The sequence below is a fragment of the Rutidosis leptorrhynchoides genome, chromosome 4 (genome assembly GCF_046630445.1).
Source record: "Rutidosis leptorrhynchoides isolate AG116_Rl617_1_P2 chromosome 4, CSIRO_AGI_Rlap_v1, whole genome shotgun sequence".
NCBI classification, from domain to species: domain Eukaryota; kingdom Viridiplantae; phylum Streptophyta; class Magnoliopsida; order Asterales; family Asteraceae; genus Rutidosis; species Rutidosis leptorrhynchoides.
In genome coordinates this window covers 271,910,224-271,982,312 of record NC_092336.1, presented here as the reverse complement: position 1 = coordinate 271,982,312, position 72,089 = coordinate 271,910,224, and the positions used below count along the sequence as shown (strand labels likewise).

The window sequence follows — 72,089 nt, the reverse complement described above, 5'->3', positions numbered from 1 at the left end:
CAAGTACTCCAATTCAAATTTCCGATAATCCATTTTTTGAACCCGACTTCACAATCGAGAACCCGGAGGATATTCAAGGACAATTCCAAGATCCTGAACCACTAATCATTCCTCCTGAACCACAAACTGTTAAATCAGAATCTTCTAGTAATTCGGATTCAACAATTTCAAATATGGAAATAACGGAACCTCTAAGTATGGAAGATCGAATGAGAGCTACACGCACTGGCCAAGGAGATGCCATTACACGACCAGACATTAATGCGCCAGATTATGAAATCAAAGGACAAATCCTACACATAGTAACTAATCAATGCCAATATAGTGGTACGCCAAAAGAAGATCCAAACGAACATCTTCGAACCTTTAATAGGATCTGTACTCTATTCAAAATCAGAGAAGTTGAGGATGAACAGATCTATCTCATGTTGTTTCCCTGGACTTTAAAGGGAGAAGCCAAAGATTGGTTAGAATCGTTACCTGAAGGAGCGATTGACACATGGGATGTTTTAGTTGAGAAATTTCTTAAAAGATTCTTTCCGGCATCTAAAGTCGTGAGACTTCAAGGAGAAATTGTTACGTTCGCGCAAAAGCCAAATGAAACTCTATATGAGGCGTGGACAAGATTCAGAAAAATTTTGAGAGGATGTCCTCAGCATGGTTTAGATACTTATCAAATAGTACAAATATTCTACCAAGGTTGCGATGTTACTACACGAAAAGACATCGACACAGCAGCTGGTGGTTCCATTATGAAGAAAACTGCAACCGAAGCTCACAAAATCATTGATAACATAGCCTCCCACTCGCATGAGTGGTATCAGGAAAAAGATATTTTTCGTTCATCTAAAGCGGCTAGAACCGATTCCAGCCATGACTTTGATTCTATTTTCGCAAAAATAGATGCTTTCGAGAGATAAATTGAAAAGATGAATAAAGATATTCACGTAATACGAATCAGTTGTGAGCAATGTGGTGGACCACACTTAACGAAAGATTGTCACAATGAACAAACGATGGAACAACGTGAGAATATTTTCTACATGAACCAAAGGCCAGGAAATAATTATCAACCGTCAAGGCCAAACTTCAATCGAAATCAAAACATTCTTTACAATCCAAATGGACCCAACAATAACTCGTACAACCAACAAGGTCCGAATAACCAACCAACTCAAAACAACACTTTCAATTAACAAAGACCTAGCTTGTATAAACCACCACAACAAATCGAAGAGAAAAAGCCAAATCTAGAAGGAATGATGGCAAAGCTAAAGGAATCTCAAACACAATTTATTACATCTCAAACTCAAATAAATGAGAGGTTTGATCAGTCATTTAGAACTCAACAAGCTTCCATTTTGAATCTAGAAAAACATGTAGGTACTCTTGCTAGCTTGATGAGTAAGAGGGAACAAGGAAAGCTACCGAGTGATACTGAAGTAAATCCTCGGAATAAGAATGTTAATATGGTTTCAACGAATTTTGAAAAACCAGCATCAGAAGAGGGGAAGGTTTTAGATGTGAGTAACAATGAAGAAGTTACAACACCACCACCCGAGTATGTAAAGCCAGTGGTGACACCATACAGACCACCCATCCCGTTTCCAAGAAAAGGAGTTGAGTATGAGCAAGTAATAGGTAATAAAGTTTGTGATACCTCTGGAAAGAAGAAGAAGAAGAATAAGAAAATGCAAGAAACAAAAACCATAAAGATAAACCCGGTGAAGACAGTTCCACCAAAACTTACACCCAAGTTGGGTGATCCGGGTGAATTTATTGTTCCTTGTCTACTTAGTGATTGTGTCATGTATGATGCACTAGCAGATTTAGGTGCGAGTGTGAGTGTTATGCCTCTTTCATTATATAAGAGATTAGGAGTAGGTGAGTTAAGTCCAACGAAAATGAGTGTTCGACTCTTTGATCAAACCATTAGGCACCTAGTTGGAATTGCTGACAACCTACCCGTTCAAGTGGGTAATTTAACCTTTTTAGTCGAATTTATTGTCATTGACATAGAAGAGGACCCAAACATTCCTCTAATTTTAGGTGGACCATTCTTAGCGTCTACCGGGGCGTTATTTGATGTAAGAGAGGGTAGAATGACACTTAGTAATAATGAAAAATCGATCACCTTTGTGAGTCGAAAGTCTAAATCTCCACCAACCAAAACCGTTGAACCAACAAAAACGATTGGTAAGAACCATATTGTTTTAACAACTCCAACGGTAGTGCTTAACAATAATAAAACGCCTAAGTATGGGGAAGATGAAGTAGCACCTAATGATGACCTTATAACAAAGAACCCCGTTGTTGATACGAAATTAAATGACTCCATTATTAACAGTTCAATGAAAAAACTTATTAAACGGATTCGTGATGCCAGAACCAAGGGGAACTTTAAGTTATGTAACCGGTTAGTATCCAATCTATCGCCTAAAGAAAAGGCGAAACTAGTTGAATTTTTGGATGTTACACAGGAATTCGACCAATGGCTTAAAGCAAAAGTCACAGATATGCAAGTTGATTATGGTCCAAGAGAAATTGACGATGAAGTTAATCACAATTTCGACACCACAGCTACCTAAGTGTGGGATTATTCAAATGTTCTAAAAAGAAAATAATGTCCAGAGTTAGTTATTCTGTTCTCGTGTAGTTCCGAGAGTGGAATCCGATTGGTCTTTTCCACTAGCAGGCACTAAAGAACTAGTTTTCTTCCCCCATTCTGAATTTTTGTTTTGTAGGTTTTGTATAAAATTAATATGCATTTTTAAATTTAAGTTTTGTGTGAATTTAAAAAAATAAAATTTACTTTATTTCACTAAGTTTAAAAAAATGATTTCTAAAATTCGTCGTGAGTTAAAGACTAGATCATAGAATCGAAATTGCTTTACCCAAAGACGAGGCGAAAAATTTTGTTATCATTATTTTTAATATTATTGATCTAAAGTATGCCAAAAAAATTTAAAAAACCCAAAAATCTTTGCTTTTAAAACAATCGCTTTAAAAACGACAATTTTTAAATTTTGTCGAGGGATGGACTAGGTAAACGTATCGAAACTACCTCTACCTAAAGTAAAAGAAAACAAAATTTTTTTTAAAAAAATTATTCATTTAAATTGTTTTAATAAATAAAGGTTTTATATAAAAAAAAATATTATGTATATATATGTTTGTAGTTTATCTTATGTACAAAACAGGGTAAAACAACGCACTTTCAAAGACTGGCATTAAGTTCAGCAAAAGCTACTAATTTTAACGACAAGATGTAAAATATCAAATGTGATATAAAACAATATGTTTGCAAACTCGGTATTTTTAATCATTTTTCTACACTAATCACCCTCACGAATTTATAATTATAGTCTGATTTCATGCAAATGAGGGCATTGCATGATCTCAAGTGTGGGGAAGGGTTATAAATTCTCTCGGGTTTGCACTTAGTTTAATTGCCAAATTTTGTAAAAATTTGAAAAATTTTCAATTAAATGAATTCAAAATCATGTTTATACATATTTATGAACAATAAAACTAGGTGATAATACCGAAATTATTGTTACCTCGGAAAGGACATAAATTGAGAAACAACCCAAAACGCTTGAATTCATTTAAAATGGAATAAAGGAGAATAAAAAGGCAAAGAAAAGAAATAAATAAAAGCTAAGTGTGGAAAGAATTTATCAAGTTCTTTAAAACATATATCACATATTTTGTACAAGATTATTGCAGGTACTTTTGTTTTGGACTATACTAATTAGTTTTACCCGATTTACTGTAATATATTTGAAAGAAAGATGGATCTACACGATGAATCAATTCTATCATTAAAAGGAAGTAAAGTCTTCCGAAAAAGACACACGCTTCTTGATTTAGGTCAGGAAGTTGTCGTCCAGACCAGCTGTAGGTTGACAAAAAATCTAGAAAAGTCATCTCTAAAATCAGCAGGAAATCCACGGACCTCAGCATCAAACAGGGTCGCCATGTGGTCAGACTTATCCTAACCATGAGAGGATCTGTCTCATAAAATGGGGAGGGCGCCGTGAAAATTAGCTTGATAAGACTAATGAATCAGACCCCCAGAAAGGATAATCTCCTTAAAGATTAAAAATCAGCTTTTAAGACTGATATTACTCAATCCTTGAGATTGACTTTAAAGATTGAGAATTACAAACTCATGGAATTCAATGATATCTAAACTCGAGCTTGAACGAGAAAATATTTGATCAAAATTAAAACCGATTTGTTTTCTGAAACCTATTTTCAATGCGTTCATTACCATTGAACGTAAAATCCTGAGAATTCATCAGAATTCATTAGGTCACCTGAACCAAATCGGGTGTCAACCGTAAGAACGGTGGTTGCATAGCATGGTCGAAGACAGGACCTTGTGCCAGACCGAAAAATTATAGGGTGATCTTTACTATTTCTCTCCTACAAAGGATAGTGATTGCATCCGACACGTAGTGGACCATGAACATCTGCATGTCATTATACATTACTTAACAATTGCTTGTTCAACGCTTTCCTTTACAACCGGACGGTAGTTTACCGAAAGGTAATATACAGAGCAAGTATACTGGATGTGTTGCTTTCCTAATACAAGGTTAGCAAGTGGGTGACACAAAACCACAAGTTTTGAGCTAAAATTTTAAAATATGAAACCCACACAACCCACAAAAATATTTTTCAAACACCGATGAAGGGTTATTTCGAAAAACTTATCTAGGGTAAAATCTAGCTTGAATTTTCAAAAGATCAAATGTTTTCATAAAGATCCAATTTCCTTAAAGGACCTAAATTTTCATAGTCATGTGGGACTGTAAACCATATCGTTACTATCATTGTTTATACCGCTGTATCAAAATCACTTATGTATAAAGTGTGAGAATAAAAAGTGATTCGAGTGAAGTGTGATTTATTTTCAAGTTATGTATTGCTTGAGGACAAGCAACGTTCAAGTGTGGGGATATTTGATAATGCTGAAAAGGAACATATATTTAGTCGCAATATCCTTTCAATATGTAAAGCTTTTAGTTGCAATTGTTCTATTTTCAAGTAATATTCATTTAAATAACTAAGTGCGAAGACAAAAGAAGAAAACGATGATTTGAAGAAGCAAATGACCAAAAAGCTCAAATTTACAAGTTACACTCCAAATGATACTATTTATTGATGATTAATGTCTACAATTGACAAGAGTACAAGTCAAGAAATGCAAAGTACAAGATATCTAAGCATACGAAAAGACGTTCGAAAATTCGGAACTGAGACATAAACCGAGCAGCAACGTATAACTCAACGGAGCTAAAATTACAAGTCAACTATGCACAAGAATATAATATATTATATATATAATTATATGAAATTATATATTATTATATTATATATTATAATATTCAGCAGCCCACGTTTAACTCAATTTGGTAAGCTGAAATCCGAAGCTCCGCACTCGCGGAGCTGTAAGGCACAAAAGTACCGCACTCATGGAGCTGTACAGTTCAAAGTGGGCCTATAAAAGCTCACGCATTCTGCTCGAATTCTACACACCAATATCAATCTCTCTTCTCTATATGTAATATATTTATTATAATTTTAATTTTAATTTAAGATTAATAATAAATTATGGTTTAGTTGGGTTATTGTAAGAAATGTTTTACGGGTTTTAAAGTCGGAACTCTGTCCGTGTAACGCTACGCGATAAATAATCACTGTAAGCTATGTTCTTCCTTTTTAAATTAATGTATCGTAACTAAGTTATTATTATGCTTATTTGAGCCGAAGTAATCGTGATGTTGGACTAAATATTTTAGATGGGGTTATTGAATTTTGTACCATAATTCGGGTTTGGACAAAAGACCGACACTTGTGAACATTGGATTGTTGACTATTAATAGGTAGAGGGTATTGTCTAATTGAATGACAACTCATTGGAACCTGTTGAACCTATCTTCAAATAAGTTAATCTAATAATTATTAAATTGATTACGAATGTCCTATTTAGTGACGTTTATACGACATCGTTTACAATCATTTAATTAATCAATTGGATTGGGTAATTGATTATTCATTTTGGCCAAGTGGATAAATTAATATATCATGGACTAATTAAAACAGGGGTGGATTACATGCAAGGGTAATTGGTGTAATTGTTAACAAAGTATTAAAACCTTGGATTACACGCAGTCGATAACCTGGTGTAATTATTAACAAAGTATTAAAACCTTGTTACAGTTTAAATCCCTAATTAGTTGGAATATTTAACTTCGGGAATAAGGTTAATTTGACGAGCATTTTATAATTATGACCGATGGACTATTATGGACAAAAACCAGATATGTATCAAATAAGCCAGGACAAAGGACAATTAACCCAGAGTAATAAATTAAAATCAAAACGTCAAACATCATGGTTACGGAAGTTTAAATAAGCATAATTCTTTTATCGTATTTCTCATCGTACTTTTAATTACTGTCATTTTATTATTTCGCAATTTTATATATCGTCACTTATTTTACGCATTTTAATTATCGTCATTTATCTTTACGCTTTATTTAAAATCGACAAACCGGTCATTAAACGGTAAAACCCCCTTTATATATTATTACTATAAATATATATTTATATTTTGTAAAAATATAGTTGTTAAAAATATAGTACGTAATCTGTAACGACCCGCACTTTTTCGATCATACTATACTTATAAGATTAATATTTACATAAATTAAACCTTGCCAACATGATAAGCAATCCAAATTGTCGAGACTTATATTTCCGAAAAGAGTTTTACACAACGTTTGACCGTCTAGTTTGACCGATGATATCACGAACTATACAATATATGAAAATTATACGTTTGTGTATATAAATGTATATATACATATTTAACATGATTAATAAATGTTTTAATATCTCATTTTGTATTAATAACAACAAGTTATATGTGTATTTTGAAACTACTAACTTAAGTTTTCAAAACGATAACTATACGTAACGTTATTTGACATAAATACTTAAGACTTATAATGTTATACATATATTGTATAAGTAATGTATTTAATCACTTTTAAAGACTTAAATACATAAAACCATATAAGTGTATTCACAAAAGATAGCTATATTTGAATCCTCATTTCATTTTTCACAAAATTTCTATACGTATACCTAGAGTATTTGTACTCGTATCATACCTAGCTCCTATACGTATTTACTAATAGTAAATACACATCAAAATCACCACCTAACCAGCCATTATTCATGCCCTTAGAGCTAGGTAATTACTTTTGGATGATTACTTGACTAATTATACAAGAAAACAACTAAAACTTTTGTCCTTGTACACCATCAAAAACGCCACCATCACCACCTTAAATACTTCCATTCATTTCCCATTTTTGATTCACTTTCACTTCAATTATCTTAGCAAAAACACACACTCTTTCAAGAACTCTAAACTCCATAACACTTCAGCAACTTACCAAGAAGATCTAGCTTCAAAAACCATACTAAAACACCATAAGAAAACCATACAAAAACACTTCAAGAAAACCCTCCAAGAACACCAACTTACTTCCAATCTTTCATCCACTTCCAACACCCTTTTGATTCTAGCTTCTTACTCCTCTTTTACAGCAAACTTATCCAAGGAACTTGAGGTAGAGTCTATGTTCATAACCTTATTTGATTCATATATATATAGCTATCTTATTTTGTGGTACAAAAGTTTAACAACAAGAACATAGTTTGAATGTTTCAAACTTGTTTGCAAACTAAATAGATCCTTCTAACTTAACTTTTAAAATACTTCAAGACATGTAACATAACTTATTTATATGTTAATTTAACAAGGTAAAACTTGGTTTTTCAAAGTATAAGTATTTTTGGAAAAATGGTCATTAAATGATTTTGTTGTAACAAAATGTTTAACTTCATATGTTTCACTAAACTTTCACTTATGCCGTATGATTTTGAATACAAACCAAGGTATTTAAAGTTCATAGTCTTAAAGAAGAACTCGATCCAAGAAGATGGCAATTTGAATCAACGAAAACGGACTTGTAACGAAGAAACTATGACCGAAACAAAATTGGCTATCCTAGACATTTTCAACTTCGGGATTCATTGGAAAAATTTACATAAAATCACATACTTCTAAGATAACATGATATTTTATATATATGTACTCATAATTCAATTTTATATGGTTCAGGATCACCCGTAAGCAACACGAGAAGATTAATCATAAGATCCCATGATTGTACGCAACACGTCATTTGACAACACCGGTACTTTATGTACGCAACACGTCATTTGACAACACCGGTACCATGGGTCAAGATTAATCTCGACCAATACATATACGATGGGGTTTTATTTATTTCGTTGGGGGTTTTATTTATTTCATTGCGGGTATATTAAACATCTAAAAATGAACCATTAAAATTGAATTACTAACAACGAACTGCTAACTACGGACTAAGGAAATATTCAAAATATTAAAAGTATAACAAGTATATATATATATAACGTTTGTTTTAAAATGAAAACATATTGATATATTATATATGGATAGGTTCGTGATATCAACCGGAAGACCGAGTCAAAATATATATATCATCAAGACAAGAGTGAGTATATAGTCCCACTTTTAAACTCTAAATATTTCGGGATGAGAATACATGTATTTTATGTTTTACGATATGGACACAAGTAACTGAAAAATATGTTCTACGTTTAGTTGTACCACTGGCATACTTCCCTGTAGCTTGGTAACTAATATTTACAGCGGTATTGTAAACGCGAATCCTGTTGATAGATCTATCGGGCCTGACAACCCCAACCGGACTGGACGACCAGTATTCAACGGTTGCACAGTACTTCGTTTTGGGACTACACTTGGTACGGTGTAGTAAGATTTCATATTAAAGGGAATATGCGACGTGAAAATGTTAAGTATGGTTACCGAGTGCTCAACCACTTAGAATACTTTTATGAAACTGTTTATATACGAAATCTTGTGGTCTATATATATATATTGCTGCCGGCACTAAACCTATATCTCACCAACTTTATGTTGACCTTTTAAAACATGTTTATTCTCAGGTGATTTCTAAAGCTTCCGCTGCATTATGTTGGATCTAAGCAGGATCTTGCGTACGCATGTTTGTGTCAAAAATAAAACTGCATATCCGAGATGTTGTACTGTAAAATATGCTAGAAACCGTGTTGTTATTATCATTTGTAAAGTTTGTAAGTCGAAGATTATCGCTAAACGATAATCATCTTTTTATTGTCTAAAGCTTGTAACAAAAATAACGGTTGTGGTTTGTAATGTATAATATATGCAGTTTCTTTTAAAAATGTCGCATATAGAGGTCAATACCTCGCAATGAAATCATACGTTATCTAACACGTTCTATTGGTTAAGGACGGGTTATGACATAATCACTAACTCCCTGTGGAACGAACCGGACTTACTAAAAACTACACTACTCTACGATTAGGTACACTGCCTATAGTGTTGTAGCAAGGTTTAGGTATATCCCATAAATAAATAAATAAAACTTGTGTAATTTCGTCGTATTTCGTAATAAACAATAATAATATTTCGTATACACCGCTGCACACATCACAACTACCACAAATACGTGAGCAAAACACGGCTATTGCATCACTAACCACACAACATGGTCCTAACGACCGTACCATCGGCGTTTGAAACGACCAATAGTTCTCAAATCCAACAACATGAAGGCTGGCCGAACTACACGCGCCTTAGTGAATCCGCACCACACGCGACTCACTATCTCCACCGCAACAACAATCGGGATTGGCCAAACATACACGCCCCTTAGTGAATCCGAACCACACGAGAGTCACTATTCCAACAGAATGACCGCATCTACACGTGTCATTGTGAATCCGCACCACACGAGACTCACTTCCCAAATCTCATCACAGTAATGGTACTCCCATTCCCACCGGTACTCGCATTTCCCCATAATGTTATACCATGCAGATATAACACTACTCCCAAGGTGAAGTTAGCGGACCGAGTCAACGGCCATAACCCACCAATCACACACACGCTCTTTTGGCCTCAATCAACGAGTAGTGTAACATCGCGCCCTGCTACACCATAGTGAATCCTAACGGAATACACTAACCAATCACCACAAGCAAAAGTATATACGCATATTTAGAATCATTCCACACCGCCTGGAATTTCCGCACCCAAATTATCCGTACGCTCGAACATCGCTATCGCAATCGAACCAAGAACCACATATATCGCACATAGGCACAACAATAATTCTCTAGAAGAGAATCCGACACGCATATCCCTTAATCGAGGGATCTTACCTTGCTCGTCAAACACGTCCATTTATCTACCAATGAGATTCACCACATTACCACATTGGTGATAATTTAAACCCAAACCATAAGTACAATTTATCCCAAACCGTACTTTTACCACAATCGACCAACGTAGGTCTCAACGCTAGCCTCGAATCTATACGGGCTCCGTCCAACATCAACACACTAAAGTACAAACTCCCCCACTTTGAATTCCGTTCCGTAACCACATCATCGAGATAAAAGTATCCCACAAAACCACTATCCACTCATCATTGACTTAGTCAACCGTCAAGCCCGTCTCCGTCTCACCGAGACTCATACAACCAACATACTAAAGAAAGACAAGATCCATCCATCTTGTATTCCATAATATACACATCACAATACCTTGCTCTATCCTTGAGCACACGAAGGATTTCGAATTATCCTTCGCTACTTCTACCAAAGTACTTACTAAACCGTACAAGTATCACTCTAGAAATCACCGAGTTGCTATCACTTGTAACTTCCACATCGTCACTCAAGCAACTAAGGGTTTCTTACCGGTACCCTAAATTCAATTTGACCACAACACCTTCGGAGTCAAATACCACGCTAGTAGATATGAAAGAGGCACCTAACGTCGCATCACGTAGAATCCTTCACCAACATACATCGAGATCAAGCACTCGATCTCTAGGGTTCTATCCGCCCGATGAACCTCATGGTTCCACCATCCTCAACACAAAAGCGAACACGCGCTTAACACCCGAACACCAAAGCCCATTCTCATGGCTTGGTAGAAACATTTCCCAAACACTAAGGAATGCTTGGTTGCACCAAGTCTTACGCCCTTCATCCGTCAATCCATACACCATCGTAGGGTAATTCCATTAGGAATGTCACCCATAACAATAATATGCACAACACAATGCATTTACAACCCGAACTCATTGGCACATAATAAATAATCAAAGGACATGTTTATTAAAACGAAAACTACCTTAACATCTTCTCGTCACACCCGTCCCCGCTAACTCGGGACACTCCGACTTGCGATGTCCTTCTCTTTGGCAATTGAAGCACACCGTGCCATCACCCTTTGGCACCGAGCATTCCCAAAACTTGTGACCTCTCATGCCACAATTGTAACATCTAGATGTACTAGAATCCGATATACCCTTCCGCATACCGCCCGTGCTTACACTTGCACCCTTAGTTCTTTTACTTGGAGCACCATACGAAACAACCCTTCTCTTACTTGAAGGTTCACCAACTATCGACTATGAATGCGATTCGAAACCCCTAGCCACAGCGAATAACTCCGCAAATGAGTTTACTTGACCAAGGCTAATCTTGCTCTGCAAGTCGTCATTCAAAGTTTGATAGAAATCTCCCATCAACATACTATCCCTTCCGTTATACTCCGGGAAAAAACGTGCCTTCGCCATAAAGGTCGTCTTGAGAGTATTCAAATTCATAGAACCTTGTTGCAAATTTCGCAACTCGTCACGCAACTCTGCCAAATCGGCTTGTGTCCAGAAATCCTCGAAGAATTCCTTCTTAAAATCGTCCCACGACAACCCCATAAACGATTCACCACCAACAATATTAATTTTTCCATCCAACCAATCCTTTGCCCTACCCCGAAACAAGCTAGTAGTGAGTCTTTTCCTCTTCTCGGGAGGGCATTCAATAGTGCGAAAACACCCTTCGACATCCGAGATCCATGTCGTGCTTATCAAAGGATCCGGTTTCCCGTCATACATCGGAGGTTTAGTCCTCATGAAGCTCTTATGAGAACGCTCCATTTCACCACTACTTTGAAATTCGAAATACTTCATATCCATTTCTTCTCGTAAGGCTCCCAATTGCTCCGCAACGGCGGCCGCAACTCTAGCGTTAAACTCATCGTTGCTCGTCTCGATCCCGTTTCTCTTATTGTCATTCTAAAGAATGCAAAGCGATTAGATCATGAACGTATAAAACCGCACGCACAACACCGCCCCATCTTGCTCAATATTCATTTTACATCACTTGTTAGACACGATTTGTACTCGTAACAATGGTAGCTAGTCATTATTACGTGCACAAGCCGTCTCAACTTGTTAGTACAACGACTATCTGGCTCGATGATATCCGTAAAAGCAAACATAAACACAAACACAACGCGATATAAACATACACGAAACGATATCACAATACAAGCTACAATCCTAGTCAGTTCGCCTACAAACTAAGGCACTAACTACAACCCGTTCCCACCTGTACCCCTACGAGTCCCGCAACAAACAAGCACACACAAAAAAGTCTAATTATAGGCACCTATCTCAAGTCGCCTAAATCCCTTAGACCATGCTCTGATACCACTTGTAATAACCCAACTTCGATTACCCAAAACTCGACATATATTTTTTTTTAAAGGAACAGTGATCCTGGCCTGGGATTTACGCGGTGTGCCTAGAGATGCGCGGTGCGCATTATAACGTGTAACCAGGTCAGAAATCGACAACTGGACAGACCACCAGCAAGTGGCCATTTGCGCGGCGCGCACTACAGCTGGGAAGCCAATTCAGCCCATTTTTAAGCATAATACCATTTTTCACCCAACCCGAGTTCCGTTAACTCCAAAACCAAACCCAACACTTTTCAAACCTTAAACAACCGGGTTTTAAATTGACAAAAGTACATTACAACATTTGGGGCTCCAACGACCCATAAATAAGTGACCGTTTCGACCCGTTTCAGTTTAACACAAAATAAAGACCGAGCATGGTGATTGGGGATACGCTACCCAATCCTAATAAATCCAAAAGCACGTCTTCTAGAGCAACCTACGCAAGTCCACTAGTTCCCACGCTGTAATGACCCGAAATTTTCCGATCGTTCTATACTTATGAGATTAATATTTACATAAATTAAACCTTACCAACATGATAAGCAATCCAAACTGTTGAGACTTATATTTTTTAAAAGAGTTTTACACAACGTTTGACCGTCCAATTTGATCGATGATATCACGAACTATATAACACACGATAATTATACGATTATGTATATGTACATATCTATACATATTTAACATGATTTAAGGATGGTTTAACATTTCATTGTGAACTAACAACAATGAGTTATAAGTATACTTTGAGACCACTAACTTAAGTTTTCAAAACGATAACTATATGTAACGTTCTTTGACATATATACTTACAATCTATAATGTGTTGTGATTTATGTCACCAATATGATTTAAGTGTAATGGGATTAATTTGTAACCAAAATAATCTTGATAAATATCGAACAAGTTTGGGGAAGTGTGGAGTGCACACTTGTTTGAACTTATCTTGATTATGACGGGGGTTCGGGGGCAGCGCCCCCGATAAGCGGGGTCCAAGGGGTGGCAACCCCTGGCGGGGTCCAAGGGGCAGAGCCCCTGGCTGGGGTCGAGCTGCCAGGTCAGCTTGGAAATTTTTTTTTGGGCTAACATTGCTTTATTAAAAATGTCTTAAAATTTTATTTTTGGCCCGGTTGGACCCAAAATAAAAGCCCGATTTTGAGCTTCTTTTACCGTATCATACCCATCATCCATACGTATTTACTATTAGTAAATACACATCAAATCAATATCCTTATCAGCTTTAGATCTGCCCTAGATAAGAGGGAATCTTATTTGTAAGCTAGCATACATTATTACTCAAAAATTCAACACAATAATTTGTCCTTGTTCCCTCAACAACCAGACTGTCCTATAAGTATCACCATCACCTTGGTTTTTCATTTCATTCTTACAACCATCTTTCTCTAACCAAACAAAAACACACTCTTAGGAACTCTAAGTGTTCTTCACAATCTCAGCAAATACTCATGAAGAACTAGCTTCATGAACAACCAATAATCATCATAAGAAAGTTTGATCAAGATTATTTTCTATCTTTTCCAGTAGCTTTATCCAAGTAACTTGAGGTAGTAACCTTATTCATAATCTTATTCGATTCATATTTATATAGCTATCTTATTTTGTGTTATAAAATTTTTAACAACAAGAACATAGTTTGAATGATTTCAAACCTGTTTGCAAACTAAATAGATCCTTCTAATTTGATTTTTAAAACACTTCAAAACCTGTAATATATCATATTATGACAAAATCGGATTAATCATATCTTGGCTAATTACCATAATATTTAATATATAATTACTTATGATTTGATTTTATATATTCCAGGACCACCCGTAAACAACACGAGAAGATTAATCATAAGACCTCATGATTGTACGCAACACGTCATCTGACAACACGGTACTTTATGTACGCAACACATCATTTGACAACATGGTACCATGGGTCGAGATTAATTCTGATCAATACGAATACGATGGGGTCTTTATTTATTTTATTGAGCAACTAATTATGGACCATTAACAACAGACTGCTAACTACGGACTAAGAAAATATTAAAAGTATTATAAGTATATATATATATGTAACGATTACTTGAAAAGAAAATATGTTGATATATTATATATATGGTTAGGTTCGTGATATCTATCGGAGACCAAGTCGAGTTAAATACCTTCAAGGAAAAGGTGAGTATATAGTCCCACTTTTAAACTCTAAATATTTCGGGATGAGAATACATGCATTTTATGATTTACGTTATGGACACAAGTGATTAAAAATATATATTCTACGTTGAGTTGTACCACTGGCATACTTCCCTGTAACTTGGTAACTATTATTTACATGAGGTATTGTAAACGCGAATCCTGTTGATAGATCTATCGGGCCTGACAACCCCAACCGGACTGGACGACCAGTATTCAACGGTTGCACAGTACTTCGTTTCGGTAACTACACTTGGTACGGTGTAGTAAGATTTCATAATAAAGGGAATATGCGACGTTGATTAAATGTTAAGTATGGTTATCAAGTGCTCAACAATTTAGAATATTTTTATTAAAACGTTTATATATGAAATCTTGTGGTCTATATTTATAACGCTGCCGGCATTAAACCTATATCTCACCAACTTTATGTTGACGTTTTAAGCATGTTTATTCTCAGGTGATAACTAAAAGCTTCCGCTGCAACATGTTGAATTTAAGCATGATCTTGAGTATGCATATTTGTGTCAAAAATAAAACTGCATATCGAAGGATTTGTAATGTAAAATATGTTGGAGGTCGTATTGTTATTATCACATGTAAAGTTTGTAAGTCTAAGATTATCGCTAAACGATAATCATTATTAAGTTGTTTAAACCTTGTATTTGTAATAAAAGCTATGGTTTGTATTGTAAAAACGAATGCAGTTTTTGAAAAATGTCGCATATAGAGGTCAATACCTCGCGATGAAATCATATGTTATTGTATTCGTCCTTATGGTTAAGGTCGGGTTATGACACACGCTTACCCGAGCCACCACCTCCACGCGAATCTATAAAAAGGTAAACAACGAGAGGGTAAGCTAATGCTTAGTGAGTGAAAGTATACTACATCTATATATATGCATAAAATGGACACGCCACACAATAATAATCAAATAGCACATACCAGAGCATCCAATCATAAAGGCAAGCTAATCTAAGAATGTCGTACGATCACTATACAACAAGCTAATAAGTCAACAAATGAAAGTACACCAACAACGATATGTATAACGCCATCAAGCTACACCCGGAGGGTTAGCTACAACACAATAATACAACATTATATATGTATAACAATGCGTAAACCGCCCAAGGTTAACCCCTTAACCCAATACCAAATGAAGATTGGCCGAACTACACGAGCCTTAGTAAATCCGCACCACACGAGACTACTATCTTCATTACCACCACAACATTGAGATTGACCGAAACTACACGAGCCTTAGTGAATCCGCACCACACGTGACCACTACCTCAATAAATCGAAACTACACGCGTCATCGTGAATCCGCACCACACGTGATTCACCTCCCAAATCAAAACCCACGGTCCCGGGATTATAAAAATCCACATCATCTGGGTTACACCTCCGCAACTTAAATACCAAACCCACGCCATCGGGATTATAAAAATCCACATCATCGGGGTTATCCAAATCACAAGCCCATGTGATAACTTATACACAAAGTGTGCACCTCGCCAAAGGTGGTCAACCAAAACACACAATCATGCCAATTGGACCTATTACACAAGTCCATCAAATCCACCTATATGTGAAGTGAGCTCTATAGTCGAGGATCACTTCACCCAATCCGCACCCATCCTATACATACATATGCACATAGTATATTGACACTCACCTTGAAGTCTTGATGGATGCAAAACCTAAATCCGTAATCGCCAATGGAATGTACCTATTCCATTTATCACATAACAAACAATACAATTAGGGTGGATTACAAATCAACCCAAATTGACACTTAGTGCAATTTCGACCCAAATGCACTTCCAAGCTCAAACCGGGTCCAAACTAACCAATAATCACTAACGCAAGTGAGAATGGTCCTAATACGCCAATTAACCCAAAACATAAGTGTTAAACACTTATCTTGCTCAATTTGACACATAAACCCTAATTTTGACCCATTTCAAAATTAGTCAACCTAATACACCCAAATGGGTTCCAATACTTCCATAATCACTAAACTAAGTGATTACACCCAAAATCATAGCCTAATCATGGCCAAAATGTTAACCAACCCAAAACCCGCCAAGTATAAAAAATAACTAGTCACCATAAACCCACTTCATCACTAAATGGGTTTTACAACTAACAAGCTCAAAACCCTAAATTGGATATCAAATCATAAAGATGAAATTCGGGGTTGAGACTTACCAATACTACCAAAATGATGTCATTGACGAGTAGAATAACTTTAACTCTTAGGGTCTGACTCGATTCACTCTCATTCTTCTCCAAATGGAGCTCTCTCTCTCTCTCTCTCTCTCTAAGCTCTCCTCCTCTCTCTAAGGTTGAAGATGAGAGTGTTTGTGGTGTAAAATGAGGATAAGATGAGGCTTGACCAGTTTTTGTGGTCACCAAATTGGCCCCCATGTGAATTGACCAAGTTTCCCCTTTTAAAACACTAAAATAACGAATTGGGTCTGCCAGCATGTTTTGCGCGGCACGCGTCCTGGTGCGCGGTGCACGTTTGTGCTAAAACAAAATCAGGGTCTTACATTTTTCATTGGTTTTGAATCGACCTTTAGAGTAGAAGAACGGGCATAGGATTTAGAAGATGAATTACCTTTTTTATTTTTATTCCTCGGTCGAATGTTTGTGTTATCATCCGCAGCATTAATAGAATCATTAAGCCCAACACCCATTTATGATGGATGAATAATCTTCTTATTGGGTTTGAATTTTTGGGCTACTTTCACAGTTTCCGGCCCATTAACAAACCCCTCAGAAGGGTCTTGGTTCAATTGGATATTGGGCTTATTACTCTCTGGATCAGATTGGGCCTTATTGCTAGGTGAGTTGGGCCCAACATATGCCCTACCGCTGGAATTTTTTTTGAACAATTAATCGGATCAACATTGGTATTATCATTAGTCTTTTGTACGTTGGCAGACGTCACATGCTTGCCTCGAGCGTTGTTCCCATTATTATTCCTAGGGCTAGGGTTTTTGGGACCAGTACTGTTTAATACTACTGTCTCTTCCAATCCATTGATGTTCTCGAAACGATTGCCACTTCCCTAGCAGGTCGACTCTTCATCTTCATGAATTCCTTTTGACCTATTCCGGCCAGACCCACCAGAGATATTGACATCTCCGGTTGCCTTCTTGTGTATGGATTATTGTTTCTCTTCCTATATGAAATTTTCCTGGACATGAAGATTGACAAAATCATCATCGTCATCATCTGATCCCTCGAAGGTGTCCTCAATAAAATCATCATCACTGTTATCACTACCACCATCAACCCAATTAGTTTTTCCGGAATTACCAAAATCTACAGTGAAACACATAGAAGTATCTTCCTTAAAACTAACATAACATAACTCTGTACCTTCCATAAACTTGACCCATCCATCGTATTTTACAGTGCTACTTCGGGTATGAATAAGCATGCTACCTTTGGTAAGGTTTTGATTACCCTCATCAAGGTTGCAGTTTTCCATATCCAATACCTTACCCCACCAACTTGCGATAGTTCGGAATGTATTTTTGTTCCAACAAGTTACCGAAACTCCAATTATGTCCACCCATATCAGTTTACCCGGTGACTTGAAAGGTTTATCATTCAGTTTTTTTAGCCATGTTGCTCCATTTGTAAATTGCATGACCTTTATTCTCTAGGATATTATTTGCCGCGTCTTCAGAATCATAAATAATAAGCATAGACATACCCCCAAGATACTTTAAGGAAAAGTTGGTCATTCCTTCAGCTCTACAAAGCACCTCGAGTTGGAAGAATAGTTCCAGCGATTTTAATTGGCATAGAATGGATCTTCCGAATAAGGCCGAGTTCCTATTATTCACTGTGACTAATCTTTCATCCGTGTACACCATTGAATCTTCATATTTTACCTCTTTTTCTAAAGTTTGGCCCTAAGATCTTCCATTTCCCTATTTTTTACCAGCTTCTCACGCAAATTTGGGAATGCATTCTTTGGGGTACTTGCCACTTCGTTAAACATTCTCTCATCTCTGTAAGCATTCCCCCCTTGACGCCTAGAATATGGTCCTTTTTCAAGGTATTCTGACCCATGGGATGATTTTCCTTTACATCTTCCCGCTCCTTTACCTTAAAAATTTTGATATCAGCCCCTTCGAACTTAATTTTCTCTAGTGTAGCCAAGGTTTGGTAAATGCTTTTGACGTTGCCAAACCTAACAAACCCAAACCGGCAGCCATTCTTTAATCTTTTTCCGGCGATGTAGATATCCCGAAGATCCACATAGGGTTTGAATGTTTTCCATAAATCTGTGATTCCCCACTTTTTCGGGAAGTTGAAGAAAATGAACGAAGTTAGATGGATTCCAAATAGCCTCAAGAACCTGTCTTGAAGTCCCTCGTTGTGCCGATTCCGCTCAGTCAATGCTCCGCCATGAAACACTCTCTCTCTTCTTACTCTCTCTCTCCTCACACTCTCTCCCACACACCCCATGTTTTTTACGTTCATAAGGTGTTTTGGAAAAAAAATGTACAATTTGTTTTAAAGTTTGTACATATAATCATAAGAGTGTATTATCATAAGGTTGTACATAATGCTTCAAATACTATACATATGGTCATGGGGTGTTTTACCATACGAGTGTACATAATGCTTCAAATATTGTACATATGGTTATAAGAGTGTTTTATCATAAGTTTGTACATAATATTTCATATATTATGCAATTGACATATTAATATTTTTATTAAATACAATTAATTATTTTAACATCATCATGTGGGTCTTAGAATTTTTCTCTTTATTTTTGAATTTTGTTTAAACTTGAATAATCCTTATTTATGACATCATTATTATAGATGATTTATTAGATACTATTATAGATAGATTTTAAGTAAATAATTATATTTTAATTCTAAATTAATGACATCATCCATATTTTTATAAATGACGAGCTTAACCAAAATGAAGAATTAAATTGTAAAATGATAAAATTATCATTTTAGAGATTTAACAGAAATTATTATCTATTCTACTCTAATATTTGGCTAAAAGTATGATGTCATAAAAAGCCTTCCCATAGCTTAAAAAAATTCGAAAAAAAAAAGAAAAAAAGATAGGGTCTTTGATGATGTCATTAAGGGGAGATTAATTTTTAATTAAATTAATTAATTAAACAAATACAGAAAAAAAATAAAAAAAGCACGCGTGCCCTGACAAAAAAAAGCATGCTTGCTTGCTGAGTTTAAACAGCTTTTTCTTCTCGCATACAATTTCAAAATCCTTTCTCTAGCTAAAACTCTCATAAATCAAAAAACCACGACCACCATCTTCATCCTTCATCAACCACCACCACCACTGGTCCACCGCTGCCGCTGCTGTTACTTCTTTCGTCTCCAATGCACGCCTTTCAACATCAAATGTGCAGGTAATATCTCAATTTTAATTTTTAGTTTTTATATATTTATATATTGTTTCTTCCTTTTTTCTAACAATTACTTGCTTCAAAAATCTTTAGGGTTTAAATTCGCGAGATTGCGAGTAAAACTTTACATTTTAATCTTATATTGGATTCTATATTTTGTTTTTTTAATCCCAGGTATTCTTTAGATTTGGTAATTATAGGGTTTTTTGCTGCTTGATCCGATATCCAATTAAAGTTGTTGTTTTTCTATTGTAGCGCTTACAGATTGTTTGATGAAATTCCCAAGACAAAAAGATTATAAAGGTATATATATCATTTTTTCTTATTTCACGTTTTTTACTTATAATCTGTGTGTAATGATGATTTAGGTTTGTGACTATATGTGAGATTATGTGTTTTTAAAGTAATAAACGATTCATTTTCTTTTTGGAACATGTGGTTTAGCTATTCATTTTGAGTTGAGTATTCGTTTTATGATGCCTATATAATGTAACGTTTTATTATGAGGTTGTTGCAAGTGCAGATGATCTAGGGTTTATATCAAGTATGATTGTTGAATACTCATCATCAAGAAAGGGTATGTGTTCATTTGAAATTCAAAAAACAGAGGAATACTCATCATCAGTGTATGTGTTAGTTTGAATTAGTTTTAGAATTTATGGCATATTGTTGAAAAATGTTCATAAATTCTTACGGAGTAATATTTATTTGCACATCAAGTGTTTGTTTTTATGTCAAAACTAAGGTTGATCATCATTATGAGCATCACCGTCATCAGTCTCTCAAGAGTAGATGTGTTGTTGTTATTGCAGGATTCCAAGAACAACTGAAAAGTCTGAGAAATCTAAATCAGCTGAACGCACTCTAAATGCATGAAACCACAAGCACATTATTGCTGCAGGTTTAAAAATTTTGCTTTTTGTTCATTTTTAATGGGGTTGTGTATTGTTGGATATACAACATGGTCACATTAACATAAACTCAGAAAAAACAAACAAACACATACCTTGAAAATGCACTTTCTTCAAGAATTAATAGATTTTTTTTTTGAACCGAATTTTTATATCTAATGTTCTTTGTTTTAAATAAGTCACTTTCTTCAAGAATTAATAGATTTTTTTTCTTTTTTTATGTAAACCATTTTTCAATTTTGATATGGAAGGGTGTCTATGATCTTCCACTATGTCACATCTCTTTAATTGTTTGAGTGAGTAATTCAATGCGAGACAGTATTGAAGCTTTGTGCAATTCATTATCAATTTCGTTTATATTAGCCTAAATATGATTTTAAGTTAGTGTGAATCACATATTAATGAAATGGAAAATGTTTTTTTAATTGGTTGATGGGCTTAATGCCAAGAAAGTGGATTTTATTTATAGGTTTGAATAAGGTAGTGGCGCGACTCATGGAGGCGGAGCTGCTGAAGGAGGTTAAATGTAGTGACCCGAACTTTTCCATATTTATATATATATTAAATAAAATTGTTATTTACATGATTAAGTGTTTCCAACATGTTAAGCAATCAAACTTGTTAAGATTTGATTAATTGAAATAGGTTTCATATAGACAATTGACCACCCAAGTTGACCGGTGATTCACGAACGTTAAAACTTGTAAAAACTATATGATGACATATATATGGATATATATACAGTTAACATGATATTATGATAAGTAAACATATCATTAAGTATATTAACAATGAACTACATATGTAAAAGCAAGACTACTAACTTAATGATTTTGAAATGAGACATATATGTAACGATTATCGTTGTAACGACATTTAATGTATATATATCATATTAAGAGATATTCATACATCATATTATCATGATAATATAATAATTTAAAATCTCATTTGATATTATAAACATTGAGTTAACAACATTTAACAAGATCGTTAACCTAAAGGTTTCAAAACAACACTTACATGTAACGACTAACGATGACTTAACGACTCAGTTAAAATGTATATACATGTAGTGTTTTAATATATATTCATACACTTTTGAAAGACTTCAAGACACTTATCAAAATGCTTCTACTTAACAAAAATGCTTACAATTACATCCTCGTTCAGTTTCATCAACAATTCTACTCGTATGCACCTGTATTCGTACTCGTACAATACACAGCTTTTAGATGTATGTACTATTGGTATATACACTCCAATGATCAGCTCTTAGAAGCGCATGTGAGTCACCTAACACATGTGGGAACCATCATTTGGCAACTAGCATGAAATATCTCATAAAATTACAAAAATATGAGTAATCATTCATGACTTATTTACATGAAAACAAAATTACATATCCTTTATATCTAATCCATATACCACCGACCAAAAACACCTACAAACACTTTCATTATTCAATTTTCTTCATCTAATTTATCTCTCTCAAGTTCTATCTTCAAGTTTTATCTTCAAGTTCTAAGTGTTCTTCATAAATTCTACAAGTTCTAGTTTCATAAAATCAAGAATACTTCCAAGTTTGCTAGCTTACTTCCAATCTTGTAGAGTGATCATCCAACCTCAAGAAATCTTTCTTATTTACAGTAAGATATCTTTCTAATACAAGGTAATACTCATATTCAAACTTTGATTCAATTTCTATAACTATAACAATCTTATTTCGAGTGGAAATCTTACTAACTTGTTTTTCGTGTCATGATTCTGCTTCAAGAACTTTCAAGCCATCCAAGGATCCTTTGAAGCTAGATTCATTTTTCTCATTTCCAGTAGCTTTATCCAGAAAACTTGAGGTAGTAATGATGTTCATAACATCATTCGATTCATACATATAAAGCTATCTTATTCGAAGGTTTAAACTTGTAATCACTAGAACATAGTTTAGTTAATTCTAAACTTGTTCGCAAACAAAAGTTAATCCTTCTAACTTGACTTTTAAAATCAACTAAACACATGTTCTATATCTATATGATATGCTAACTTAATGATTTAAAACCTGGAAACACGAAGAACACTGTAAAACCTGACATACGCCGTCGTAGTAACACCGCGGGCTGTTTTGGGTTAGTTAATTAAAAACTATGATAAACTTTGATTTAAAAGTTGTTCTTCTGGGAAAATGTTTTTTCTTATGAACATGAAACTATATCCAAAAATCATGATTAAACTCAAAGTGGAAGTATGTTTTCTAAAATGGTCATCTAGACGTCGTTCTTTCGACTGAAATGACTACCTTTACAAAAACGACTTGTAACTTATATTTTCAACAATAAACCTATACTTTTTCTGTTTAGATTCATAAAATAGAGTTCAATATTAAACCATAGCAATTTGATTCACTCAAAACGGATTTAAAATGAAGAAGTTATGGGTAAAACAAGATTGGATAATTTTTCTTGTTGTAGCAACGTGAAAATTGGTAACAAATCTATATTAATCATATCCTAGCTAACTTATATTGTATTATACATGTATTCTAATATATTATGTAATCTTGGGATACCATAGACACGTATGCAAATGTTTTGACATATCATATCGACCCATGTGTATATATTATTTGGAACAACCATAGACACTCTATATGCAGTAATGAGGGAGTTAGCTATACAGGGTTGAGGTTGATTCCAAAAATATATATACTTTGAGTTGTGATCTAGCCTGAGACGTGTATACACTGGGTCGTGGATTGATTCAAGATAATATATATCAATTTTTTTCTGTACATCTAACGTTGGACAACTAGTTGTAGGTTACTAACGAGGACAGCTGACTTAATAAACTTAAAATATCAAAATGTATTAAAAGTGTTGTAAATATATTTTGAATATACTTTGATATATATGTACATATTTGTTATAGGTTCGTGAATCGACCAGTGACCAAGTCTTACTTCCCGACGAAGTAAAAATCTGTGAAAGTGAGTTATAGTCCCACTTTTAAAATCTAATATTTTTGGGATGATAATACATGCAGATTTTATAAATGATTTACAAAATAGACACAAGTACGTGAAACTACATTCTATGGTTGAATTATCAAAATCGAATATGCCCCTTTTTATTAAGTCTGGTAATCTAAGAATTAGGGAACAGACACCCTAATTGACGCGAATCCTAAAGATAGATCTATTGGGCCTAACAAACCCCATCCAAAGTACCAGATGCTTTAGTATTTCGAAATTTATATCATATCCGAAGGGTGTCCCGGAATGATGGGGATATTCTTATATATGCATCTTGTTAATGTCGGTTACCATGTGTTCACCATATGAATGATTTTTATCTCTATGTATGGGATGCGTATTGAAATATGAAATCTTGTGGTCTATTGTTACGATTTGATATATATATATAGGTTAAACCTATAACTCACCAACATTTTTGTTGACGTTTAAAGCATGTTTATTCTCAGGTGAATACTAAGAGCTTCCGCTGTTGCATACTAAAATAAGGACAAGATTTGGAGTCCATGTTTGTATGATATTGTGTAAAAACTGCATTCAAGAAACATATGTCGATGTAAAATATTTCTATTGTAAACCATTATGTAATGGTCGTGTGTAAAACAGTATATTTTAGATTTTCATTATTTGATAATCTACGTAATGCTTTTGAAACCTTTATTGATAAAATAAAGGTTATGGTTGTTTTAAAAATGAATGCAGTCTTTGAAAAACGTCTCATATAGAGGTCAAAACCTCGCAACGAAATCAATTAATATGGAACGTTTATAATCAATATGAACGGGACATTTCATTAAAGACGTAAATGCATTCACTCTGACAGAGAACTTAAACTAGCCTTGATATGAAATTAAGGGATATTCTGAAAAATTATATAGAACCTTGATTAATATATAAGTTGTAAATGGTAGTCACATTCATGGATGAACATGAATTAAGATGTGTGTTTAAAGGAAACATATAATATAATATATTACATAGTATATTAGTTCACATTTGAAATTTTATGATTCAAGTTGAATATGTGTAAGTTGTTATGGTATCCTACTGAATATTCATATTCATACTTCTGTTTAATTTAGGTTTGTTATCGTATGAACACTAAATGTTCATACTTATAGTACTAACACTAAACCTTATGGTATCCTACTGAATATGCATACTTTGGTTTAATTTAGGTTTTTTTATTCTGCAAATTCAATTTAGGTTTTTTAGCTAGAGATTATTCATTCGTATTTTGTATATTGCAGAATTGTCGATGTTAATACTTTTTATTTTAGATAGATGAATTAACATCTTTTGTACATGTATGATGCAGGGAGCCAGATGAAGACATGATGTTTCGGTAAAGGCGCACAAGGTGTTTGATAAAACAATAGACACTTTTTGATTTAGTCGGCGACTTTGGTAAGTCGGTTAAGCCCTTCTGCACGTTTAACTTTATCTCACGACGCGACTTATGCCTGGTTTTTCAGAATCATGGTGCTACAAATCTCCCGCCTTAGAGATGAAATTGATTTTTGTTCACTGACTATGCATTTAGATATTGAATCAAAGAAACAAGATGGTGTCTTTAATATGGAGTACACTACTATGTCTCTTAATAGATACTAATACATGAATTTTGTTATAACTATTGTAGTTTCATTTTCTTATTGAATATGTAGATGTGTTAAACTGAAAGAATTATCCATGATAAAGTTAAGGCAAAATTTTCGAATACATGTATCATCTCTTCTTTGATCATACCCATCATAACTTACTTCTCTAATCAGTTTATCCAGAATGCGACATTTGTGGAGAAATAATATGCAATCGAAATGAGATCATAAGAACTACTCTCTGGTCAATATTCACCACTAATGATAAAAAAAGGTGAGGTTCTTATTTTTAAGTTATTGACTTTTTTTTAACTTTGTCAAAAGTTTATATTGATCAAGTTGAATCAATATATCTTATTAGGGTGTTTTTGGAGTTGAATGAATCTTGGCAAATGGGTTCCGATATGTACTCTATAGAAGAATCAAACCACGACTTTTTATACAACATAGTATGTACAAAGTTACTTCAGTTTTGTGGATACCGTTTCTGGTTGGTACCATATATGCACCATATATATAAACCATATACAAAATTATAGTATGTACAAGGTTACTTCAGTTTTGTGGATACCGTTTCTGGTTGGTACCATATATGCACCATATATATAAACCATATACAAAATTTGTCTACATATTTGCTTAGTATAAATTGGAACTTTGAACATGTCTTTTACACGTTTTTCTTAAATAAACCCGTGATTTCATGGGTCTTTTCACTAGTAGATTATAGATGGATAACATTTGAAAAAAAAAGGAAACAATTGTTAATTGCTACAGTAATTGATAAGAAAAAGTAAAATAGAAGTACATACAGTATGTTATAGAGTTTTGAGCTCATGACTATTTGACTATTTGACATAAATAAAATCACTTAAATAAAATCCATCATATATTCACCAAGTTACATTACACGCGTACATCAGATACATACATTTGTTTCGCTTTCTTGTTCGAAAAAAACCAGCTCTTTCTTTCTTCTCCTTTCATGGTATCGATTTAAAATCTAAATTCAACAACAATGGCTGAAAAGCTTCAGAAACTACTAGAAGAAATTGGATCCAAACTTGAAAACCCACCTGCAAATAAAGATACACTCATCAAACTCTTAAAGGTACCTTTTTTTCCTTCTTACTCTTCATTGCTCTGTGAAATTTTTATCTTTATTAAATTAACTCTCTGGGTTCATAAAAAGATTGTATCTTAAGGTAGTTTTAGTTGTGGCACTTCATTCTTGTGAATAAAGATAGTACCTCAAGAATTTTGAGAGGTTGAAATGTTGGTGAAATTTATTTTTTATTTTATTTTATTAATTTGGGTTTATTGTTTAGGGTAGTGAGGTTTTCAGCTGGTTTGTTGAGGAATAAATAGTGTGTTTTGGTGATAATTATTATTATGTGTGTTGAGAATTTATAGTAATTTATTTGATGAAACTAGGGTTTGGTTTTAAGGAGTGGGGAAGATATTCAACTTTATTACCCATTTGGTTCTATAATTGGACTGTTTTTGTTGTAAATGTTTTGATATTTCTATACAATTAAGAACACTTTATTATCCATTGTTGTGATTTTTAGTTAATTTAGGGAATATTCATGATTTATTTGAAGTTGTTGTGAAATTTTAGTGGGAATTAGGGTTGGGATTGAAGGGATGAGGATAATAAGTAGTGGGTTTGTAGAAAGATTACATCTTTTTATCATTCTTATCTCCAAATATGATTAATTAATAAGATTCATAAAAATGTTCAAATTGAAAACCTGCAACATCGATGGTTCCATGCGCCTGTATCGAAAACAAGTATGATCAATTCAGTTAAGATTTTCTGGTACGTGAGTGGCGATGTACAATACCTGAAAATTAGGTTTAGTAAAGGTGAAAATTACTACAACAACAACAACAACAACAACAACAAAACCCAATACCACCTGAGTGGTGTATGGGGGAGGTGAGATGTAGACAATCCTTCCCCTATAGGTGAAAATTACCCGAGTGTTTATTTGCTACTTGAAACCCTAATCTTCCTTAGCATTCTAAGATCACTGAAGAACACAAATGGAATTCATAAACATCATATAATATTAATGATGCATATGCTTTTCTGGTCTGTGAATTTGAGGTTCGAGGTTTTAGATTTAGTTTAGATGTGAAGTTTCTTATAAAATGTTTATTTGGTGATAATTTAAATCTTGAGAGATATAACGATAATAGTAATAAATTTTAAATGATGCATATGGTCTAATTTACTGCAGCAAGCTGCAACATGTCTATCAGAAATCGAACAATCACCACCAAAGGCGGTATTGGAATCTATGCAGCCTTTAATAAATGCAATTGTGAAGCAAGAATTGCTTAAACATCACGATAAAGAAGTTAAGCTTTTGGTTGCCACCTGTACGTGTGAGATAACCAGAGTAACTGCTCCCGAAGCGCCATATGATGATGAGATTTTAAAGGTATTTTTTTTTTTTACCATTTCGAATTTTAGTTGCTGTTTTGAATTTTAGTTGCATAGTTATAATCTAATCACTGTTTTGCATGATTCAGGACATATTCATGTTAATTGTAAACACATTTAGTGGGCTAACTGATACCAAAGGCCCATCTTTCGGGAGGAGAATTACTATCTTGGAAACTGTAGCCAAATATAGATTGTGTGTTGTGATGTTGGACCTTGATTGTGATGATTTAATCAATGAAATGTTCAGAACATTTTTCGCTGTTGCTAGGTTCGCGTTTGTCACTTAATGTTCACTTGTGATAATTTAATAATGTTCGAGTATTTGTATAAATTCCATATATTCATAAATTTGTTTACTATATACGTGCAGTGATGAGCATTCTGAAAGTGTTATCTCATCAATGAAGACTATCATGGTGGTTCTTTTAGAAGAGAGTGAAGATATTAATGAGGACCTTTTACTCATTATTCTCTCCGTTTTAGGCCGAGATAAAAAAGTAAGCTTTTCTATTTGATTTTTATTTTTTATTTATTTAGCGAAAATCTGGAGTATATTGTATTTTTTGATTGTCCTTGGTTTAAATCTATTTAAGTTGAGAACTAAATTTGGGAATTTGATGCGATAGGCGATAACAACGGCTGCAAGGAAGCTTGCGATGAATGTAATAAGGCAATGTGCTGGAAAACTCGAACCCGGAATTAAGCAGTTTATCGTGAAATCAATGTCGGGAGAAGCGAGTACTTCAAGTTCTCAACTTGATTATCATGAAGTCATCTTTGATATTTACCGTTGTGCCCCTCAGGCCTTAACAGGGGTTGTGCCATACCTATCTGGAGAGCTTTTGGTAATCACATAAGCTATTATCCTCCTCAATTCACATTTGCCTTTAGTAACTAAGGGGGTTTTGGATTTGCATTTTGGAAGTTAATTTGTGATGTTAAATAATTACAATCAGTTGTAATACAAATACGAAGTAGGCTGTATAAGAAAATGTGCTTCTGCCTTTTGAAGCTGTAATGATTCGTTGTTTATTTGAGGAATTCAATAAATAAAAATGACGAAAAATATTATTCGCATGAAAAAAGTATAGATTTTTTGTGTCATGCGAGTATATAATAAGTAGTTAATTTTACCCTTTGGTAATCAGTTTTGTGGGGTTGGTTATATGGATTATAAATAAATAATCAGGAAGCATAATATCTGATTGTTGTAATTTTAGGTCATCATTTCATACTTGCTTATAAAATGCAAATCCAATACCCTGTAAGAAGCTTTACAAAATCTAATATTAAGGTCACTTGGTGTTAAGTCAAACTTTTAAACTGGCATTATTTGTAAGTTATAGTGAGTTGCGATGAAATTTACAGAATGATAAAATCGAGGTTCGGTCAAAAGCAGTCAAACTCGTGGGAGAACTTTTCTCTATCCCTGGATGTAACATTCCCGAGACATTTTACCCGATCTTTTTGGAGTTTTTGAAAAGGTTGACCGATAGAGTCGTTGACATTCGAATGTCAGTCCTTGAACATGTCAAGCTTTGCATGTTTTCTAATCCCTTCAGACCAGAAGCTCGTCAGTTAATCGGTAATCCTCGATATCTCTTACACTACGCTACGTTTCATTCTTCACTTAAAAGTGTTACTTAATATTCTTTTTCTTGTATTAGCTGTTCTATGCGATCGCCTATTGGATTACGATGAAAGTGTACGCCAAAAAGTGGTTGCGGTAGTTTCAGACATAGCGTGTCGCGAGTTAGCTTCTATTTCGGTTGACACCGTAAAGCTTGTTGCCGATCGACTCCGTGACAAATCTGTATACAGTCTTCTATTTCTTTTTTTATTATTATTATTTTTAATTCTAAAATGTGTATGTTTATTTTCAAACTTCTACTTTAGTACTAACTGTTAACATTATAATACAGCTTATTGTGAAAAAGTATACCATGGAGAGGTTATCTGATATATACCGTATTTGCTGTTCGGATTTAGCAAGGGATGATTATGATTGGATTCCTGGCCGTATTTTAAGATGTTTTTATGACAAAGATTTTAGGTATGTAACAAGTTTTCCTATTTTTTTATGAGTTTTATTTTTATTATTATTTGTATTTGTATTTGTATTAGTATCTAGAGGGTGAATGTTTATAAAAAGATTATAACGTCTTTCGGGTTGCAGATCAGATACAGTTGAATACATTCTATGCACAGCCCTTTTCCCATCTGAAGTTTCGGTCCGAGATAAGGTTAAAACGTGGGTCAAATTATTCTCAAAATTTGATAAGGTGGAGATCAAAGCTTTAGAGAAAATACTGGAGCAGAAGCAAAGGTTTGTTACGATAATTGGATTTTTTAAGTTCTTGTTATTTGGGTGATGCAATTTGTAGTTTTGAACTATTTTGAATTATCTACTTGTATTATGCAGGTTACAATTAGAGTTGCAGAAGTATATTTCTTTAAGGAAGCTTAATAAGGTTTGCTCCCATAATTGCTAAATGATGTGAAAGTTGTGATCTATTTATTTAGTGGCGTTTATTATTTGGCTAACCGAATAATTCATTGGATCCATTAATTATTGTATTACATGTGGATTGGTCATTCATTTTGGTTTAATTTTGGGTTAAACTGAATAAGAGAACGATTTAATGGATTACCGTTGGTATTCTACATTTATAATCGGCCCCATTCGTAACCCGAATAAGCTTCTATCCATAAAGCTTCTTTTGGTATCCCATTTAGACAAAACCTAACATTAATAATCCATATAACCCGATTCGAGTAACCTATATACCGATACTTTTATCTGAAATAGACCCAATATGAAAGATCAGTTCGTTCTAATTTTGTACTTGAGTAGTTTAATCACATGGATAAACTGATAACGAACTCGAAGTTCTATATGTTTGGTTAATCCGCAACCCACTTGAATAACCCGAAATCTTGTATGGGTGGTTTGTATTGGGTGAGTCATATTTCGGTTTGTCTCATGTGGGTTGGAGGTTTGCTAAAAAACAGAATAAACCTAACCGATAACCCAATAACTCTAAAGCAGCTGATTGAACACCCCTAATTGGGGTTATATTTTATTTATATCCAACAACATGTGTAAATAAGTAAAAGAAAGTTACATAAAAGGTAATGGGTCAAGTGAGTCAAAAGTCGCCCAAAGTTAATTTTATTATGTTCCTTTTTTTCCCAGGAAAGTAATGCTTCAGAAATCCAGAAGAAAATCACAGTTTCCTTTCGGTTCATGTCTCATTGTTTCACAGATCCCGCGAAAGCCGAGGCAGATTTTCTGCTCCTCCATCAACTAAAAGACGCTAACGTATGGAAAATTTTGGCAAAACTACTTGATCCCGCCACTACTTCTTCGCAAAGTTGTAAATATCGGGTAACAAATTGTTTTCTTTTTTGTGACTTGAGATTATATTACATTTCAACATTCACTTGTATATTCAATACGCATGTTACAATTTTGTTTCGTTTGACAGGATGAATTGCTTGAGATAGTTGGTCAGAAACATCCACTATATGGACTTTTAAGCATTCTCTCTATGAAGTGCTCATATACGCTCTTCAACAAGGATGATGTTAAAGAACTTCTTCTAGATGCAAAATCTTCTGGAAACAAATTGCTGACTCAGTCTCGCCTTAATATACTCGTGGTAAATATCACAACTCAGGTTACACAAATCGCTACTCGGGGAGTACTCGGCAACTCAGGGAATACTCTGATGTTGTCCATGTTTGACTTTGACCATTTTGACTGAGTTTTGACCGACTTCCTGACTAATTTCGAGTTTTGGCCGATTTTCCCATTAATCCCGAGTTTTGACTGAGTTTGACCAAGTTTGACCGGTTACTCGCCTAGTATCCGAGTTATGAAACCATAATATATTCTCACAACTGCTTTAGACTTTTATTGTGGAGAATTATGATGTATGGTTCTTGTAATTTTGACATAAGTTTAATATTTTTCAGATGCTAGCATCCTTTTGTCCTTTATTGTTTAGTGGGACTGAAAAAGATTTGGTCCGTCTTCTTGACGACGATAATGAAGTAATAAAGGAAGGTGCTTTGCGTGTTCTAGCAAAACCAGGTGGAACAATTCGCCAACAATTGGGTGAATCATCTAGGTTTGAAAAAAGATAAAACTTTAGTGACATTTAAGTCGTGCTTTGTGTTCGTCTCTCTTAATATTACCGTTATCCTTTTACAGCACATTGGATTTGATTTTGGAGAAGATATGCTTAGAAGGTAGTAGGAGGGAAGCCAAGTACGCTGTACATGCATTAGCCGCTATAACTAAGGATGACGGTCTCAAATCATTGTCTGTTCTATACAAGGTTCTAAATTGATATGTGAATGTGTGTATTTAGCTTTTTATATACATATATACACTGTTGTAAAAGTTGACCGAGTTGGCCGACACGTCGGTTTGGGGACTAGTCTGGCCCGACGTCCCTGAAAACGCCTCAAAAGTCGGTCAACACTAAAAAGTTGGGCCAAAGTCGGGGAGTCGGGTCGGGTCGGGTCTGAGTCGGTCCAAGTGAGTCAAAGTTAAAGTTAGGTCAAAAATTTTATTTTATTTTTGTTGGTGAAATGTACAGAAACTTGTGGAAATGCTAGAAAAGAAGACACATTTGCCTTGTGTCCTACAATCTCTGGGATGCATTGCACAAATTGCCATGCCGGTTTTTGAAACTCAAGAAACCAAAATTAAACGCTTCATAAAAGAAGATATCTTAAAGTGCAGTGAGGTACGAGTTGAATCAACTTATTGTCTTATGCTTGCTATTCATTCAATATGACTAATGTAGAGTTTGCTTTAGAAAACAAGAGACAAAACCAAAGAATCTTGGCATAATAGGACTGAACTTTGTTCATTGAAGGTGAGTTCAATACCATTAATTGAACTTTCAAAATTTTTGATATTTTTTTTTTTTTTTTTTTGAAAGTTTCTTATGTGAATTCTGTCAAATTCTGGTATCTAGATATATGGCATAAAAAATCTGGTAAAAAGCTATCTGCCTATGAAAGATCCACATCATCGTGCTGGGATTGATGAATTGATCAAAGATCTCAAGAATATTCTTTCTTTTGGAGAAATTTCAAAAGATATTGAATCAAGGTAATATCAATACATTAACATATAATTTGGTCAAATTCGGTTTTGACTTTTGCTAGCGGGTCAACAGGAATCTTTTGACCTATAAAATTTATTCCCCCTCCTCAGTTCTGTTGATAAAGCGCACTTGAAGTTGGCTTCAGCCAAGGCGATTCTTCGTCTGTCGAAGCATTGGGATACGAACATTCCTGTTGATGTATTCTACCTTACTTTGAGAACTTCGGAGGTACAAATATACATATAACTTAATATATGTTTGTTTCTATTTACTTTTCGATGCGGCTTTTAGGATAACTTGGTGTTCTTTTCTTTTTTTTTTTTTTTTACAACGCACGTAGGTTGGATATCCTGAAGTTAAGAAACTATTCCTCAACAAAATTCATCAATACATCAAGGACCGGAGTTTAGACCCAAAATACGCTTGTGCTTTTATATTAGGTTTTGATCCTCGACGATCAGTTCAGGTTGAGAAATCTGAGGTTGGCGTTGATCGATCTTTTGCAATTTTTATTTTTTTAGATTTTTAGTAATAATGTAGCATGGTATATTGTTACTGAACTTGATTTTGGCAGGAGAATCGTAATTTAAATGACATCATTCAGATGTGTCAGCAAGGGAAAGCTCGACAAGTTTCGGCCCAAAGTGACGGAAACTCGTCTGTGGTTCTTCCCGATTATATTCTTCCTTTTTTGATTCATGCACTTGCGCATCATCCTGCATTTCCAGATATTGATGAATGCAAGGATGTAAAAGCATATGAACCTACTTTCAGGTATACCGTGTTGCTTTTTTCATACATACTTTTACTCCCCGTTGTAGAAGTCAGCCGAGTCGGCTGACGCGTTCGTTTGGGGACTAGACCATCCCGACTCGTCCATAACGCCTTAAAAGTTGGTCTAACGCTAAAAAGTTGGGTCAAAGTCTTGCCGAGACTGTCAAAGTCTGTCAAAGTCAAAGATAGGTTAAAAAGTTTGTAATATTTATGTTTTATGTTTGATATATATATGTATAATAATATATATATATATATGTTAAATTTTATTTATTATTAAAGTCTCAACGCCCTACTCTTCCCTCCAAGGACCTGACCGACTCTCCGACTCGCGACTTTTACATCCTTGCTTTTACTGTTTTCGTGTTTATTTAATTAAATTTAAATCTGTTTCTAATTATAAAAGTTATTTGTGTAATTTCAGGAAATTGTATTTATTTTTTTCTACGCTTGCACTTGGCGATGAAGAAGGGAAGCCTGGAAAGGGTCTAAAGAAGGAAGAGGTTGTTTCAGTACTGTCTATTCTTCAAAGCATCAGGAGCTCCGAAGATGCCGTAGATTCGAACGTTTCAAAGGTACAATTACATACAGAAAGTGTAAATAAATTATTGCAAATGAAAGAATTCAATAATTAGAAGTCATTAACGTGTATTACTTGGGCAGAAGTTGTATGCAATCTGCGACCTTTGCTTCTTGGTCACCAAGCGGTTAGCCCAAAAGCAAGATGATCTTCAGGAACCGTTGGTCCATGTATCTATACCTCGACTGTTGTACAAGCCGTGTGACAAAAAAGACAATAAAACAGTTGAAAAAGAAGAAGATAAGAAAGAAGACGAGACAAAAGACGATAAAAAAGATGAGAAAGAAGAAGAAAATAAAGAGGAACAAAGAAAAGATGAGAAAGAAGAAAACGAGAAAGCTGACAATAAAAACGTGTTTATAGGCCAGACATGGTTGGGGGATGCTAACGCTATTGCACACTTTGAGTCGCTTGACATTGAAGCTAATGACACTGTATGTTGTTACTGCTATATCATCAGAGTTGTAGAACTCAGCAAAACTCGGCGAGTACTTGCCGAGTTCTCGGTTTTAAGATCGGTCCAAGTAATGGGTTTAATTACTTGGTCAACCTTGGTCAAACTCGGGATTACTCAATCATACTCGGCCAAAACTCAGCCAAACTCGAGATTACTAGGAAACTTGGTCAAAACTTGGTCAACATCAGAAGTACTCCCCGAGTTGCCGAGTACTCCCCGAGTCGAGAGTTCTCCAACCTTGTATATCATAGAAACTTACATTTACATAATACTAATAATTATGTAAAAGTTAACAAGCTGCTTAGTTAGTGATATGGTTCATTTATTTTTGTTCAGGTTTCATCAAAAGATATTGTGGAAGATATGTTGAAGGACGGTGACGAAACCGATGGTGTCGAGGTGCCTTTAGGAAAAATATTGGAACGCCTAAAAGCTAATAAAGTAGCAAAGGAAAGAAAGGTGGAACTTAAAAATAGATTAAAAGAACCCGCTGCTGAAAATAACATTAATGATAACAATAATAATGTTGATATTTTGGAGATGGTGAACGAGATAAATCTGGATAATTTGGGTGTGCCGAATAAGTTCGTTGCCATCAACGGTCATGAAAAAACTAAAACTGTTGATAAGCCTAAGAGGAAAAGAATACCTACTGAAAAAATGAAACTTTCTGTAACAAAACGTCAGCGATCAAATGGGTTGTCAGCTTTTGATAATATTAAATTGAGTGACGAAAATGACCTTTCTTTAAGACCGAGTGATTTGGAATTTAAAAGTCATATACGAACAGAAGAACATGTGACTACCGATGACAGTAATTTGGAGAAGCCTAAAAAGTATATAGATACTGATGGTAATAAGAAGTCGGGATCTAGTAATAAGAAGTCGGGATCTATCAGGAAACGAAAAAGGACTGTTTCAGGATTAACAAAGGTCTGTTGACTTCAAATATTTCAAATTCCGTGATCATGTATCGTTAATTATGACATGGTGACTTTTTCTCTCCAGGGCACATCAAAGGAAGGGGAAAGTCGCACCACAGATTTAATTGGCCGACGAATAAAAGTTTGGTGGCCTATGGATAAAGAGTAAGCTTGCTTTTCTTCTGTATGTTGTAAGCAAGGTTGTAATAATTGTGAGTCGGGACGAGTCGGTCGTTGACCAACGTTGACTTTCGAGTCGGCCCGAATTTGACCCGCTAATGCACCTAGTTTTTTAAACATCCAATGAATCATCACACTGTTCTCTTCTAATTATCATCTTACCCTTAAATTTGTTATTTTTTTTTTATTGGTTGTCATATGTATGTAGACATTTGTTTTTGGACAACCCAAAATAGAAATTGTTACTAACCATTCACTTTCTATATTTTGAAATTACAGGTATTACGAAGGATTAGTGAAGTCTTATGACCATCAAAAGAAAAAGCATGTGGTAAGCTGCTCTGTCATTACTGTTTTGTTTCTACCGTTTTATAAAATTTTTTTAGTTAAATTAAAAACATATATTTCTTATAATTTTCCATCTCTCATAATGTTAAAGGTGTTATATAACGACGGTGATGTTGAAGTGATAAGTTTGGACAAGGAACGGTGGAAGCTCATTGGCGACCCTCGAAAACCTACGAAGGTTTGTGTTTATGTTCCTTTTTCAGCATTGTTTTCTTACAGATTAAAAAATTGATCTTTTATTTTGTTCAATCTATGATTTGTACAGCGGAATAAATCGTCCAAGAGTCCACGTGCTAAAAAAGGGTGAGTATGTATGCCCTAAATCATGAAATCAGTAATTTTATTTATGTAAGTCCGTCTTTAGCAAGTTATACTTTGGAGTAAGGGTTTACACATATCGCGATAATTTTGCAGGTTGTCTAAAATTGAAGTTTCAGATGATTCCATGAAACTCAAGGAGTTCACCAAAATGTGAGTAAGAACGAGTTTATATGATTTATGTTTTGGAGAAAAAAAAAAATTAATATATTTAAGTGTTAATTACATTGTCATTGACAGATCCACATTAAAAAGCAAAAGAGCGCCAACAAAAAGTACGAAGCAAAGACGGAGAACTCTCGAGTATTTCGAAGTAGAAAAAAAACATGATCCTGATATGACGGAACCTGAGCCCGAACCTGTGAGCGATGCCGAATATGAGCATGGGCATGAGTATGCGACTTTCTCTAAAGTTGATACATTGGACACAGGTTAATTTCTATTTTAGCTAATTATTTTCAGATATAAGTTGTAGACTAAAAAAAAAACTGAATTTTTTATTACTCGGCATGTACGGAGTATTATTTATAACCTAACACTAATTGTAATTAATTAACCTATGTAGATGAAGAGACGAGTGATAGAGAGGAAGGTAAAGATGCGGAGAATAGGTTAAGTGATCCTGAATCGTCAATGGAAATCGAACCCGATTCTAGGCATCAAGAAGCTCAAAATGGGTCAGGATCGGATCAAGAAGTCGATGAAGATAAACAATCCCGGAGTTCAACTAGTGAAAAATCGGGTGAAGATAATCAAGAGGAAGAGTTTTCGGATGACATGCTACTTGTATACATCTTTTTTCTATTCATCCAAACCAATTTCCTCTTATTTCCGTTTAATTTCTTCAATGAATATTAAGATGATGATTTGTTGTGAATACAGGGTGAATGGAAGTCTAAAGTTAGGAAAGCAGATGAAAGAAAATAGGTTTTGATCACAGAAGATGACGATAACGATGACATTACTAGTGATTAGTTATGACCAAAATGGTGTAGTAGTTGCATGTGCAGTAGTCATTTAGTATTTGTGTTTATTTATTTACAGAAGGGGACTCGGTGTTGGATGTACAGATAAAGATAGTTGACTCAATTCTTTTGTTTGGGCAAGTAGAATGTAGATTTACGGTATATTTATCAAAACTATAGATAGATGGATACATATAATCTTTTGCTTCCATCTGGATTGGATGTTTGAATTTTTCTTTTACCATCTAGATTTGATGAAATGATGTTTTATTTACTTAGATATAGGTTCCGTTTGCAGACGTTTTTAATTCGTTTCTAATGCAGACTATTTGTTTTTTCGAATACATAAGATAAAATATTTATATTTTTATCTACAACTCGCATAGTTAGAAATATGCTTCTAAATGTTGCATACATGTTTTAGTTTTTTTATAAATATAAAAGCAAACAATCACTATTCAGCATACGCCAAATTTTTCTACATACTAATGAGAGAGGGGTACGTGAAAGAAACCGTAACTTCACGTTAATTTGGCCAATGTGTATCCATTTATTTTATTTCTTATACCTTATATGATACAGTATCACTCATACATTTAACATTTTATGGATATGTATGTAAATATTATTTAGTGAAACATAGAGTTTAGTGATAACACAGTGAAAAGTTGGTGGGGATAATTTATTTTAATTTTTATTTATTTATTGTTTTGAAAAGCTAAAAGGTACTTATAGATAGGGAGTGGTGTGAGATAAAATACAAACTTCTACCACTAGATAATAATTGGAATATAAATATAAAATATTGCCCAATTTACATTAGAAGTTATACAAATGACATCATCTCTATTGCAATAACTACCTAAAAGTCTGTTAACACTGTTCCAATGGATCAGATATTCAGATGTAACATCATAGCAGATGAACGTGCATTAAACTGCTAACGATGACATTACTAGTAATTAGTTAAATGACATTACAAGACATACGACGAATACCTTAATCACTGATTTTGAAATTTGCTAAAGACCCAGAAAGACTCTTATGGGTTCGAAGCTTCTTCAACTGAGATTCCAAAGTTCTGCATCTTTCCGCATCTTCTGGCTCACCCACTGGCACATCAACATGCACCGATCCTTGCTTTGATGGTTCTAACGGTTCACGAATTCCTGATTGCTGTTTCATGTAACTGTAAAGTTCTTGATGAAAAGGATGTTCTAGTGAGTAGCAATCATCACTTGAATTTCGAGAAGATCCTGACCCTGATCCCGATCCTTCTCTTCGGCAGAAATGAGGAAGGGCCGAATAGTCCATTATCTACACATCAAACATTAGCCCGTTATTACTTAGCATAGACTGTAGTTGACTAATGTTTGATATTTAGTAATATATATACCTAACGTATACATATATTACACATAAATATTTCAAATGTAAATATTTCAAACATATGTATAGGGCACAAAATCTAAGTAGAAACAATATCAAAATGTTGACCTAACTTTGACCGACTCAGACTTGATTTTTAGCATTGACCGACTAATTAGATGTTTTTAGGCGAAACGGGACGGGCAAGTCACTAAACGGACTAGTCCGGCAAGAAGGCCGCCGTTTACAACATTGGGTAATCCGATTTTACCTTTAACAGCTCATCACGACCACCACCTTGCAACACTCGTACTTTCAACTTAGTTCGCTCCTGCAGTAGTGGTTTCACAACCTGCATACACAACTTGTTCTTTTTAGATTAACACCTGTAGTTTATTTATTTTTTATTTTTTCATTTGTGGTTCAGATGGCGTTGCTAAAATATCAATAGTTTGATGATTACCGACCTTCCAACATGCCGAGAATATGTACGGGACGTTTACTATATAGTAAGTGATGGTCTTTTCAGGGTAGTTAAGATCATCAACTGTAGAGATTGTCGTCAGCAGCTGCAGCATCAAAAACCTCAATCTTGATTAATATATTTCAATCCATAATATTTTTTAAATGAAAAAACACAATTTAGGCCATTGATGTACCTTTATCTGGTTTAGCGCAGAAAGCTTCAAGCCACTCATATCTAAAACCTTCACACACTTGCCAATATATCGTCCATTCTTTTTAGTCGCAGTTGGCTACAGTCATTTCACCAAGTAAAAAGTTAAAAAATCAAAGGAATATCGTCTGAAGGCGTACAAGTACATTGGTAATATTAATTTGCAATCCTTAATGTTCTCACCAGAATCACACGATCCCGATATTCATTAATTTGAATATGTGATTGTAGGTAATAATGGATCTGCGACAAACAAATATTAAAATTTCAAATATCTGCTTATCATTTACGAAAATTTGTAGTAACAAATTTTCGTTAGATTTTAAATAAAGTCTTACAGATGCTTTGTCGAAACTGCTGAGGCCTACACCAATAGCAAATACCGGAAGACCCTGTAGGAAACAACACAAATAAGTATAACTAAAATGAAATATAATATAAATATAAATATAAATATTTCTTGTTGAGACATAATAAATACGAATAAATATAACCTCTCGGGTGTAACCAGACACTCCTATCAGCTGCGAATCACGCACTCCTCTATAGAAATTATCAGGAAGTATGGGTTTCTGAGTAACAAAACCATATCATTATACTCCAACAAATATATAAATTTATTTTTATTATTTTGAAAGGCAACTCACACACCCAACACGAATTTTTCAACGAATATATACATAGTCCACCCCTAGACTTGAACCCATAAACAAATGGGGGCACCATGGATACCGTTAGGCCATAGGCTCTTTGGTTATGCTCCAACCTATTACACCAAATTAACCGTCCCGATTGCTGAAATGAACAGTTGTAACCATAAAAAAACACTTACAGCTAAAATGTCATCTATCCCATTTTGCAGCCTCCAATTTAAGCTATCTAACAACTATCAATTAACACAAACTATCACTCAGTAAGTACATTCAGCATTATGGAGTATAAGATTTAAGCATAGCAGTCACGAATCGTACCATCTTATGGGCTTTTGTAACATTCCACTCTCTAGCTTTAAGAAATCTCTCTAAAGTTTCAACAATATGTCCTTGATGAACATTCTGAACACATAACAATAAAAATACACAATATCAAATCATTTAATCAAAACTAGTAGTATATGTATATTCTTATACCAACTACTTAAATGCTTCTAACTGTATAATCATAAAAACCCAACTCATAAAACTACCCATAACATTAAAGATCTAGACTTTTTTTACTATAGTATTTGCTAATCTGGGACTAAAAGTCAAAAACAGATCTGAAAGGGTAGTAAAGGAAGAAGCTTGCTAAACCTTAAATGTTTTTTTAAGAGGCTCATCAACTGCAAAAGAAAATAAAAAAAAAAAAAAAAAAAAAAAAGTCAAAATGAGCAAATTGTTAAGCTAAAAAGAAGATCTTGAAAATTAGGCAAATAAAAAAGAAGACCTTGCTCCATTAAAGCCTTAAATTGATTGATTGCATCTTGGGTAGCAAGACCCATTTGAGATTTGGTTATTAAAATCTGAAAAAGATAGAAAATTTAGAAGAAAGATGGCGAATTTAGTCCAAACATTGAAGCTTTGATGATTGTTGAATATGAAGTCCAGAGTCTTCTCTTTCTTCTGACGAAAAAGTTATGAACTTTCTTGGAATTGAGCACTCTTTAATCTGTAGACATGTCACGTTTGAAATTGACATTGAGACACCCCCATTTTTTGTTGTTACTGTAAGTGGGTAGGTAAAAGCAAGACATAATGTGAGATCTTTAAAGGTTTTTTGATAATATTTATATATTTAATATATTTATATTTATATTTATATTTATATTTAGTATATTAAAATTAAAATTAAAATTAAAATTAAAAATTACTATATACTGTATACTCCAGTAATTATGAAAGACTCATGAATGATAATTTTAATTTAATTTAATTTTAATGATCACATGATCAAGTTGAATAGTCCCTATCACTTTTATATTTAATAATAATTATATTTAATAATTATATTTATATTTACTTAATTATTTAATATTTTTTTTATACTTATATTTATATTTGTGAACGGTATCAATCTTATATTATATTTATCGTTCTAATTTAATAGTGCACGTATAAAATAAATGTTTAAAAATGTTATTATAATAATATACTTTATATTCACTTAATAGTTTTACTTTTTTAACTATTTTTTTTATTTTGATTTTACCTCATTTATCTATTTATGTAATTTAACTATCAGTTTAATACAAATTAAATAAGAAAAGATGACCAATTGAGATAGAGAAAATATATTTTTTGTATTAGCTTTGATATTGTTTCTATTTGTTTTGAATTTTCCTTTCTTTTTTTCTTTTTCTTTTTTTTTTTTTTTTTAAAAAAAAGCCACCATCTGTTACAATATGCATTATACTATACATTATACTATCTATCTATCTTCTATCTATCTATAGTTTCTATTAAAATCCTAAAATGATGATGTCATTATTAGGCTAATTCCTTTGTTAAGAAAAAAATCAAAAATAAAAAGAAAATATCTAAGCATGGTGGGTGATGTCATTAATTTAAATAATTTTAAATTAAAATTAAATCTTATTAATTAATTATTATTATTAAATCTTATTAATAATTATTTTAATTATTAAAATTAAATAATTTTGAAATATTTTAATTAATTATTTTGAATTGAGTACGAGAAGGTATAAAAGCTAGGTAGAAGGAAACAAATTCTAAATTTATATTTTAATTTACACTTTTAAAATAAAATAACAATCAATATTATCTCTTATGATTGGATGTGGATTGTTTAATATCATTTTAAGTGTTTGATGAAATGTTCAGCTGACGATTTTCTTAGTTGGATTCTGTAGTTTCACGGGTCATTAAACTAAATAACTTTAGCATTTACGTTCACTTAATTCCTAAAACATATCATTAAACTGTTTCGTTTAATTAAACCCATGGTTCCACGAGTCATTTCACTAGTATCATATAAATCTCTAAAATAATGATGTCATAAATAAGTATTATTCAAGTTTAAAAAATTAAAAAATTAAGAGAAAAATTCTAAACCCCTCATGATAATGTCATTAAAATAATTAATTATATTTACTACAAATATTAACATGTTAATTTATAATATATGAAGCATTATGTACAATCTTATGATAAAACACCCCCATGATCATATGTACAATATTTAAAGCATTATTGTACAACCTTGGTAAAACACCACATGACCATATGTACAATATTTAAAGCATTATGTACAACCTTATGATAAAACACTCTTTGACCATATGTACAATCGTTTACAAAACATCCCCATGAACACATGCACAAATTTTGAGACATATTGTACAACTTTCATATAATAATTATATTTTAAATTTAAAAAAAAATCAAGAGGTATTTGTTATTACTAATAATTATTATTAAAAATATAAATACTCAATTTTAGAGAAAATTTAATTTTATAATTATAATTATTATATTATTATTATTTTTGTTCAAATATGGTTCTCTTTGCGGGATTAATTACGTTACATATGTATGTGAAATACATGTCTCAATAAAATATTGTAATGTAGACTTTTTTGACAAATGAAATAGTAATTGTGATGAAAATTGAAAGAAGGTGGTATGAGAATAAATGTAGTTCATTTATTCTGACCAAGTTAAGTATATCAATATGTTTAAAAAAACAACAAGTTTCTTAGTAGAAATTTGTGGTTTCACGGGTCATTAAACTAAACGACTTTAGCATTTACGTTAACTTAATACATAAAACATATCATTAAACTGTTACGTTTAAACAAACCCGTGATTTCATGGGTCATTTCACTAGTATATATATATGTGTGTGTGTGTGTGTATATATATATATATATATATATATATATATATATATATGATTGATCGGGAGTACTTTTCACAACTTATTATTATTATTATTCACAATTTTTCCCCTTAGCAACCAAGCGCATGCACTGCTTACGAGTTTTTTTTTACTCTTCACATTTAAAAAAAAATTAACTTCTTTTTTATTTTAATTTTGTGTTCCCTTACTATGTCTTTTATCACTTAACGAATGTGTGTGAGATAACATATATAAACACATTAGCATGTCTTTTATCACTTAAGGGTGAGTGAAATAACATATATGAACACATACAACAACTATTACTCATAAAATTTTTTATTTCTTTTTTTGTTCACGATTTTTTAATTAAAATCATTCCAGAAAAAGCGGGACCCCCACTACTCTTGTTAAATATCCAAAATACTAAGACCACTTTTACGTGGTGGCATAGTGGTGGTATGACATCATCACGCCGATTATCACACCATAGCGCGACGACATATCACCTTTTTTCCAGCGGCATGAGACTATCACGGGAGAAAGGAAAAGCAACATTCAATCCGAAAAAGCCACATGTTTGCAACGGCTTGTTTTATGAATTGGTTTTTTTTTTCTATAAATATCATTAACCTAATTTTATTTTGCCATACATCTAACACTTGTCTCTCATTTAAAAAACCATTTTACAATATGAAATATATGTTCCAAATATTCGATATTTCGGATAAGAGTGACGAAATGGATTTGGATATTTTGCGAGTGTTGGTACTATTTTTCGTCTAGCGAGTGAAAGGTACTAGTACAATACTATATCAGTCTAGCATTGGGCGATTGGTTGTCGACTGATGTTTGTCCTCGGAAAAAAATTCCTGCAGACCCGGAACACGGATGAGAAATCCGTGGGGTGGTCTTATCAGTCTTTGGACTAAGCTGAAGTTGGTCCGTGTAGCATTTTGTTGCTAAGCGGTTAAAGTTCTAGAGCGAGAAGGTACTGTGTGTAAGATAAAGTGTACTCTCTGACAAGTGACTAAACTATGAAATGTGGTGACCCAGGGGGTCTATTTGTAGGGGTAGAATGTCCGAAATTGTCAGAAACTGTGACGACCCGAAAATTTCCAACCAAAATTTAAACTTAATCTTTATATGATAACATTATTCCGACATGATAAACAATAAATTTTGACAAGTTTTAAAACTTTTGAAATGAGTTTCATACAAACAATTGACCAACCATTTGTTCGACGATTCACGAACGTCATAACTTGTATTAAATATATACTTATGTATGTGAATATATATATATATATATATATATATATATATATATATATATATATATATATATATATATATATATATATATATATATATATATATATATAACTTGAATATATGATAGTTAATTATCTCATTAAGTATATTAATAATGGGTTTTATATATAAATTGAGACTACCAACTTAAGGGTTTCGAAAACAATATATATCTGTAACATTTAACGACGTAAAAACCCTTATGTTAAAATTAATATATATGTATTGTATTAAGATGTATTAATACACTTTTAAAAGACTTAAATACATATATTAACATACTTATACTAAAAAAAGATAGCTATACTCATATTCCCATTCAATTTCATCAAGAATTCTACCCGTATTCATACGGTATTCATACCCGTATTATACACAGCTTCTAGATGTATTTATTATTGGTATATACTAATAGGAAAATATCATTTTCAACTTTTTAAATGATTAAAAAACATATTTATACATATTTTGTAAGCTAGTATCAATTATTACACAAAAATACAAAAATAATTTTGTTTTTATTACTTATATCATTATATATTACATATATACTTATATATATTACATACTTACACACATAAAACCATATTTTTTCATTCTTAATCCTCCCTCCTTCATAAACTGTAACGACCCGGAAATTTCCGACCAAATTTAAACTTAATCTTCATACGATTTCGATATGATAGGCAAAGTCTGTAATGTTGAGTCCCAAAAATTTTGAACTATGTTTATGTGTTTATTGACCTTCGACCATTCCCAACGATTCACGAACAACTATTTGTAAATAGATTCATATATATTAATGTATGTATATCTATATGTACATGAATATTAATTGTAAATATATAAGATTAAATATTAAATTTATTTGTTTATTTTAAAACATATATTTAATGTTGTTAATTTAAAAAACGGGATTTTTCCGAACACTTTTATTCGCCACTGATTAACAACAAGAGCACGAAATATTGATCCGTAAATTAAATATCAATTAAATGTGGACAAACTACCGACGACTTTACTATTAAACATATAGATATTTTAGTTGACACTGTTTTTGATTATTAATCAACCCCATAATATCTGTATTCTTCAAAACATCTAATCTAATTCAAATTATTACTTAAGCTCCCATCGACATCCATACTTGCATTACGAAAAGTTAGACCCACACCCTTTTATATATCATTGTCCATTTTATTTACAATAACATAACATATTCATCAATTCATTACTACCACCTAAACTACATGAATAAAAACCACAACTTATGCATCGATCACTCAAACCATCCTTCTATATTTTTTTCTCAGCACTGCACATCGAAAAGAGAACATGATTGTTTACCAAATTCCAAACCAAAACACAAGCTTGTTTCTTGTTTCCCCTTAAGCTTTAAAACAAACCACCATCATCTTTGTGAATTACTACTACAATTTCATGATCAAAACCCATCATCTTTAAACCCATTAAAACACCATCTTCATCACTACAACACATCACAACCAAGATTGTTGCTGTTTACTATTATTTCTGTACAGCACCCTTCAACACCTAACTTTAACCTTTAACCAAGTTTGATCGACCACCATACAATCGCCACAAACCACCACCTCAACAAACTATATGCCACCCATTGCTATTGTGTTCGGTTGCTGAGCCCCAAACCGAAACCCACCCATCTTAGCTATTGTTCGACGAGTCCCAGATCACAATAAAAGTAGACTAGTTGTTGCTACTGTTTTGGGTCGAGCTTTAATACCCATCAAAACCACCAAGAACCATCTTCAACACCCTTCTTCTCCAAAACTTCACTATCCTTTTCTCTCTCTACAATTCCTCTTTGTGACACCCAAAACCATCACCACCGTAGCACCTTAAGGTCACCACCTTGACATCTTCAAATCACCTTACACGACACTACTACACACCTTGAATCACCATAAACCATCACAAACTACATACGGTTTTACTATTCGAATGACACCCTACATAATCACCACCAAAGAACCATCATCTTTCATAGTTAATCCAACTCGACAAATCACACAAACCTTCATGAGCTATACATCACCCTCAAAATCTAGACAACCACTATCAACCACCTTATAATCATTGTGAGACCACCTCAAACCCATTTAAAACCCCACCACCTATACGCTATATCACTGTTGCTGTACGCCATCATACTCTCTCTCATTATCTCACTTTTGTTAGGATTTATATGATCTTTGTGAACATCCATCGCCACCCTCACCACCTCAACACCCGCCACCTCCATGAATGATGGATGATTACCACCAAAAACCGTTACTTCTAATTTTCGATTCACCATTGAAATCATCTCGCTATCACCACCATAAAGATCATTTTTCTCCTTTTCGCTACCATAGCTGCTACGCTATCTTTCTGTTTCCATCTAAGTCGCAAAACACCAACAAATATAGAGGGCTGCTGAACTTTTATAAACCCCTCATCTCAATCATTGAATAACTTTAAAAAAAAAAAGAGAAAAAGAAACTGTGGTAACGTGATCCTTTATTTTGTTGGCCGACATCTACTAAAGCGTTTGACCCTACATAATGTTCCTAATTTTTTTCACGAAGCAAATTGCTGGACATTAATTCAACTAGACTGGATTGATTCGTTTGTCATGGACTGATAATTAGTTTGGATTATTAATTGGGCCCTTATTATATGATTAATCAAGTGGATATCTTTATTAGTTAAACAGGCTGAGATTAAGTTCATGGGATGATTGGGCCGTAATTTGGTATTGGGCCGAGACCCAACAAAAATACTGTTGGGCTAAACTATTACTGAAATGTATCACGGGTTAAATAAATGTTCGGGAGAGTGTAAACAGAAAAGCAGTCGGTAGTACTGTGGTTTAGGAGTGGTTCAAGTAAGCGGGAGGTCACGGGTTCGAGTCCCGTTAAGGCCAATTCTTTTTAGAAAAGCTCTAAAAGGTATCATTAATATTATTATTAACATTAATATCATTATTATTATCATTAGTAATTAGTATTAGTATTATCATTATGAAAAAAAAATAACCTTTTATTTACATTTTTATTTAAAATTATCATTTATATTAAAACTGATATTTTTTTTAAAAACTATCATTATTATTAAAAAAAAAATTTAGATTTTTTTTTATATGATGTCATATATTTTCACTATCATTATTATTGCTATTATTATTATTATTGTTATTATTATTATAAATATTATTATTTTTATTTTCCACATTAATATTATCATTATCATTATCATTATTGATTAATACCAAAGTAACTAATAGTATTAATATTTTCATCACAATAAGTATTATTTATAATTATTACATATATCATAAAACTAATCAAATTTACTATTTTAACATAAGAATAACAAATATAGATATATATAACATTTAGAACTAACAAATACATTATAATAAATAATATATTATATAATAAAAAGGTATGATTATTATTACATGTAACTATATGTATTAATATACATTAATGATATAGGTTCGTGAATCCGAAGCCAACCTTACACTTGTTCAATGATGTTATATGTATTTTTACTACAAAATACTGTATGGTGAGTATATAGTTCCCTTTTAAACTCTAAATATTTTTGGGCTGAGAATACATGCGCTGTTTTCATAAATGATTTACGTTATGGACACAAGTGATCAAAACTAAAATCTACGTTGAGTTGTACCATGGCATATTTCTTTATACTTGGTAGCTAATATTTACGCGAGGAGCGTAAACGCGAATCCTGTTGATAGATCTATCGGGCCTGACAACCCCAACCGGGCTGGACGACCAGTTTTAAACGGTTGCACAGTACTTTGTTTCGTTACTACACTTGGTACGGTGTAGGGTTTATTTAAGAATATGCTGCTGTGATTTAAATGTTAAGTATGGTTACCAAGTGCTCAACGACTTTTTTATACACGAGGAGTGTATTATGCATAACATGAAATCTTGTGGTCCATAGTTATAACACTGCTAGCATCAAACCTATATATCTCACCAACTTTATATTGACGTTTTAAAGCATGTTATTCTCAGGTACGAATTAAGTCTTCCGCTGTGCATTTGCTCATGTTAAGGACATTACTTGGAGTCGATCATCGCGATGGGACCAGATATTGATGATTTCGTCCAGGAGGACTTGGACGGGGTTTGACAGAATGGTATCAGAGCGTTGGTCTTAGCGAACCAGGCCTTGCATTAGTGTGTCTAACTGGTAGTTGTTAGGATACATTAGTGAGTCTGGACTTTGACCGTGTCTACCTGTCAAAAAGTTTTGCTTATCATTTCTAGTCGGAAACCATCTGTTTATCATCCTTAGGGAATTGCATGCTTATCATTCTTAAGTCTAGACACGTCTTACTGCATTTAGTGCATCGATAGTGTATAGACAAAATTCATATCCTAGCGCATCTGTAGACTTGCCTGACATATGTCGTAAATTCCTCTGTAGTTTATGAAATCTTTGGTATTATACCTAGATATGCTATATAGCTAGAATATCATCCGACATCCGAAAAATCATTTCACATTGAAGATCTCTTCCATCCACCAAATTTCCCTTTTCAACCTAAAGCGCTTACCGGCGAACCTGTTCGAGAAACCATTTTCTCTCCTTTTTTTTCCGAATATCTCATCACGATTACATACTATCCCATATTTAGAATCTTATTCATTCGCTCGCTTCAACCGTCAATTATCCCGTAGTACTAGAAGAAGTTAACGAACTAAGCGCTTGTGTGACGACTTTGGAGAACCTGGTGCGAAGGTTACGAACACCGGCAGCAGCACCAGCAGCATAATCAGTACCACCATCATCAACGTCGACAGTACCCTTATCATCCCTAAACCATAACCGCGCCGTAACTCTCAACATCACAATCTGTACCTCGAATATCAACATTACACGCCTAAATATCATCATCTGTACTTCAAGTATAATCCTCGTTCTATATATCGTTTTACATCGATTACCTTCGCTTTACGTAACGTTTTACCTCATATATCTTCGTTCGACATGGTGATTATGAAATCTCTAATGTTTTAGAGATCATGTAAGCCAGTATTAACGATAAATCAAATGAGTTTAATATCTTATTGACTCATTAAATCCATAATTACATCTGAAGAAAATATATATGCAAATATATTTTCATAAAGATCGTAACTAAAAATTCTTTCGTACAAACTGTTAATGATGAAAATATTTTAACGGGTGGGTAGTACCCGAGGAATATTTAGAATTCACATTAATAAGTTACACTGTACATTCTTCGAATCTGATTCAACGATCATTTACTATCCTACTTACAACTACCAATATACGTATCCGTTCACCACAAAATAACCATTTCCATTCAAATTTCATATTTGGATTTTGATATATCATAATCCAGCAAGTGGCATAATGAAGAAAAACATTGGATATAATAAAAAGTGTTAGAAACAAACGAATTAATTAATTGAAATATTGTTAAGATTCCACGCTAACTGTTCCTAGCTAACTGTTCCCAGCTAACTGTTAAATTCCGTATTACATTTCATTTATCGCAATTTACATTCTCGCAATTTTATTTATTGTTATTTAATTTCTGTACTTTACATACCGTCGGGACACATGTACAACAATACGTCGGATTAATTCTGAGACAACACGTTGTATAATGGGTCATGATATATATTTATTTATTTTACGCACTATAAATAACGAGACACGTATACAAGGTTTCGACTTATCATATCGACCCATCTATATATATATATATATTTCAGAATGATCATAGACACTCTATAGTTGGCTATACAGGGTTGAGGTGGATTCCAAAATATATATATGGTTTGAGTTGTGATCAATACTGAGACCGGTACACGGGTCACGATACGTATTAATTAATTCGAATATTATATATTAAACTGTATATGAATCATTGGACTATTGGACCATTGGACTATTGGACTACTAACTTTGGACAACTAAAATGAATTAAAATATTGATTATAACATATGAAACTAAATAATTCTTCAAGCTTGCCACTTGATTTCATCTTAAACCTCATTTGTATCTTGACGATTCCAATTTACGTTCAAACCTTTCATGATTCTTGGAAACACCTCAATCGAGAGGATGAATCAATCGCACTTCATCTACGGAAGGAAAGATTATGCATATAGTTATGCACTGGAAAACACTCGGAACCTGAGTAACGATCAACACGTATTTGTGCTAGCTTCTTTAGCATTGTTATTACCGAAAATAACTTTGCAATCCCTTTCCAAAGTAGTCAATTTTGTCACAGCTCCAGCAAATCAACTTCGACTTTTCATTCAAACAAATCACATTATAACTTTGATATATAAGTTGCCCTTCATGATCATTACCGGAGAACCTTTTATATTCCATCATATTGCCAGTAGACGTAGCAGCAACCTCGTAGCTCCTTGGCTTAAATCTCTCCGATAAATCACTATATTTATCTATTGAAGTCTTATCATGTGTTCATCGACATCTTGTAGCGATAGTTGCCATACTAAATACCGGGAAGCATTAATCATTAATTCTCGAATTTTGCAACGTTCTTACGTCAACAGTTATATATCTATATATAACGTATATCTTCTGGATCCGATGAAACTATCAACGAATATCTTGCTCCAAAGTCATGTTACAATCTTGCGGAAAATTTTTCTTCATCAATCTTCGAACTTAGAAATTCCAAAATATCATCATAAATATCTTCGATATTTTTGAGTATATTCTCATAAATATTCCTGTTCGACATTATCTACCTCTTAGTGCTATTTGTATTCCATTATATTGGAAACTTCTGAAAAATCTAAGTATAATTACGAATGAATTCTGGAGAAGTGCAGGGAATTGAAGCATGAGTTAGTATAATATAATGACACTTGGCCAACGTGATTATATTACAGTAAGTCATGCTAAATTTCTAATGGAATGTGATGACGATTCACACACCCTATCCTCATCATGTGTCATGTTACACAACTCTTTCATTCTACTTAATTTCTAAGCATATCACGAAATTATTTCCTTGATATTTCTGTCTTTCCATAATTCCAACAATTGCTAATGAATCGTGCTATTACATTTTCTCTCTGATTAGAAGATTTCTTTAAAATTCCTTGAATTTCGGAAATCAATCGTGACTACGTCAAAAGTCCAGATGAATCTTTATTTCTCATTTCAATCATTTGTGATAGCTTCACTTATACTCCTCGCGTAATCGAATTGTTTTATCCATATCACTCAATGATGATAAAACTCTATTTATCAACTTATATTCGTAACGAAAACATTTTTATTGTTATCCATGACGACCTCACTCAAATTTCGGGGACGAAATTTCTTTAACGGGTGGGTAATGTAACGACCCGGAAATTTCCGACCAAATTTAAACTTAATCTTCATACGATTTCGATATGATAGGCAAAGTCTGTAATGTTGAGTCCCAAAAATTTTGAACTATGTTTATGTGTTTATTGACCTTCGACCATTCCCAACGATTCACGAACAACTATTTGTAAATAGATTCATATATATTAATGTATGTATATCTATATGTACATGAATATTAATTGTAAATATATAAGATTAAATATTAAATTTATTTGTTTATTTTAAAACATATATTTAATGTTGTTAATTTAAAAAACGGGATTTTTCCGAACACTTTTATTCGCCAATGATTAACAACAAGAGCACGAAATATTGATCCGTAAATTAAATATCAATTAAATGTGGACAAACTACCGACGGCTTTACTATTAAACATATAGATATTTTAGTTGACACTGTTTTTGATTATTAATCAACCCCATAATATCTGTATTCTTCAAAACATCTAATCTAATTCAAATTATTACTTAAGCTCCCATCGACATCCATACTTGCATTACGAAAAGTTAGACCCACACCCTTTTATATATCATTGTCCATTTTATTTACAATAACATAACATATTCATCAATTCATTACTACCACCTAAACCACATGAATAAAAACCACAACTTATGCATCGATCACTCAAACCATCCTTCTATATTTTTTTCTCAGCACTGCACATCGAAAAGAGAACATGATTGTTTACCAAATTCCAAACCAAAACACAAGCTTGTTTCTTGTTTCCCCTTAAGCTTTAAAACAAACCACCATCATCTTTGTGAATTACTACTACAATTTCATGATCAAAACCCATCATCTTTAAACCCATTAAAACACCATCTTCATCACTACAACACATCACAACCAAGATTGTTGCTGTTTACTATTATTTCTGTACAGCACCCTTCAACACCTAACTTTAACCTTTAACCAAGTTTGATCGACCACCATACAATCGCCACAAACCACCACCTCAACAAACTATATGCCACCCATTGCTATTGTGTTCGGTTGCCGAGCCCCAAACCGAAACCCACCCATCTTAGCTATTGTTCGACGAGTCCCAGATCACAATAAAAGTAGACTAGTTGTTGCTACTGTTTTGGGTCGAGCTTTAATACCCATCAAAACCACCAAGAACCATCTTCAACACCCTTCTTCTCCAAAACTTCACTATCCTTTTCTCTCTCTACAATTCCTCTTTGTGACACCCAAAACCATCACCACCGTAGCACCTTAAGGTCACCACCTTGACATCTTCAAATCACCTTACACGACACTACTACACACCTTGAATCACCATAAACCATCACAAACTACATACGGTTTTACTATTCGAACGACACCCTACATAATCACCACCAAAGAACCATCATCTTTCATAGTTAATCCAACTCGACAAATCACACAAACCTTCATGAGCTATACATCACCCTCAAAATCTAGACAACCACTATCAACCACCTTATAATCATTGTGAGACCACCTCAAACCCATTTAAAACCCCACCACCTATACGCTATATCACTGTTGCTGTACGCCATCATACTCTCTCTCATTATCTCACTTTTGTTAGGATTTATATGATCTTTGTGAACATCCATCGCCACCCTCACCACCTCAACACCCGCTACCTCCATGAATGATGGATGATTACCACCAAAAACCGTTACTTCTAATTTTCGATTCACCATTGAAATCATCTCGCTATCACCACCATAAAGATCATTTTTCTCCTTTTCGCTACCATAGCTGCTACGCTATCTTTCTGTTTCCATCTAAGTCGCAAAACACCAACAAATATAGAGGGCTGCTGAACTTTTATAAACCCCTCATCTCAATCATTGAATAACTTTAAAAAAAAGAGAGAAAAAGAAACTGTGGTAACGTGATCCTTTATTTTGTTGGCTGACATCTACTAAAGCGTTTGACCCTACATAATGTTCCTAATTTTTTTCACGAAGCAAATTGCTGGACATTAATTCAACTAGACTGGATTGATTCATTTGTCATGGACTGATAATTAGTTTGGATTATTAATTGGGCCCTTATTATATGATTAATCAAGTGGATATCTTTATTAGTTAAACAGGCTGAGATTAAGTTCATGGGATGATTGGGCCGTAATTTGGTATTGGGCCGAGACCCAACAAAAATACTGTTGGGCTAAACTATTACTGAAATGTATCACGGGTTAAATAAATGTTCGGGAGAGTGTAAACAGAAAAGCAGTCGGTAGTACTGTGGTTTAGGAGTGGTTCAAGTAAGCGGGAGGTCACGGGTTCGAGTCCCGTTAAGGCCAATTCTTTTTAGAAAAGCTCTAAAAGGTATCATTAATATTATTATTAACATTAATATCATTATTATTATCATTAGTAATTAGTATTAGTATTATCATTATGAAAAAAAAATAACCTTTTATTTACATTTTTATTTAAAATTATCATTTATATTAAAACTGATATTTTTTTTAAAAACTATCATTATTATTAAAAAAAAAAATTTAGATTTTTTTTTATATGATGTCATATATTTTCACTATCATTATTATTGCTATTATTATTATTATTGTTATTATTATTATAAATATTATTATTTTTATTTTCCACATTAATATTATCATTATCATTATTGATTAATACCAAAGTAACTAATAGTATTAATATTTTCATCACAATAAGTATTATTTATAATTATTACATATATCATAAAACTAATCAAATTTACTATTTTAACATAAGAATAACAAATATAGATATATATAACATTTAGAACTAACAAATACATTATAATAAATAATATATTATATAATAAAAAGGTATGATTATTATTACATGTAACTATATGTATTAATATACATTAATGATATAGGTTCGTGAATCGAGGCCAACCTTACACTTGTTCAATGATGTTATATGTATTTTTACTACAAAATACTGTATGGTGAGTATATAGTTCCCTTTTAAACTCTAAATATTTTTGGGCTGAGAATACATGCGCTGTTTTCATAAATGATTTACGTTATGGACACAAGTGATCAAAACTATTGAGTTGTACCATGGCATATTTCTTTATACTTGGTAGCTAATATTTACGCGAGGAGCGTAAACGCGAATCCTATTGATAGATCTATCGGGCCTGACAACCCCAACCGGGCTGGACGACCAGTTTTAAACGGTTGCACAGTACTTTGTTTCATTACTACACTTGGTACGGTGTAGGGTTTATTTAAGAATATGCTGCTGTGATTTAAATGTTAAGTATGGTTACCAAGTGCTCAACGACTTTTTTATACACGAGGAGTGTATTATGCATAACATGAAATCTTGTGGTCCATAGTTATAACACTGCTAGCATCAAACCTATATATCTCACCAACTTTATATTGACGTTTTAAAGCATGTTATTCTCAGGTACGAATTAAGTCTTTCGCTGTGCATTTGCTCATGTTAAGGACATTACTTGGAGTCGATCATCGCGATGGGACCAGATATTGATGATTTCGTCCAGGGGGACTTGGACGGGGTTTGACATAAACCATGACCAAGAACTCTTAAATCTTCATCTTTTTGATCAAAAATCCAATCTATAATCATCTTATAAGAATCATTCAAGAACACTTCATGAAGATCATCCATTTCAAGTTTATACTTTCAATCTTTTGAATCCATTCCAACAACTCTTTGAAGATCAAGACACCTTCATTTATTTCAGTAGTTTTTCACTTCTTAATCAAGGTAATAAACATATTCAAGCTTTAGTTCAATTCATATAATCATAACTATCTTAAATCAAGATAGAATTCTTACTTGAAACTTTTGTTAATTCCAAGCTTCTATATCAAGAATTCTAAGCTATAGAGGACATAATCTACTCAAAGATCCTTTTCTTATTTTTTCAGTAACATCACTCTTTAAACTTGAGGTAGTAACCTTATTCAAAAATCTTGTTCGATTCATATTCATATAGCTATCTTATTTTGAGTTTATAATTTACAACAACTAGAACATAGTTTAGTTAATTCTAAACTTGTTCGCAAACAAACTTAATCCTTCTAACTTGACTATTAAAATACTTTAACACATGTATTATGATAGTATGTCAAGCTAACATAAGGATATAAAACTTGTAAACATGAAGAACACCTTAAAACTGAACATACGTCGTCATAGATCATCGGGGGCTGTTTTGAGTTTAATTTTAAAAACCTATCTTAAAATTTGAATTAAAAGTTTTCCTTCTGTAAGAAATGTTATTTCATATGGATATGAAACATATCCAAAACCCATGGTTTAACTCTAAGTGGAAGTATATTTTTCAAAATGGTCATCAAGATGTTGTTCTTTCGACGGAAATGACTATCTCTTTCAAAAACAACTTGTAACATGTATTTCCGACTATAAACCTATACTTTTTCTATTAAGATTAATAATATCCAATTCGATCCAAAACCATGGCAATTTGAAACACTCAAAACGGATTTAAAATGAATAAGTTATGGGTAAAACAAAATTGGATAGATTTGCTTGTTTTAGCTACGTGAAATTTTCTAACAAATCTATACTAACCTTATCCTAGCTAACTTTATCTATATCCTACATATATTTATACATGTCTTGATCCCCTCCTAGTAGAAATATAATTTATAGTAGTTGTAGTTAATTTTACGACAATATATTATAGTCTTAATAAAAATCATAAGACACCATGTATATATATGACTTGATCTCCATAGATGCGTATACAATGTTTTGACATATCATATTGACATCATCTATATATATTATTTTGAATAACCATAAGACACTATATGCGGTAATGATCGAGTTAGCATATAATGGGTCGAGGTTGATTCTAAAATAATATATATACCATGGGTTGTGATCGAGTCTGAGACATGTATACAATGGGTCGTGGGTGATTCAGACAATATACATATTATGTGTCTTAATTATATTAAGACAATATATAGTAGTGTTAGTTAATTCTAACACGATATATATATATATATATATATATATATATATATATATATATATATATATATATATATATATATATATATATATATATATATATATTGGACTATTGGACTATTGGACTATCGGACCGTTGGACAAAATTTGGACTACTAACAAAGGACTACTAACATAAAAATGATAAAAATTATTATATAAGTATTTTATAAACTTGAATTGTTATTCTAATCATATGTGGTATTATTTTCTGAAACATTATTATTGTTATAGGTTCGTGAATCCAAGGACGACGACCATATTTTTAATAAGTTGAAAACTTATTATTAATATACTTTTACTACCGTGAGTATATAGTCCCATTTTTTTTTAAACTCTAAAAATATTTTGGGATGAGAATACATGCATTTTATGTTTTACGTCATGGACACAAGTACTTAAAATATATTCTACGTTGAGTTGTACCATATTGCATATCTTCCCTAATAGCTTGGTAACTAATATTTACATGTTGTAAGAACATGTAAGTGCGAATTCTATTGATAGATCTATCGGGTTTGACAACCCCAACTGGGCTAGTCGCTCTAGTATCGTAAACGGTTGCATAGTACTTCGTTTTTACTGCACTTGGTACAGTGTACGGAGATTTCATAATAAATGGAATATGCTACATTAATGGTTAAGTATGGTTACCGAAGCGCTCAACAACTTATAGAATACTTTTATACACTTACGAGTGTACGTTTATTTATAACTATGAAATCTTGTGATCTATATTTATATCAATGCTAAACCTATATATCTCACCAACCTTTGTGTTGACTGTTTAAGCATGTTTATTCTCAGGTCCTTAAGAAAGTCTTCCGCTGTTGCATAATCTGAGCAAGCTGTGCATGGAGTCTCATGTTTTTAATTAAATAAAGTATTGCATTCAATAAAACCTTTGTCATGTATTATATTTGACTGTTATGTCAAGTGTGTAGTATTTGAAAACTGATGTATTATAGGGATTATTCCTTAAATAATCGCCCAATTGTTTAAAACATGCATTATGTATAATAATGGTGTGTTTTTTATGAAACGAATGCAATATTTTCTAAAACGTATCATATAGAGGTCAAATACCTCACTATGTGACCAATGAATAACGTACTGCGTTTATAGTAATATGGACGGGTCGTTTCAGAAACACATGTCAGATGATGATTAATTTGGTTATGCGAAATATCTGGAACCGCCTTTGACGTGGGCTGACGTGGTTGTGTGCCGCTCACGCGCCTAATCAAAGGGCTTAAGCATAGAAGCTGTCTGCAGGGTTTACGCATGATGTTGGGCGATCTGCTGAGTGTTAGGCGGATAATAATAAAAACTGCTACAATTTGCTATCTTTTATGCTCTTCGATCCTTTCTTTTGTATAAAAATGATGTTTATATGCATGTATCCCCTAGGATACACCATTAAGTCTCCCAAGTTTAATGTCTTTATTTTTGTAAAAAATAAAGTCATTAAACTAAAAAATAAAAAGTGCCTTTTTTCTCGGGAACATAAACCTGCCACAGCCGTCAGTGTCTCTGCATCACCAGTCACCTTTTTGATCATTATCCTGCAAAATATATCTTTTCAAATTTTGAATTTGTTTTTTAGTTTTGCAATTACCGCATATTGTTTATGCCTGACACGTGGCTATTTTTTGACCATGCGATTGGCATCAACTATTTACCTGCTCACCCCTATTTAAACCTTGCGATTACTGTTTCACATTTACTTCAACCCTAATTACTTCTTCATCTACCTTAAACTTCTATAAAAACCCATCTTCATCATCGTCCAATCAATGGCTCCCCTAAATATGGACAATATTCGCAGTGGCATTACTCTGGCTTATTTAGATCATGTCAGAGAATATTTCCCTAAATTTTTTAGGGACGATGTTGTGATTCCTCTACCTTATGAACGTACTTCAAGTCCTCCTGCTGAAAAAGTCGCCATTTATGGCCGTGCTTTATTTTATTATCTTCTTCGTATCCCTTTTACGAAATTCTATTTAAACATTTACAGCTTTTACGGCGTTAGTGTTGGTCAATTCGACCCTGTGTCTATCCGAAAAATTATGCCCTTTGAGATGTATGCAATGCTCGCAATATAACTCCATCAATACGCCTTTTTGCTCATCTTGCTACTATTAAATCCTACGACAAAGGTTGGTTTTGTATTTCAAAGTTTAACGGATTCTTTCCTATCGCTAGCGATTCTGCAGAGGATTGTCAAAATTCTTTCTTCTTTATTAAGAGTGACATAATTCCCAATACCTCATCAAAAGCTCGCTATTGGCGTACTTAAATGGAGCCCCCCAAAATTACCTATCCCAGATTGTCACTAGAGGAACGAACACTGCTAAATACAATGATTAAGGAAAAAATTCCTGATAACTCCTAAATTATACAGAATTTTGATAACATTTTAAGGAGTTATCTTATTATTTTAAAGTCATTTTGATACTAAAACACACTAAAATGGGTAAAATGGGAAGAAAAGGTACTTTTAATGTATTTGTTTAAGTTATGTATTAAACATGATAAAAAACAGTTAAAAACTGCAGAATTTGAGATGAAGCCGCTGGCAAGAAGGCTTGAATCCGCTGGCTTAGGTGATAAAGTGCAGAAAGTTCCAGAACATTGCAGAAAGTGCCAGAATTCGTAAGATAGCGCTGAAGCTGCCGACTTGCAACTGAATCCGCCAGCTTAAGTCAGTTTTGTGTACTTAAATCCCAAGAAAAAGCTAAAAATAGGAAATGAAATCAAAAAGATTGTAGATCAGCAAATCCGCCAGCTTGGCAATGAAGCCACCAGTTTGGCCTAAGTCAGATACACATTATTCAACTTGTTGATTACGTTAAACTTGCAGAAGGAGTAATCGACCAAGTGAAGTCGCCGACTTGGGCCACCGATTTTGAAAACTATAAATAGAGGCTTTTTGGTCAGTTGTATGTACTTTTTCGTTTCTCTTAGGATTTTCACTAAAAAACGAAAACTTTTAGTTTAGGTTTTCAATTTCAAGTTGTAATCAAGCTATCAATAAAAGTTATCTTTTCATTTACCTTCTAAAGGTACATGTCTTTATCAATTTACTCTTTTATCGCGTTTTATTTACTGTTTTTCTTATATCCTCGTCTACCACTATGAACTAAACGTTCATAGTGGTTACGTGGATGAAAACTAACTTTGTCTGGGAATCAGATGAAGCTACCGGCTTCCTCAGTCCAAGCCGCCGGCTTGACTGAGACCAAGCCGCCGGCTTCGTGCTTCATTCTGTGCAATTTCTGGTTTTTTTTTCCAGATCTGTATAAACTGAGTTTCTGTGATGATTATTTAAACTATTTTGAATCTGCTATGTTTTAATATGCTTGCTTGTCATGCTTAATGATTAGATAACTTGATTTTAGGATTGATTAGCACTTAATCCAACGATCTATTATTCGATTCATGCTACTTGTTTAGATCTAGTCAATAAAACTTGTTAAGTTAGATTGCATGCAATTAAGTTAAATAACATTAGTAGTAATGAATCTGTTGAATGTGAATGATGTAGTGACCCGAACTTTTCCATGTTTATATATATTAATTGAGATTGATATTTACATGATTAAATGTTTCCAACATGTTAAGCAATCAAACTTGTTAAGACTTGATTAATTGAAATATGTTTCATATAGACAATTGACCACCCAAGTTGACCGGTGATTCACGAACGTTAAAACTTGTAAAAACTATATGATGACATATATATGGATATATATATAGTTAACATGATACTATTATAAGTAAACATATCATTAAGTATATTTACAATGAACTACATATGTAAAAACAAGACTACTAACTTAATGATTTTTAAACGAGACATATATGTAACGATTATCGTTGTAAAGACATTTAATGTATATATATCATATTAAGAGATATTCATACATGATAATATCATGATAATATAATAATTTAAAATCTCATTTGATATTATAAACATTGGGTTAACAACATTTAACAAGATCGTTAACCTAAAGGTTTCAAAACAACACTTACATATAACGACTAACGATGACTTAACGACTCAGTTAAAATGTATATACATGTAGTGTTTTAATATGTATTTATACACTTTTGAAAGACTTCAATACACTTATCAAAATACTTCTACTTAACAAAAATGCTTACAATTACATCCTCGTTCAGTTTCATCAACAATTCTACTCGTATGCACCCGTATTCGTACTCGTACAATACACAGCTTTTAGATGTATGTACTATTGGTATATACACTCCAATGATCAGCTCTTAGCAGCCCATGTGAGTCACCTAACACATGTGGGAACCATCATTTGGCAACTAGCAAGAAATATCTCATAAAATTACAAAAATATGAGTAATCATTCATGACTTATTTACATGAAAACAAAATTACATATCCTTTATATCTAATCCATACACCAACGACCAAAAACACCTACAAACACTTTCATTCTTCAATTTTCTTCATCTAATTGATCTCTCTCAAGTTCTATCTTCAAGTTCTAAGTGTTCTTCATATATTCTACAAGTTCTAGTTACATAAAATCAAGAATACTTTCAAGTTTGCTAGCTCACTTCCAATCTTGTAAGGTGATCATCCAACCTCAAGAAATCTTTGTTTCTTACAGTAGGTTATCATTCTAATACAAGGTAATAATCATATTCAAACTTTGGTTCAATTTCTATAACTATAACAATCTTATTTCAAGTGATGATCTTACTTGAACTTGTTTTCGTGTCATGATTCTGCTTCAAGAACTTCGAGCCATCCAAGGATCCGTTGAAGCTAGATCCATTTTTCTCTTTTCCAGTAGGTTTATCCAAGGAACTTAAGGTAGTAATGATGTTCATAACATCATTCGATTCATACATATAAAGCTATCTTATTCGAAGGTTTAAACTTGTAATCACTAGAACATAGTTTAGTTAATTCTAAACTTGTTCGCAAATAAAAGTTAATCCTTCTAACTTGACTTTCAAAATCAACTAAACACATGTTCTATATCTATATGATATGCTAACTTAATGATTTAAAACCTGGAAACACGAAAAACACCATAAAACCAGATTTACGCCGTCGTAGTAACACCGCGGGCTGTTTTGGGTTAGTTAATTAAAAACTATGATAAACTTTGATTTAAAAGTTGTTATTCTGAGAAAATGATTTTTATTATGAACATGAAACTATATCCAAAAATTATGGTTAAACTCAAAGTGGAAGTATGTTTTCTAAAATGGTCATCTAGACGTCGTTCTTTCGACTGAAATGACTACCTTTACAAAAACGACTTGTAACTTATTTTTCCGACTATAAACCTACAATTTTTCTGTTTAGATTCATAAAATAGAGTTCAATATGAAACCATAGCAATTTGATTCACTCAAAACGGATTTAAAATGAAGAAGTTATGGGTAAAACAAGATTGGATAATTTTTCTCATTTTAGCTACGTGAAAATTGGTAACAAATCTATTCCAACCATAACTTAATCAACTTGTATTGTATATTATGTAATCTTGAGATACCATAGACACGTATACAATGTTTCGACCTATCATGTCGACACATCTATATATATTTCGGAACAACCATAGACACTCTATATGTGAATGTTGGAGTTAGCTATACAGGGTTGAGGTTGATTCCAAAATATATATAGTTTGAGTTGTGATCAATACTGAGATACGTATACACTGGGTCGTGGATTGATTCAAGATAATATTTATCGATTTATTTCTGTACATCTAACTGTGGACAACTAGTTGTAGGTTACTAACAAGGACAGCTGACTTAATACACTTAAAATATCAAAATATATTAAAAGTGTTGTAAATATATTTTGAACATACTTTGATATATATGTATATATTGTTATAGGTTCGTGAATCAACCAGTGGCCAAGTCTTACTTCCCGACGAAGTAAAAATCTGTGAAAGTGAGTTATAGTCCCACTTTTAAAATCTAATATTTTTGGGATGAGAATACATGCAGGTTTTATAAATGATTTACAAAATAGACACAAGTACGTGAAACTACATTCTATGGTTGAATTATTGAAATCGAATATGCCCCTTTTTATTAAGTCTGGTAATCTAAGAATTAGGGAACAGACACCCTAATTGACGCGAATCCTAAAGATAGATCTATTGGGCCTAACAAACCCCATCCAAAGTACCGGATGCTTTAGTACTTCGAAATTTATATCATATCCGAAGGGTGTCCCGGAATGATGGGGATATTCTTATATATGCATCTTGTTAATGTCGGTTACCAGGTGTTCACCATATGAATGATTTTTATCTCTATGTATGGGATGTGTATTGAAATATGAAATCTTGTGGTCTATTATTATGATTTGATATATATAGGTTAAACCTATAACTCACCAACATTTTTGTTGACGTTTAAAGCATGTTTATTCTCAGGTGAATATTAAGAGCTTTCGCTGTTGCATACTAAAATAAGGACAAGATTTGGAGTCCATGTTTGTATGATATTGTGTAAAAACTGCATTCAAGAAACTGATTTCGATGTAACATATTTGTATTGTAAACCATTATGTAATGGTCGTGTGTAAACAGGATATTTTAGATTATCATTATTTGATAATCTACGTAAAGCTTTTTAAACCTTTATTTATGAAATAAAGGTTATGGTTTGTTTTAAAAATGAATGCAGTCTTTGAAAAATGTCTCATATAGAGGTCAAAACCTCGCAACGAAATCAATTAATATGGAACGTTTTTAATCAATAAGAACGGGACATTTCAGTTGGTATTCGAGCGTTGGTCTTAGAGAACCATAATTTTGCATTAGTATGTCTTATCGAGTTTGTTAGGATGCATTAGTGAGTCTGGACTTCGACCGTGTTTACTTGAAAAATGATTGCTTAATAAATTTTGTTGGAAACTATATATTTTTAACATGTGAATATTATGTGATATATTAATCTCTTAACGCGTTTGATATTATGTGATAGATGTCTACCTCTAGAACAAGTCCCATTGACTCACCTAATAATAATGAAGAGTCAAATGTAAATTGGAATGATTCGTGGACTGATTCACAAGTTCCCGAAGAGGAACCGGAAGAAGAGTCGGAACCGGAAGAAGAATCGGAACCCGAAGAAGAGTCGGAACCGGAAGAAGAATCGGAACCGGAAGAAGAATCGGAACCGGATGAAGAAATAGAACCGGTGGGGGAAATAATAAAACGGTTAAGTAAAAGAAAATCCTCAACCAACCGACCAAGGTTAATTATGGTCAATGGTGTTTCCGCCAAGGAAGCAAAATATTGGGAGGATTACCAATTCTCCGATGAATCGGATTCCGACGAGAATTCCGATGATGTTATAGAAATTACCCCAACTGAATTTAAAAAGGCAAAAGAAAATAATAAGGGAAAGGGCATAAAAATAGAGAAATCTAATTCCAACCCCGATGAACTTTATATGTATCGTCAACCCCCGAAGTCCTTAAGTTGTAACAATGACCCGGGAACCTCTAAACCACCAGGTTTTTCTAAACCAATGTGGATCACGACGGCTCGTATTAGGGGAACATCATATATCCCTAGAAACTTGGCAAAAAACGAACCAAAACCGAAGAAGAAGAAACAAGCGAGTCGGAATAAGATAGTTGTATTCGTGTGGTGTAATATATGTAATATAGTGTGCTTATGCTTTATGATATATGTAAAAATTGCTTGTATTAATAAGTATATTTTTTTTATGAATCTAACTCTTGTCTATTTTACAGTATAAAAACACAAAATGGATAGACAACCCAATATTTTAAGAGACCTACCCGGAGACATGATTGATGAAATCTTGTCTAGAGTCGGCCAGAATTCCTCGGCACAACTATTTAAGGCGAGATCAGTTTGTAAGACATTCGAAGAACGTTCCAAGAATGTCTTGGTTTATAAGAGACTTTCGTTTGAAAGATGGGGGATATCACATTGGGAAACCCATAAGTTACGATCTGTTTACTTTGACGCATATATTGCGGGGAACCCAAATGCTATTTTATGCAACGGGTTAAGAAATTATTTTGACTCAATATATCCGAATATTGGACTTCGTGATTTAGAAAAAGCGGCTAACATGCAACATAAAGAAGCATGTTATGCTTACGGATTAGTAATGTTCGCTTCTCACCAAAGGGAGAACAAGAACATCGGGCTACAACTATTAAACAAAACGTTTCCACAAGTGACGGAGTCGGTAATTGGGGTAAGAAATGAGGTTTTTAGATTATTACGGGACTGTTGGACATTACGTAACCCTCGTCCCTTTGACGACGTTACAACACGCTGTCTTATCAACGGCCATAACGGTTATGTTGCACAAGACCAAGGATGGGAAGTGGTCCTAGTAAAACCAGAATGCATGACTTGTTTCTGGATGTATGAATTACGTGTCTTTATTTCCTTTGCTGAACGACTTGTGTACTAGCTAGAATTATCTTCACAACTATCTTGTATCAAAGTTATTGTGTGCTATATTTCATGCTTTATGTAAAATAAGCGGTATTGTAAGTTTGTAAAATATTGTGTAAAAGTTTGAACGCGAAATATTATTATAATCAGTTTTTCGTATAGAATTGAAGTAGTTGAATTGTATATTAGCTACTAAGTATGAACTTAACGGGTAAGTACTACCCGAATTTAAACTTATAAAATGCTAATATGAAGAAAAAGCTTTTATAAATGAGTTCATATTATGCTACGAAATACTATTAACTACTCTTAATATTCTGTATGATTAACTTGTTCCATTTGACTATTTTGAAGGAAATGGCACCGACTACTCGACATACCGTGAATATGAATGAAGAGGAATTCCGTACTTTTCTAGCTTCAAACATAGCCGCAGTACAGGCTGCGCTACATACCAACAATAACCTTGGATCTAGCAGTACAGGAAATCGTGTAGGATGCACTTACAAAGAATTCACTGCCTGTAAACCTTTGGAATTTGATGGAACCGAAGGACCGATCGGATTGAAACGGTGGACCGAGAAGGTCGAATCGGTGTTTGCCATAAGTAAGTGTACTGAAGAGGACAAAGTGAAGTACGCTACGCATACCTTCACAGGTTCTGCGTTAACATGGTGGAATACCTATCTAGAGCAAGTGGGACAAGACGATGCGTACGCACTACCGTGGTCAGCATTCAAGCACTTGATGAACGAGAAGTACCGTCCGAGAACCGAGGTCAATAAGCTCAAGACAGAACTTAGAGGGTTACGAACCCAAGGATTTGATATTACCACGTACGAAAGACGATTCACAGAATTGTGCCTATTGTGTCCGGGAGCATTCGAAGATGAGGAAGAGAAGATCGACGCATTTGTGAAAGGATTACCGGAAAGAATCCAAGAAGATATAAGTTCACACGAGCCCGCCTCCATACAACAGGCATGTAGAATGGCTCACAAACTCGTGAACCAGATTGAAGAAAGAATTAAAGAACAGACTGCTGAAGAGGCCAATGTGAAGCAAGTCAAAAGAAAGTGGGAGGAAAACGGTGATAAGAATCACCAATACAACAACAACAGCAATTACAACAATAATCGCAACAATTATCCCAACAATCGCAACATCAATCGTAACTACAACAAACGGCCCAACAACAACAACAATAATAACAACAGCAACTACAACAATCATCCCAACAACAATAATAACCGCAACAACAACAACAATCAGAAGCAGCTATGCCAAAGGTGTGAAAAGAATCACTCGGGGTTCTGCACCAAATTTTGCAACAAGTGTAAAAGAAATGGTCATAGCGCGGCGAAGTGTGAGGTCTACGGACCAGGGGTTAATAGAACGAAAGGAACAAATGGTGTCGGAACGAGTAATGGCGGAGCAAGTAGTGTCGGAGCAAGTTATGCCAATGTAGTTTGTTATAAATGTGGAAAACCGGGCCACATTATTAGAAATTTCCCGAACCAGGAGAACACGAATGGACAAGGCCGTGGAAGAGTTTTCAATATTAATGCGGCAGAGGCACAGGAAGACCCGGAGCTTGTTACGGGTACGTTTCTTATTGACAATAAATCTGCTTACGTTTTATTTGATTCGGGTGCGGATAGAAGCTATATGAGTAGAGATTTTTGTGCTAAATTAAGTTGTCCATTGACGCCTTTGGATAGTAAATTTTTACTCGAATTAGCAAATGGTAAATTAATTTCAGCAGATAATATATGTCGAAATCGAGAAATTAAACTGGTTAGCGAAACATTTAAGATTGATTTGATACCAGTAGAGTTAGGGAGTTTTGATGTGATAATCGGTATGGACTGGTTGAAAGAAGTGAAAGCGGAGATCGTTTGTTACAAAAATGCAATTCGCATTATACGAGAAAAAGGAAAACCCTTAATGGTGTACGGAGAAAAGGGCAACACGAAGCTACATCTTATTAGTAATTTGAAGGCACAAAAACTAATAAGAAAAGGTTGCTATGCTGTTCTAGCACACGTCGAGAAAGTACAAACTGAAGAAAAGAGCATCAATGATGTTCCCGTCGCAAAAGAATTTCCTGATGTATTTCCGAAAGAATTACCGGGATTACCCCCACATCGATCCGTTGAATTTCAAATAGATCTTGTACCAGGAGCTGCACCAATAGCTCGTGCTCCTTACAGACTCGCACCCAGCGAGATGAAAGAACTACAAAGCCAATTACAAGAACTTTTAGAGCGTGGTTTCATTCGACCAAGCACATCACCGTGGGGAGCTCCTGTTTTGATTGTCAAGAAGAAAGATGGTACATTCAGGTTGTGTATCGACTACCGAGAGTTGAACAAACTTACCATCAAGAACCGCTACCCACTACCGAGAATCGACGACTTATTTGATCAACTACAAGGCTCGTCTGTTTATTCAAAGATTGACTTACGTTCCGGGTATCATCAAATGCGGGTGAAAGAAGATGATATTCCAAAGACTGCTTTCAGAACACGTTACGGTCATTACGAGTTTATGGTCATGCCGTTTGGTTTAACTAATGCACCAGCTGTGTTCATGGACCTTATGAACCGAGTGTGTGGACCATACCTTGACAAGTTTGTCATTGTTTTCATTGATGACATACTTATTTACTCAAAGAATGACCAAGAACACGGTGAACATTTGAGAAAGGTGTTAGAAGTATTGAGGAAGGAAGAATTGTACGCTAAGTTTTCAAAGTGTGCATTTTGGTTGGAAGAAGTTCAATTCCTCGGTCACATAGTGAACAAAGAAGGTATTAAGGTGGATCCGGCAAAGATAGAAACTGTTGAAAAGTGGGAAACCCCGAAAACTCCGAAACACATACGCCAGTTTTTAGGACTAGCTGGTTACTACAGAAGGTTCATCCAAGACTTTTCTAGAATAGCAAAACCCTTGACTGCATTAACGCATAAAGGGAAGAAATTTGAATGGAATGATGAACAAGAGAAAGCGTTTCAGTTATTGAAGAAAAAGCTAACTACGGCACCTATATTGTCATTTCCTGAAGGGAATGATGATTTTGTGATTTATTGTGACGCATCAAAGCAAGGTCTCGGTTGTGTATTAATGCAACGAACGAAGGTGATTGCTTATGCGTCTAGACAATTGAAGATTCACGAACAAAATTATACGACGCATGATTTGGAATTAGGCGCAGTTGTTTTTGCATTAAAGACTTGGAGGCACTACTTATATGGGGTCAAAAGTATTATATATACCGACCACAAAAGTCTTCAACACATATTTAATCAGAAACAACTGAATATGAGGCAGCGTAGGTGGATTGAATTGTTGAATGATTACGACTTTGAGATTCGTTACCACCCGGGGAAGGCAAATGTGGTAGCCGATGCCTTGAGCAGGAAGGACAGAGAACCCATTCGAGTAAAATCTATGAATATAATGATTCATAATAACCTTACTACTCAAATAAAGGAGGCGCAACAAGGAGTTTTAAAAGAGGGAAATTTAAAGGATGAAATACCCAAAGGATCGGAGAAGCATCTTAATATTCGGGAAGACGGAACCCGGTATAGGGCTGAAAGGATTTGGGTACCAAAATTTGGAGATATGAGAGAAATGGTACTTAGAGAAGCTCATAAAACCAGATACTCAATACATCCTGGAACGGGGAAGATGTACAAGGATCTCAAGAAACATTTTTGGTGGCCGGGTATGAAAGCCGATGTTGCTAAATACGTAGGAGAATGTTTGACGTGTTCTAAGGTCAAAGCTGAGCATCAGAAACCATCAGGTCTACTTTAACAACCCGAAATCATGGAATGGAAATGGGAAAACATTACCATGGATTTCATCACTAAATTGCCAAGGACTGCAAGTGGTTTTGATACTATTTGGGTAATAGTTGATCGTCTCACCAAATCAGCACACTTCCTGCCAATAAGAGAAGATGACAAGATGGAGAAGTTAGCACGACTGTATTTGAAGGAAGTCGTCTCCAGACATGGAATACCAATCTCTATTATCTCTGATAGGGATGGTAGATTTATTTCAAGATTCTGGCAGACATTACAGCAAGCATTAGGAACTCGTCTAGACATGAGTACTGCCTATCATCCACAAACTGATGGGCAGAGCGAAAGGACGATACAAACGCTTGAAGACATGCTACGAGCATGTGTTATTGATTTCGGAAACAGTTGGGATCGACATCTACCGTTAGCAGAATTTTCCTACAACAACAGCTACCATTCAAGCATTGAGATGGCTCCGTTTGAAGCACTTTATGGTAGAAAGTGCAGGTCTCCGATTTTTTGGAATGAAGTGGGGGATAGACAGATTACGGGTCCGGAGATTATACAAGAAACTACCGAGAAGATCATCCAAATTCAACAACGGTTGAAAACCGCCCAAAGTCGACAAAAGAGCTACGCTGACATTAAAAGAAAAGATATAGAATTTGAAATTGGAGAGATGGTCATGCTTAAAGTTGCACCTTGGAAAGGCGTTGTTCGATTTGGTAAACGAGGGAAATTAAATCCAAGGTATATTGGACCATTCAAGATTATTGATCGTGTCGGACCAGTAGCTTACCGACTAGAGTTACCTCAACAACTCGCGGCTGTACATAACACTTTCCACGTCTCGAATTTGAAGAAATGTTTTGCTAAAGAAGATCTCACTATTCCGTTAGATGAAATCCAAATCAACGAAAAACTTCAATTAATCGAAGAACCCGTCGAAATAATGGATCGTGAGGTTAAAAGACTTAAGCAAAACAAGATACCAATTGTTAAGGTTCGATGGAATGCTCGTAGAGGACCCGAGTTCACCTGGGAGCGTGAAGATCAGATGAAGAAGAAATACCCGCATCTATTTCCAGAAGATTCGTCAACACCTTCAACAGCTTAAAATTTCGGGACGAAATTTATTTAACGGGTAGGTACTGTAGTGACCCGAACTTTTCCATGTTTATATATATTAATTGAGATTGATATTTACATGATTAAATGTTTCCAACATGTTAAGCAATCAAACTTGTTAAGACTTGATTAATTGAAATATGTTTCATATAGACAATTGACCACCCAAGTTGACCGGTGATTCACGAACGTTAAAACTTGTAAAAACTATATGATGACATATATATGGATATATATATAGTTAACATGATACTATTATAAGTAAACATATCATTAAGTATATTTACAATGAACTACATATGTAAAAACAAGACTACTAACTTAATGATTTTTAAACGAGACATATATGTAACGATTATCGTTGTAAAGACATTTAATGTATATATATCATATTAAGAGATATTCATACATGATAATATCATGATAATATAATAATTTAAAATCTCATTTGATATTATAAACATTGGGTTAACAACATTTAACAAGATCGTTAACCTAAAGGTTTCAAAACAACACTTACATATAACGACTAACGATGACTTAACGACTCAGTTAAAATGTATATACATGTAGTGTTTTAATATGTATTTATACACTTTTGAAAGACTTCAATACACTTATCAAAATACTTCTACTTAACAAAAATGCTTACAATTACATCCTCGTTCAGTTTCATCAACAATTCTACTCGTATGCACCCGTATTCGTACTCGTACAATACACAGCTTTTAGATGTATGTACTATTGGTATATACACTCCAATGATCAGCTCTTAGCAGCCCATGTGAGTCACCTAACACATGTGGGAACCATCATTTGGCAACTAGCAAGAAATATCTCATAAAATTACAAAAATATGAGTAATCATTCATGACTTATTTACATGAAAACAAAATTACATATCCTTTATATCTAATCCATACACCAACGACCAAAAACACCTACAAACACTTTCATTCTTCAATTTTATTCATCTAATTGATCTCTCTCAAGTTCTATCTT

The 72,089-nt window shown here is 33.7% G+C and overlaps 2 protein-coding genes across 6 annotated transcripts; one reads left to right on the top strand and one right to left on the bottom strand.

The window, feature by feature from the left end:
• The first annotated feature begins 26,837 nt into the window (after positions 1-26,837).
• On the top strand, positions 26,838-38,312 carry LOC139843553 (sister chromatid cohesion protein PDS5 homolog A). 5 transcript variants are annotated; one of them, XM_071833659.1, is made up of 31 exons: positions 26,838-27,022; positions 28,158-28,361; positions 28,453-28,634; positions 28,737-28,863; positions 28,993-29,211; positions 29,735-29,951; positions 30,034-30,179; positions 30,289-30,419; positions 30,543-30,692; positions 30,789-30,837; positions 31,563-31,754; positions 31,855-32,028; positions 32,345-32,499; positions 32,583-32,709; positions 32,974-33,123; positions 33,196-33,255; positions 33,358-33,494; positions 33,600-33,717; positions 33,830-33,955; positions 34,064-34,263; positions 34,688-34,838; positions 34,927-35,277; positions 35,637-36,233; positions 36,309-36,388; positions 36,683-36,734; positions 36,843-36,929; positions 37,017-37,054; positions 37,166-37,222; positions 37,310-37,500; positions 37,635-37,855; positions 37,952-38,312. In XM_071833659.1, exons 1-31 carry the CDS (start codon positions 26,930-26,932, stop codon positions 37,994-37,996), a joined length of 4,827 nt encoding a protein of 1,608 aa, XP_071689760.1. In that variant the 5' UTR covers positions 26,838-26,929; the 3' UTR covers positions 37,997-38,312. The 5 variants fall into 5 exon arrangements, with proteins under 5 accessions (XP_071689760.1, XP_071689759.1, XP_071689758.1 ...); XM_071833658.1 differs by having other exon boundaries at positions 33,830-33,970; positions 34,067-34,263; XM_071833657.1 differs by having other exon boundaries at positions 33,830-33,970; positions 34,930-35,277.
• Positions 38,313-38,819: 507 nt separating this feature from the next.
• LOC139843552 (phosphatidylinositol/phosphatidylcholine transfer protein SFH9-like) lies at positions 38,820-41,759 on the bottom strand. The gene is made up of 11 exons (XM_071833655.1): positions 41,504-41,759; positions 41,371-41,399; positions 41,050-41,133; positions 40,911-40,964; positions 40,573-40,650; positions 40,417-40,470; positions 40,262-40,321; positions 40,062-40,157; positions 39,870-39,971; positions 39,674-39,754; positions 38,820-39,351 (listed from the first exon to the last, which is right to left on the bottom strand). Exons 1-11 carry the CDS (start codon positions 41,556-41,558, stop codon positions 39,034-39,036), a joined length of 1,011 nt encoding a protein of 336 aa, XP_071689756.1. The 5' UTR covers positions 41,559-41,759; the 3' UTR covers positions 38,820-39,033.
• Positions 41,760-72,089: the final 30,330 nt, after the last annotated feature.

Excerpts from the sequence above, each read along its gene's own strand:
- LOC139843553 (XM_071833656.1), top strand. The coding sequence starts at position 26,930 with ATGGCTGAAAAGCTTCAGAAACTACTAGAAGAAATTGGATCCAAACTT. Across the intron at positions 29,952-30,033 it reads AGAAGCTCGTCAGTTAATCG|CTGTTCTATGCGATCGCCTA; the intron begins GTAATCCTCGAT and ends TTCTTGTATTAG. Across the intron at positions 33,256-33,357 it reads CTGAACTTTGTTCATTGAAG|ATATATGGCATAAAAAATCT; the intron begins GTGAGTTCAATA and ends TCTGGTATCTAG.
- LOC139843552 (XM_071833655.1), bottom strand. The coding sequence starts at position 41,558 with ATGGGTCTTGCTACCCAAGATGCAATCAATCAATTTAAGGCTTTAATG. Across the intron at positions 39,972-40,061 it reads CTGCGCTAAACCAGATAAAG|CTGCTGACGACAATCTCTAC; the intron begins GTACATCAATGG and ends TTGATGCTGCAG. Across the intron at positions 39,352-39,673 it reads GTCGTGATGAGCTGTTAAAG|ATAATGGACTATTCGGCCCT; the intron begins GTAAAATCGGAT and ends TTTGATGTGTAG.